Genomic DNA, 71,864 nt, shown 5'->3' on the forward strand with positions numbered 1-71,864 from the left:
CATGGGATTCGACTCTTGGAATACTTCAGGATTTATTACTTCATCGACATTGTATACTTGAACTTAGATAATATTTATTCTCATTTTTATCGCTCATACACGATTGGTCGATCAAGTTTTTTTTAGTAGAGATCAATCAAGTGCTTAGGTGTACGACAAGTATGAGACCAATCCCTTTCATGCTACAACGAAAGCATTAGTTTTCAACACCTTTAGAGTGGTTCGCTTAAAATTTGAAGAATTATGGCGATCACCACAAAGTAAAAAGTTATTTCTCCATCTTTCAAGGTCTTACCTCGTCCATGATCTCGACCATGATTATTAGAATTTACAATATTCGCTTTAGAGAATAGTGTTACTTCAGTTGGTCGAGATTCGTGATTTTCATTAAAAGCTCGTTATTTTGTTCAACCATAAGAAGACAAGATATAAGTTCATAATACCTTTTAAAAGACAAGATATAAGTTCATAATACCTTTTAAAACCTTTCTCTCGATATTGCTGCTGGTGGAGCATATTCAAGATACGAAAAGTAGAAAAAGTCTTCTCCAACATATCCTCATTGATAACTTTTTCTTCGCATAATGTTAACTTTGAAGGCGGAATTGTAATCACTTACTGATTTAAAGTCCTACAATCTCAAGTCCATCCAATCATGTCGAGCTCTTGGAAGAATGACTGTATTTTGATTATCATACCTTTCTTTCAAACTTTCCCATAAGATACAAAGATCTTTTGCTATAAGGTACTCAAATTTTAATCCGTCATGAAGATGATGACGAAGAAATATCATACTTTTATCTTTTCTTGACTTGATGTTGTATTTTCTTGTTTAATTGTTTTTCTAAGATCCATGGCATTTAAATGGATCTTAGCACCCATGAAAGTTGTTTCCACTTATATATAGAGTTGTGAACTCTAATTTTGTAAGATTTACCATATAAAAACTATATAAAAAAATTAATAGTAGAATTTTAATAAATACATACCAAACATATATTCTAAAAGAAATGTTACATGTTATATTCTATTTTGTTTATTAGGCATATAACCTATATAAAAAACATGATCTCCCTCTATGAATATGTAGACGATTAATAAAGAATTTACAAAAGAAATTCAACCATCATATGATTATAAATAAACTAAAATTTGACTAATTCAATTCTCAGATTAATTCTCAAGTAAAGATATTTCCTTTCAGTCAACTTAAATACTTCAATCTAGATAAAACCATCCTTCAAAAAAGTTCACTTACAATCAATTTTTATTTTAACAATATTAAATATAAATTAATCTAAATAGTAGACACATTATATACAAACATATTAATTGCAATATAAAATACATAGTACATATAAAATATATTGCAATATTTAGAATATGATGTAAAGAGATCAAATGCAATTCAACAATTTCAACATTATATGTTTATGAAATGGCTTAAATCTATCAAATAATTCATGAGGATAAGGAAATAAAATGAGGGCAGTTGAATTAAATATACCATACTCAAAATCTAAAATTAGATTAATTATAAACAATTAATTCATGCATATAGTAGGATCATAAATAAATAATAGATACTTATCATCACATGTAAAATAAAAATTAACATGTTGGTCATATAAAATCACATATAAGCTATATGTCGTTAACGTATAACACACGGAGTATATATTAGGTATATTATGCATATACGTTCATATATATGATACATATAGAAAGTCGTTGCTACAAATAATAAGTATAAAACAAATCCTACCTTTAGCTCAAAAAAAGGATAAAGTTTCGTGTTGATAACGTATTGTGAAACTAGAATATTATAAAAACAACCAGAACTAGAACAACATAAAAGAAATGGGGAGTAAAGAAGAGGGCTCTTTGATCCTCAAAATGTAAAAAGTGTGTTTCTAAAGGTCTACACACCTCTTATTTATAGTGTTTATAATGGAGTAGACACCAAGTTAAATGTGTTTAAAATAGAGGAGATTGAGAGTCCAAAAGCTATGTAAAGGAAGACTGAGTGAGTGGAAAGAATATAATTAAAATAATATGAAAATTTAATTAAATTCTCAATATTTACAACAATAATAAAATAATTTATTTATTATTCAGTTACAATAATGTCAAATGGCCCGAGTTTTAGCAACAATGAAGACTAACGTTTTGCTTATATTACATACTATTTACATCGTGCTTACTACTTTCTTTGTCCCTCTTGCTCACACACCTTTTCCCCTTTGCACTCATATTGACTTTTCCCCTCCATCCCTCCCTTGTGATTCTTCCTTCTTCCCTTCCTCTCTTGTTTGTACTTTTGGTCATCGTTCGATCACTAATGACCAACTTTGATGAATGCTCATGCGCTATTGATCGATTATTCATCACCCGCTCTGAGGAACCCTCAAGGTTGTCTCTATAGTCACCTTCCAACAGTTCATCACAAGCGCGAGGATTTGAAAGAAGAACGTGAGGAGTTTCTCTACTTCTAGTGCTTGAAGAGGAAAAAGAGAAACAAGAATTCAAAAATCTGAAGGAGGAGCATAAACAAGAGGGACTCCCAGTATGATCTAAGTGATATATTACGTACATGTAAAAGGAAAATACTCATCGTTTTCAAAATCTAAATCATTCGTTAACACAACATAAATTGGGTCATGTGCCCAAATATGCACATAATTAAGAGAAAAAAAGCTTTCCTTACAAAAATTGGTTAATGATCCAATAAAAAGGAAGACAATAAAAATCAATTATATTATCGATATAGAAAAATTAGACAAATCAAGGGTAAATTAGGGTGCGTTTGGGGCAAAAACTATCCTAAGACTATAATAATCATCTCTTGCTACAGTAAATACTATTTTGTAATCCCCAATTAGCTACAGTCAATACTATTTCAAAACCCCTATTTTCTACGATATTTAGTATTTGCTATAGCTTTTAGTATTTTACATTCATCATTTTTTTATTTTCGCAACAATATTTACTACTTTCTTAAACTAAAATAGTTTACACCTCAAACACATACTATTATAACCCAAACAAAAATAATCTACAGCCCAAACACAAATTATTATAACCTAATTATAATAATCTAAGACTACAATAACCAACTCTTTGCTCCAAACGTTCCCTTAACATTTGGAAACAAGGTAAAGTAGATAATTTTTTTCAAAATTGACATTTGGGTAAATAGGCTATGGCTATTGTTCTTGTAATCTCTTATTGATAATAGTTTACCTAAATCATGGTCAATTTTTTTAAAACAACAAAAATCAAGTTTAATTATGATTTTTTTATTACAATAAAAGGTGGAGGATTCCTATCACAAATTTCTTAGGGTATGTTTGGAGCGAGGACTATCCTAAGATTATAATAACTGTCTCTTGCTACAGTAGATAGTATTTTGTATTCCCCAATTAGCTACCGTCAACGCTATTTTAAAACTCTCATTTGCTACAGCTTTTACTATTTTACCTTCATCATTTTTTATTCATTGCTACAGTGATTACTATTTTCTTCTCAAACTAAAAGGAGGCATTTGGGGCAAGGAATTGGTTAATAGTCCTAAATTATTATAATTGGGTTATAATAGTTTGTGTTTGGGTTGTAGATTATTTTAGTTTGGAATATAATAGTATGTGTTTGAGATATAAACTATTTTAGTTTGAGGAGTAAATAGTAAACACTGTAATAAAGAAAAAAAAATGATGAATATAAAATAGTAAAGACTATAGCAAATAAAAGTTTTGAAATAGTGTTGATTGTAGCTAATTAGAGAATACAAAATAGTATTCACTGTAACAAAAGATAGTTATTATAATCTTAAGATAGTTCTTGCCCCAAACGCACCCAAATAGTTTACACCTCAAATACATATTATTATAATCCAAACTAAAATAACCTATACCTCAAACACAAATTATTATAACTCAACTATAATAATTTAAGACTATAATAATCAACTTATTGTCTCAAACATCTTCTTGTTGTTAAGATATATACTATAGGCCATACTCTATTTAGCCGTTCAATTTATGAATTATAACTTATAGTTCACATTTTTAATAAATAACATGGTAATTTAATGATTGTATCATATAATAAACTAATACGAGTAATTAATATATAGATGGAGAAAGATTAAAAAAAGAAAAGAAAAGAAAACCTAAACTATACTAGCTAGTGTCTTGGCTGGCAACAAATATGGATAGAGAATATTTTCCCCCATTTTTTTTCTTTCCAAAAGAATTTAAACATAATTTAGTTTAACGATAATTAATATGATATTTTTACTTAGAGATTTAAGATTAATAAACTAATTAAGATCTCAGGTACTATGGTTTTTAGGTGTTATTTCATTAATAAGTTTTGTCCTTTTCTAAAGAAAAAAATTCTAAAAACACTATCGAGTCACTGTTATTTTTTTACGAGATAACTTTTTTTTTTTAATTAATAACCTTGTTTTTATAATAACTAATTTCGTTCTTTCTTTAGAGTGCTTGTAAATAAGGTTCATTATATCTTAATTTTTAACAACAATATAAAGGGGGAAAAAACAGATACCAAAATTTGAAATAAACATAAACGTCCACTATTTAAGACGTACAAATAAAGAGTTGATTTTAGGTGTTCATATCTTAAAATTTGGCTGCTCTTTCTTTGTCTCTTGAATGTACAAATTTGATTGGACAGATTTGGTAGGTTGTCTAGCTAGAGGTACTCAATTTACCACTTAATGACAAACATTAAACTTCATTTTAATAGCATACCTTATTAAACATTGCTTTTTTTTTTTTTTTTTTTTTGTACATTTTAACATCAAATTTAATTTCATGACATAAGGCTTAATTTGGTCTCATATTCCAAGCTATAATTTTGAAAATATGAAACAGGGCTTTTCAAACATTTCAAATTCCACTTTATAACACCATTATTTGTACACAAATGGCCTACACAGCAAAGAATACCAAACTTTTGAAAAATGTAGTCAAATTATAGAGAGAAAAAGAGTACCTTAAAGGGAAACTTTACACAAAGCTGAATAAATCTTGATATTGACAACTGAAAACTTAAAACCCATTATTATTTGAAAAAGCAAAAAGGAAAATAGAGAAAAAAAAAAAAAAAAGCCCAACAATAAATATTTGACCACTCGTTAATTTGTTATGACCGTGGTGGAACAATATGGAAAATTTTGCTCTCCCATTTCGATGAAATTTTAAGAAAATTTTGTTTTTTTTTTTAATTAACTACGTTAGTTTGATAGTTATTTAATTTTATGATTATGTTTACATACAATTGTAGAGTTTCATACACTAATATCATTTCCGACGAAGGATGGAACTTTTTGAATGTGTTACTTTTTCAAATTTCCAACATTTCTCAATTTTCAAATTTATTTTCAATTCAAAAAATTGAATTTGAAAAAAATCACAAAAAAGAACTAATCTTAAACTTAATACTAGGAACCTTTTAAAATATAAAAAAAAAATTAAAAATATTTACACTTTATAGCAAAAAGTTTGTATTTATAAAAAATTTTCCTTCACACAATATACATCTAAATATCATCTTAATTTATAGAAATGACGATTAAAAAAAGTATAATTAAACCGCAAACAAAGTTTCATTAATTAACTATAACAAATTGCACATAATTTCCATAAAATGGAGAGGTAAATATTTCGAATATGGGTTATCATCACCATAATCCACCCTGTCCTTCCAAGAAAAAGAACAACAATCGTGTATATAGAAAGAGAGTAATGAAATAAATAAATTGATTATATACAATACCACTTGAGATTATCCGTATATGGTAAGAGTAGTTAAGCCCATTAACATAGAACTATTCCTTAATTAGGGGAATAATTAATATTAATTAAAAAAAATGAAATAGATGATGGATATGGTAAAAAGTAGAAGGGAATTAAAAAAGAATGCATGGCATGCACGCGTTAGTGTAAAGTGTATGAAAAAACAGAGAAAAAAAAAATAAAAAGGGTTTCTTTATTTCTTATCAATCTTTCGAATATCGAAGCCCAAAAAAAAGGAAATAATAATAATAATAATAATAGAGAGAGTGGGGGCTAAGAGAAGCATCTAATAATCCAGGGCAGCAGCTTGGATGTGGGTGTGGGTATCTGCAGCTTTGAGATGAGCATGCCATTCTCATCCAAATGCTTATAGACAAAAACACAAACAAACCCCTTTCTCTTTCTCTCTTCATCTCTTTTCTTTTTTTTCTTCTTTTTTTTTTTTTTAATTCGAATGTTGCTATCTTTGTCTTTTTTTCCTTCATACATTATTATTATTATTATTGTTCAATCAATCTTACTATGCAAACACTTTGTGTGATGGAAATTAGCCCACCACTACTTGTTCCTGGGTATGCTCATATGGTATCTTTGTCTTTGTCCTTGTGTGGATTTCTCCATTTCATGAGTAATTCCATTTTTTTTTTTTTTTTTTTTTAAAAAAAAAAAAATTTAAAGAACAAAGTTTTAGGTTCAAAATCACTTTTAGTCTCTCAAACTTTCATATAAGTCATAATTTAGTCTCTAAACTTTTGTTTGTAATGATTTTAGTCTCTATACTTTCTATTTTGTAGTAATTTAGTTCCTAGACTTTATTATGTAATGATCTAGTTCTTATACTTTAAAAATTGTTACAATTTAGATGTCTATTGTAGAAATTAATGTTAAGGTTTTAATGAGATTTCATGCATATATAAACGGTTAAACTAATTGGAGATTTAATATTTTCATAAAATTCGAAGTTTACATCATAAAGTATTAAAAATTGACATCTAATTTTGATGAATTTTTTTAGGTTAGGGATTAAATTGTTATGATTTCGAAGGTATAAGGATATAAATTGTTACATACTAATGTTTAGGGACTAAATTGTTACAGAATTGAAAGTATAGGGACTAAATTGTTACAAACTAAAGTTTAGGGATTAAGTGTTACTTTTAAGAAAGTTCAAGGACCAAAAGTATCTTTTAACCAATAAATTAATGTGTCAAAATATAATTAAAATATTGTTTTTCACAATAATTTTTAAGATCCCGTTTGGTAACCATTTTGTTTTTATTTTGAAAAAATTAAGCCTATTTTTTTCACATTTCTTATAATGATTTGCATATTTCTTTAAGTGCAATAGCTGAATTCTTAGCCAAATTTAAAAAACAAAAACAATTTTTTAAAAATTACTTTTTTTAGTTCTCAACATTTAGCTTGGTTTTTTAAATCATTGATGAAAAGTAAATAACAAAAAAAAAAATTTGAAAATAGAAGTAATATCTATTAGACCTAATTTTCAAAAATTAAAATAAAAAATAAAATGATTATCAAAGGAGACTAAATGCTTAAATTTCAACTGTTATTCTTCAATTTAAATCTGACAAAACATAGTTTAGCAAATGGGGAGAAATCCTCCTCACTCCAGCCATTCTCTATGTAAACGGAGTAGATCAATGTATAAGGAATTCATATTTTTCTCCAAATTGCACATAAGCATTAAAAAAAAAAAAAAAAAAAAAAAGCCAAAGAAAAGCGTAAAAAAAGTTCTAACCGAAAAAAATAAAAAATTCGGGATAGTTCATCACGAGAACCTTTGTCGATCTTAAAACACATCAGAAAGGTTGTCTATTCCGACACTACTTATATGATATGTTTTAGAGTTGGTTTAAACATAAATGAACAACAAACATCTATTACCTCGTTTGGTAATTATTTAGGTTATGTTGGATAATATTTTTTTTAAAGATTAAGTCTGTGGATACTACTTTCACTTTCAAATTTCTTCTTTTGTTATCTACTTTTCACTAATGATTTAAAAAACTAATCCAAATTTTGAGAACTAAAAAAAAAGTAGCTTTCAAAAAATTGTTTTTATTTTTTAAATTTGATTAAGAATTCAATAATTTTACTTAAGAAATATGCAAATCCTTGTAAGGAATGTGGATGAAATAGACTTAATTTTAAAAAACAAAAACAAAAAACTAAATCGATTACCGAACTGGACTTTAGTTTTTTGCTTTTGCTTTTTTAAAAATTAAGTCTATTTTCTCCGCATTTCCTACAATGATTTACATCTTTTTTTAGTATAATGGTTGAATTCTTAGCCAAAAACAAGTTTTTAAAAATTACTTTTTTTAGTTTTTAAAATTTGGCTTAGTTTTTTAAGTCATTAATAATAAGTAAATACAAATGAATAAATTTGAGGATAGAAATAGTATTTATAGGTTTAATTTTTAAAAACAAAAACAAAAAACCAAATGGTTACCGAATGAAGCCAAATATTATTTTAAATACAAAATCAAAAGTTTAGAAATCTACTTTATTAAACAAAGGTAGATTAAATAGATACAATTCTATAAGTTTAAGGCACATTTGGGCCAACGATCTAAAAGTAGAAATTTAAAAGCGAAAAGATTCATTTTCATCATCGTTATTATTCTATTTTTTCAAAATGCTTTGAATATATGTCTGGTATCATATTTTAAAATTGTGTTTCAATTTGAAAAATTATTCAAAATGTGTTTAGTATTATATTCATAAACTAGTACTAATTGTTTAGCAAATATTTAGTTTTTTTTTCTTTTTAAGGAACAAGAGACTCAAACTATAAATCTCTTGATCAATAAACACATCTATATGTCAGTTGAGTTATATTTGTTTTGAGTTAACTATATAATATATTAACCTATCTTATACTATAAATGCTTTGATTTAAAAAAAAAAAAAAAAAAAAAAAAAAAGAGAGATGGCATGAAATAGTATATTAATAAAAATTGTATATCCTTTTCTTTAATTTTATTTTAACAATACATGGTGGACTTAATAGATAAGATTTTTGAAAACATAATAGATTATTCCCTCTCTAGTTCCTTTCTAAGTTTTTTTTGTTGGGAGTTACCAATTCATTCTCATGCCCTACTATAGCTCTGTCTTCTAGCTTCCATAGCTCTTGCACACCGCCCCATTCCCATTCCTTCTTTTTACCAACAAACACCACCAACAAATCTAAACAAAACAAAATGACAAAAAATTAAATAAAAAATAAAAGAGTTGGTTCCATATGCGACCGAAAGTCCCACGTTAACTAGGTTAAAGGAAATATCAACAGGTATATATAAGTGATGGATAATATTTTCATTATACGAGGTCTTTTAGGTAAAATTAAAAGTAAAACCATGAAAATTTATCTTCAAAATATAAACAAGATCATTCCATTATAGAGACATGCAAACGCTCCCATGATAAAGTAATGAGAGGTAAGAGGAAAGGGTCACCATCATCTCCAAAGTTAAAAACTAAAAAGAAGAAAAAAGGAAGTTGCTTTTTGGGGACAAAGTGACAGAGCATCACCAAAACCTATTATTCCTCCAAACACACCCTTCCATGTGCTATTTAACAACATTCCCTTGTTTTTTCCTCCAAACCCTTTTTCACTTTCCCCACCCCCACTCTAAGATTTTATTTTTTTAACCCTTTTCTTCTTGTTTTTTTCCCCCTTCTCTGCCCATTCTCATTATTCCCCTTTTCTAAATTCATAATCATTTTCCATTATTATTATACCCCCTCTTCCCAATCATATGTGTATATATATATACTCATCACAAAGCCAAAAAAGCTCCAACTAGCTCCCATCTCTTATAAACCTTAATATCAATTTCAATTCTCTTGTGGGGTTTATCACTATTATATTATTTATCCATGAATGATCAAGAGGCTTCTGTTGTTGTTCATTCCTCCTCCTCCATTGCTTTACTTCAAGAAAGATTTAGACAACTTCAGAAAGTGAAGGCTATGAGAGAAGAAAGAGAGGTTGTGAAATTGCTCTCTCTTTCTCAATACTCTAAAAGTACACATAGCTGTTGCAGCTTCTTCTTCAATGATACAAATACTTGTGTGCTTCTTCAGCCTTCAATTACTCCATATCCTCAGAAGATCAAGAAGGTAGCACCAACAATGTTAACATTGCAGCTGCCTCAAACATCTCCATCTCTTTCCTTAACTTCTTCATCACATGATATTCAACCCAACAATATCCCAACTTTGATGGACTTATGGCCACTGCCTACTCATACTACTACTACTTCTTCTTGTGATAGTGCTATCTCATTCGTGACTAAACTAAATCATCACCATCATCATGATCGTGATCATGATTACTCTGACTCTGATATCGATGTCGATACTTCTCTTCACTTGTAAACATTAATCTCTTTCTTTCTCTCTCGATCGGCTCAATCGTACTAGGGTTGATTATTAATTCATATCTGTTATTAGTTTTGTGTTCTTGATCATATCTATCGTATTAAAATTTTACCCTTCTAACTCTTTATATATATTATTTATCTGTTACTTTATTGTTATTTTTAGTTAAATTATAATAAATACTCTTACACTTATATTTTTAAAATTTTCAATATTTACTTCAACTTATATAAATGTTTCAAAACTATAACTCCAAGAGTATTTACATAGGATAATATTATAATTATGTAAGATAGGGAAATGTCCATCCCTCCTTCCTTATTTGCTTTGCCCTAATCCTAGTTTGTCCGTATCTTGAGCGGGCACGGTACGAGCTAGATTTCATTACTAAGAAATGATGATTTGAGGGATGTGAGTAGGTATATACATGATATGATGTGTGGTGTTGATGAAACTCGATTTGGCATATATTTATGGAACTTAAAAAGAGAGACAGAGAAAAGGGATGAGTTTGGATATATATATGTAGTACGTAGTAGTTGGTAGCCATGTTTGAAACAACAACAACTCGAAGACAGAGAGATGATGTTGTGGGGAAGAGAATGTGGAAGTTAGGTAATTATTTTTGTTTGGTGTTTTGAGGGAATATTTATTTTTGTATATGTTTTGGTGTTTATGGGTTTTATTGAAAGACACGTGAAAAATGAAGATCATAATTTAGGCAGAAGAATGTCCCACCACACAAACACCAACCAAATCATCAAACACTTCAAAACCAATCATTATTTCTCTTTCACACTTGGATTTCTCCAAACAAAATTTAACTTACCCCATTTTTAAGGGCTGCCATTTCCTCTCTTTTTCTCTCTCTTTTTCTTCTTCCTTATTTTGTTCATATTTCTACCTAATATTTATGCCTAAACTAAACCCAACAAATACAATATTTGTTCATATTCTTTCCCCTTCCACTTCCATCCTTTCTTCATTATATCTTTCTTTTTTAATCTATCTAGTATATCTTCACATTTTAACAACTTTATAAATACTAGCTATAAAACACGTACAATACACGTAGGTAAAGATCTTTAGAACGTAAATCTTGTCGGTGAAATTTTAGTAACAAATTAATATAAATTTTATTAAATTTAAATACTAAATATCTTACATAAAAAAATAAAAATAATAAAATAGTTGATAACCAAATTTACATATATATATATATATATATATATATATTATTTTTATGTTAATTCACAACAAATATAAAAATGAGTTGCACGTGTTTGAGGATCTTTAGAATACTTGGAACATAAATTTTGAATCAATATACATTTGATCAACTAACTCAAGAATAATATCTTTGATAAATATTGGTTTTGTTGGCATGCATATATATATATATATATGATACTGATACCTTTGTTTTGGATCTTTTGAATCTATCAAATTTGATCTTTGATAATTTTCATGGGTAGTTCTCTTAACACAATGAATAACACATGTTAAATTCAAACAAATGAATAATTGGTAAAAGAATTTGGTTCAAACAAATAAACAAAATATCTAAGGTCCTGGTAAAATTAAAACTATATAAATGTAATAAAAAATTTAATTGAAACTAATAAAATCATAATAATATAAAATTTCAAGTACTAACAAAAATTACATGCTTAACATTTAAATTTTAAAATAACACAAATATGTAAATTTTTTTATGATTGAAAAGGAATACACTTTATATAATTTCCTACAAATTAAAAATTAAAAGTGTTGCCGCTCTTTGATTGAATTCAACTACTATATTTCTGAATCCAAGATAATTGTCATTGTTAATAACACTCCTTCAAGAACTTTATCCTTTACTTTCACATTTGTTCTTCTCTCCTTCAAACCCACTTCCATTTCTTATCTACCGATCAAATTGTTTTTTCCTTCTTGTAATTTATCTCACTCTTCTCCTTAAAAAAGGAATTTAAAAAAATAAAGAAATGAAACTAAATTTTCTATGAAATCAGAATTTAAATTTGAGAATAACCTAAATAGTTGTTCGTGTTAGAAATAAATCTAATAAGCAATATTGTATCATAATTTCAACTTCAAGATACTGTGTATATTTTATTTTTTTTCCCTCAAATATAACGGTTAATGGATAATAATAAATCAAAATTTAACGGTTAATGGATCATAATTTCAACTTCAAGATACTAGGTATATTTTATTTATTTTTTCCCTCAAATATAACGGTTAATGGATAATAATAAATCAAAATTTAAATATGAAGATAAAAATCATACATTTTTGTCAAAGAAAATAAGTTTATGGACTATCTAGGCTTCACTTTGACATGATCCAATATTTTCTTTTCGAATAACAATTCTTTCTATCATGACATTCTTAAAATGGAGATAAGGCCAAAGAAAAGAGGAAAACTTTATTTATTCTTTAGAAAATATTTAGTTATTATGTAAAGGGTTGTGTATTATTTTTAAGGGATGTGTCTGTTTGAATTATAGTTTTTATGTGAATGGATAGACCAAGATGATTCCATGTTAGATGAAAATGTATGATTATTATTTATTTAAAAAAATTTAGTTATATATGAAGTTAAAATTAAATTACTTATTCACGATGCAAAGTGATACAATTTTTTGTTTCCAATTATTGCATTTATCTGAAAAGTATAAAATTGGAAAAGAAAAGTTTAAAATATCAATAAAAATTCTAAAGAGTACAATTAAATTTTTTTAATTATAAAGAGGTGTGCATATGATGTATACTTAATTTCTTTTTCACTCTCTACTCACTCCACTCTTCATATTATTTTCCTCTCTCCTCCACTCATGTGATGCCTCTTTATAGGAGGTTAATTTGTTCAAAACAAACATCTTAAAAAAGAAAATAAAAGCACATATAATTATTATGAATGGTATAATAACCATTTAACAGAGAAAAAAAAATGGAAAACAAAATGGGGAGAGAAAGATTCCCCATGTAGCCCCTTTTAATGTAGTAGAGATAAAATATAATCTACTTCATTCAAACAATTAATATTAGAGTTAATACATATACACACACGCATAACTCTAATATTAGAAAAAAAAAATGAATTAAAAATATATATTGTCATCTATAAATAAGTTTCCAAATACATTTAAACATTTGACAAGAAATATGTAGGAACTACTTGGATTACACATATCTTTGTATAGTCTAATCAATTGTTCAATAAAAAGATTGTCATGTAGTCATTTTTTTTAAAAAAATGATTTTTTTTTTTAAAGGAGAAATAAACATGAGATTAGACACTGCAGCTGTACCTAACCATTGCTCTTGAGGTCAAAGTATTTATTTGGTATTTAGAGTTTATTTGCACCTAATCATTGCTCTTGAGATTTAATATTTATTTGGTATTTGAAGTTTCAAAAAAAAAAAAAATTAGCCCCTAAACATTAAAAATAGTTTCAAATGATGTGAACCTTTGTTTTTTAGTTAGGATTGTTCACTGGCATGGCTCTAACACCAATAGTTAGGGACAAAAACCAAACGCTCCTATATATATCAATAATAGTATGATGTCATCTAGTTTAAGAATAAATCCTCATGACTTTTTTCTATTTTTAATTTCATCTAAAAAGATTTTATACCAATGAAAATATAGTTTACTACAAGAAAAAATGACTCTCCCAATGCCTAAAACAACCATCGAAAGATACATCGTTAGGAGAGAGGATCTCTCCGCCTACGTAAAGGCAGCGTCAGGAGTGCTCAATAACTTCTGACGTCGCAAGTGACGCGTCGACAGTTGGTAAGAACTCTCAACGTGTCAAAAGCAGGCGTCGGGAGATCGGAACGGAAAACGATTCTCCATGAGGAACTCCCGATGCCTCCCATGCCCGTTGGGAGATATGAAAGAACTCCCAACGAATTATTTTATTCGTCGGGAGTTGGATAGGAACTCTTAATAGTTATAGTAGTCCGTCGGAAGTCGTTTATAAAACCCCCAAATCGTTTCAGATCCGCTAATTTCTTCCCTTCTTCTAACCCTAGCACACATCGAAGGCAGACGCGAAAATCCCAAATCGAAGGTTCTTCGTCCGTTAGCTACTCATCGTTCATCGTCTGTCAACTGTTCTATCGTTCGTCATCCGTCTATCGTCCATCGTCCGTCAGTTGCTCCGTCGTCCGTCATATGTCTCTCTTGGTGAGTTAACCTTCAAGTCTACACTTTTAAATTGAAGGAATCGTCTGTCTCTCTTAGGTAGGTTGTAATTATTTTATGTTAGGTAAGAAGAATTGATTAATTTTATGTTAGCTTTTAGAAAGAAGAATCGACCATAATCTATTCATAATCTTATTTGTTCTTATTTGTTCCATTTCATTTCTTATTTGTTCATAGCCTATTTATAATTGACCATAGTCTATTTATAATGTTAGCTCTTATTTTTTCCATTTCCATTGTCTATTTATAATCTTCAAGTAATTTGTAAGATGGGATACACGAAACAATGTATTTTTAGATAATTGAAAACAAAGTATTTTAAGTTCGATTCAATTACCAAAAAATGAAACAAAAAACATGAACTTGCTCTTTGTCAGCTACTCAAGAAGTTCATGATAGGGAGGTGTGGGAACTAAAAGCCAATGTTAAATAGTCTCAATTAAAGATTAAGGAACTTGAAAACGTTCAAAAACAAGTAAGAGAGGATCATGCAAGACATATGGAAGAAATGGTGATTGAAGATATGATACAATCCCAAAGAGAAGGACAATCGAATTAGGTATGATTACTTCATTATCTAATTGGCTAATATGTTGCTATTAGAAGCGAGCATGGTAGACCGATAAACCGACACGACCGACCTAAATTGGCTGAAATAGGGTCGACCGATCGAAAATCCAAACAAATCGGGCGGGGGTCGGTTTCAAAGTTACCCGTTGAATTAGATTTCGATCGAGCACACAAGGGGTCGGGTTGAGACCCGACCCGATCGACATTTAAAAAATAGATTAAAATATTAGATAATTGAATAATAAGTCGTCCGCAACGCACACCTTCTCTTCTTTCGTGAGTTCCGTTCGCACGTCACAAGCAGATTGTTAGGGTTTTTTTTAGCCTCTTCTTCCGGCCTTCTTCTTCTTCCTTCTTCCGTTCCTCTTCCTTGCTTGCTAATAATCCTTCTCCTTCATTTGCAAATTGTAGAGGGTTCAATTTTCAGAGGCAACCGTACGTCGCTGCTCGTCTTCGCAGTCCCTTTCGCAGTCCGATTTTCAGAGGAAACCGTACGCCGCTGCTCGTCTTCTTCAGTTCTTCGTAGCCGTTCTTAGTCACGGTCGTGCCGTTCCTTCCTTTCTTTCACACCGTCTTTGTGCTCGTCTTCGTGCAACTGCAAAGACCTTCCTTTCTATTTTTAGCCTCAGGTCCGATTTTCAGCCACTCTTTGTATTTTGTAATGTATTCTAAATGGAAATTAGTTTGAAAACAATGGAAATTATGGATTGACTTTGATTTATGGATGTGTGGTTAGTGATTGACATAACAATCTTACTGAATACTGAGTTTATGTAAAGCTGAAATGCTTTGAATTTTTGTGAATTGTGTGATACTGACGAGCGACGACGTCTGTCATATTGTGGTTCAGCTACATGGGTTCAACGGATATGGAGTTTGATGGAAGTGCAACTAATGCTTCAAAAAATGAACGAGATGCAGAAGAAATGGATGCCAATACAAATATCATTGATGTTGATTCAGCAAATGGGACATCAGATGTTCCAAATTCATTGAAAAGAAAGAAGGCGGTGAAAAATCCATGGTTTGGGATCATTTTGAGAAGCTAAAAGATGATCCTAAAGACCCTCATGCTCAATGTAAGTACTGTGGAGTTATCTATGCATGTCATTCCAAACGTAATGGTACTGGGACTATGAAGAATCATTTGAAAAATTGTAAAAAATACCCTTACCAGAAAAAAAGAGATCCAACCCAAATGACATTATCTTTCAAAACTAAAGCCAAAGACAATGTTGGGGATAATACGTCACAACTTGTATGTGAGTCATATAGTTTAGAGAGTTTTCGGGAACCGTTGGTTGAAATGGTAATTGCTGACGAATTGCCATTCAAGTTTGTGGAGGGTAAAGGATTTAAGAAATTTGTCGATAGATTAACATGTGCAAGTCAACCTAGATTTGTTGTTCCGTCTCGGTTTACTGTGGCTAAAGATGTGCTTAAGTTGTATGTTAATGAGAAAAAAGTGTTTGAAAGACATGTTTGTGAATAGGAAGTATAGAGTTTCTCTTACTACGGATTGTTGGACATCGGGACAAAATATAAATTACATGGTACTAACTGCCCATTTCATAGATTCTGATTAAAGATTACATAAAAGAATACTTAGTTTTTGTCCAATTGAGAATCATAAAGGCGATACTATTGGTAAAACCATCGAAAAGAATTTGAAGGATTGAAGCATTGAAAGGGTAATGACTTTGACTGTTGATAATGCAAGCTCGAATGATATTGTCATTGCTTATCTTTTAAAAAGATTCAATAAGGGATTATTATTTGGTGGAGAATTTCTGCATATTCGTTGTTGTGTTCATATATTAAATCTCATAGTATGTGATGCTTTTAAGGAACATAATGATTGCATTGAAAGGATTCGATATGTTGTACGGTTTATAAGATCCTCCTACATGTTTTTTGAAATTTAAAAAGTGCATTGAAATTGAAAAAATTTATTGTAAGAGTTATGTGTGTCTTGATATTCCCACTAGATTGAACTCTACATATTTGATACTTGAGGCAGCTGTAAAGTTTGAAAAGGCATTTGATAGATTAGAAGATGAAGATGCTTCTTATAAACACAATTTGTCACCAAATAAGGAAGATTGGACAAATGCTAAGATGTTAATTAGGTTTTTAAAGGTGTTTTATGATGTGACATTGAAAATTTCAGGGTCTTTGTACACCACTTCGAATATGGTTTTTCATCAGATTACGTTTAGAATTGTATACGTTTGAATGCTGGTAGTGCAAATGCAATGCTAGTTGTAATGGCCAATAGCATGAAGGCCAAATTTGAGAAGTATTGGGGGAACAATGAAAAAATTAATATGTTGTTGTATGTTGCTATTGTGCTAGATCCTCGAAAAAAGCTAAGGTTTGTATCTTTTTGTCTAAAAATTTTTTTGGGCCAGAGGTTGCCAAATTTATAGGAAATGTAGTGGAACAATGTTATAGACGTCTCTTTCATGAGTACAGTATTACTCATACTCAGAGTGGGAGTGGGAGTGGTAGTACTGCTACTAATACACCATTGTCCCAGCTTCGGAGACCATGATTGATTGTGATCCAACTGAAAAGGTGGGTGAAGACTTTGTCTATGATACGATTGATCTTGATTTTGAAGGCGATGAGACTACACCTTTCGAACATGGGTCAGAGATTGATATTTATTTGTTGGAAGCGAATGTTAAGAATGAAGGTGATTTTGACATACTTCAATGGTGGAAGACGAACAGTCATCGGTTTGAGGTTCTTAGTCATATGGCTAGAGATATTTTGGCAATTCCAGTATCTACTCTAGCGTCTGAGTCGGCTTTTAGTACAAGAGGACGGGTTGTTGATTCATCACGTTGTTCATTGGCTCCAAAAACAGTGGAGGCTCTCATTTGTACTCAAAATTGGCTAAATTCTGGTCCAATAGATCTTGAAGTTCAGCATGACATGGAAGAAGCTTCATTATTTGAAGAAGGTATTTATTCATCATTTGTATTTTGTAGTTATAACTTGTTAGATTTTAATGAGGTTGTCTTTCTCTTCTTAATCTTAGTTATATAGGATTCAGAGCGGTTATGGACAATGAAAAAGACATTCAAGACCTTCCAGATTTTGCAAAGTTGTCCGTAAACGATTAAGCATTTATCATTTGATTTTATTGTAATTGGGTTATATTTTACAATTGACTTTATGTTTTATTGTAATTGGGTTGTATTTGACAATTGACTTTATATTGTAATTTCTAGTTTGATTGTATTGTATGTGAGTGTGACCATGTGTCATGTGACATTTCTATTTGTGACGTACACTCTCGACTCTCATACTAGCTTTGTTTTCAATTATATATGTAATATGTATTAAATGTTCTTTAAGCAATTAAGCGAATCAAGACACAATCCCAAACAATGTACATGTTAATTGTTAAATATTAAGGGTTGTCAAATCAAATCATATCAACAATATCTTATTTTTAATACCTCTAGGCTAGCTCTATTCCATAAGTATTAAAATAATAAAATGTGAAATAGTATCTTGAATTTTGACTCACAATCACAAATTAAAAGAGAAAAACTAAACATGATTGATAAGGAAGTTAATAAATAATTGGTTTTTTTTATTATTAAAAATTACTATTTATAACGACTTCTACCATAGCCAAAAAAATTTATAACAATTTATAATTTATAATTACAATTTTTCTTAGAATTTTAATAAATAAATATAATTTCTTTTAAAGGAAGAAAAAAGACAAAAAAAAAAAAAGTATAACTCTAACCCGACAAAACCGACCGACCGACTGACCGGTCGGCCGGTTGTGTTTTCGTTCATTTGTCGGGCAAGACCTGTTTGGATATATTCCAAACTGATCCTGGTTGGTTCGGGGTCGGTCTGGTCGAAAAAACGATTCCGACCAACCGATGATCACCCCTAGTTGCTATCATGCAATTATAGTAGAAAAATAGTTATATTTTACTATTAATTTTATGATAATGAATTGTTGACTATCTTGCAGTTATGGTAGCCAAATAACTGGATTTTAATGTGTTTTAGAGAGTTTTGTGTGTTTGTGGAGTCTTTATATATGTTTGTAGAGGTTTATGAAGTTTGAATATTGTGTGGGATGGGTTGAGATTAATATCTTTCTTTTGGAATTCAACTTGTGGTTTTTGTGTGTTTGTGGAGATTTAAAGTTGAGAACATGTAGCCTTGAAAGTGTATTGATTTTCTTTGTTTTGTAGAACTGTAGGATTGTAGGATTTTCTTTGTTTTGTAGGACTGTAAGATTTACCTTATGGTTTTTGTTTGTTTTGTAGTTGTTTGGGGATGATGTTGGAAATATTGTTGGAGACACTATATTGAAAATGTTGTTGAGAGTTCTTTCTTCTATGTATTTGTCAAGACATATTTTTTTATAGATCATTTTGCCAAATTTTCTTTCTTTTGTGTAATAAAGATTACTATCGACTTTGTTTGTTTGTTTGTTTTATTCCTTATGTGAATAGTTTTTATTTGCTTAATAATATTATACATTTTAAGTTATTCATATCAAATTAAAAAAAATAAAAATTAAAAAAAATGACTATCTCCCAATACAAAATGTTGGGAGTTCTTAGATCTCCCAATGGCCAGGAAGCTGTCGAGAGTTCAAATTCAGAAACTCAATTTTTGAATTGAACTCCCGATGCAATATATCAAAAGTCAGTAGATATACTAACTCCCGACGGTATATATTGTTGCATTGGGAGATGTTTTCCCAACGGCTATATCTCAACCAAACTTCTGACACCTGGTTTGTCATCCGGAGTGGATCTCCCGTTTTTGCTGAGACGGAAATAAAGATATCAAATCCCTACCAAGATAATTGGAAGTTCCAACCAATAAAAACCCTAATGAACCTAAAAAAAAAAAGATAAAAGCCCAGAAATTGCTGGTTTTTCGAGATCCCCTTATAAATTCTATCCATATACGTTCTGATCGCCAATTCATACTAGATCTCGTTGCATTTTATTGGAATTGATAGAATAACAAAAATCTATTTTACTTTTTTTGTTTCCGAAGTAACTCTAATCAACTAGCACTATTTTGATGTGATGTTATTATTTTAGATCTAAGTAATTCGACATGTTTTTACCATTTTCTGATGATTTTAAGCATCGGGAAATTAGTGTTTTCTTGTAGTGGTTGTTCATCTCATTCACTATCAATAAATCTTCCTTTTATCCAACCAATATATGAGACTTTGATCGCAACACCAACATTAAATTAAAGTTGTTTAATCTTGAATAAACACAATCTTAATTTTTTTATTCAAGGAAAAAAAAGACTTTAAGAGAAACATATGTTTTGTTTACGATTGTTGTAGCTTTTAAAATAATTGTTGGTAGTTGTGCTTATAAAAAAATCAGTCGTAGAAGTACAAGAGTGTTTGGTTACTTTAATTTTAAATTAGAAAAAATTAATTAAGATGTTTAGTAAATTAATACTAAATTAGTGTAATATAGTTATATATTATTTGAAAATATATATGATTTGAATTGCAACCATAACTAAAAGAAATTATGAAATAATTGTTTTAAAAAAAATTGTTATAAGAATTTGAACCAATTAAAATATGGAATAAATGTGAGAAAATAAATTAATGAAATGAAAACTCAAGATGGGTAAGGGAAGATACCAAGTTTTTAAGAAAGCTAAAATCGTCTAAAAGTTTTATCAAATAACTTTTGCACGTTAGAATAATTTTAAAAGTGATTCTAGGTAGATTAATAAATAAGTTGTTTTACTAAATAGTCCAAACGATTAAGATTCTCCTAAAATAGATTTTTAGGATTTCAAAAGCAATCCCAAACAGTCCTATAATAATAAGCACATTAGTTTTTTTTTTCCCCTCCAATTTATGATGGTTTAATTGGAAGCCAATTATAACATATCATGTCACTTTTCTATTAGTTTAATTAAGGGCGAATTAACTCAAAAACCATTTTAAATTACTCTTCACAATATAATAACGAAAATGTATTTTTGTAGAAAAGTAATATATAAGAAACAAAATAAACATTAAAAATAAATTTTGGTTTCCTTTTAAAGCTAGTGGGTAAAAAATCTTTCCCCAAAAATTCATATAGCGTTTGAGTCCATGTGACAATTTTTTTTCTTTTTTTTTTTTTCTCGAAAAAACATTAAATTAATATTGTTTTTTACCATCTTAAAAAATGATGCATCAAGGGATAAATATTGGCCATTATAGGCTAAATCAGTGGCCCATTAATATATTGGACCTTACCTATCACAAGCCCAATTTCGTAGTCATGTATTGAATTTGAGACCCAATTTATTTTATTTTGAAAAGTAGCTTCGTACACTGTACAGCTCCAATTATCCAAATATTAAAGTTCCAAAATGATCGGCCACCACTCTTCTCACTCTCAGCCATAAATCCCCAATTTAGAATTGAAACGATAAGGTCTTCACCTCTTTAACTTACCTTATTAACATACTAATCCTCTATTAATCACATATATTTTAATCCCCTCTTCAAAACTCTGGATAACACAGCAACATCCCTTCTTCAAATTTCAAACCCACCATGGCCTGATCTCCACCTCCATCCACAAACTCATCAACAATGGCCACTTCTTTTACAACTCCATTCTTCCCCACTTTCAAAATCCCACTTATTTCTCCTCCTCCATTTCCAATCAACGCCATTTCCCCTCTCCGAACCCCTTTCCGGCCACTCGCTTCCTCTGCGCCGCCGCAATCTTCCGCCAAACCCCTAAAAATCCCTCACCCGTCGGATTTCAGGACAATCGAAGCAACTCCAAGTGGGAAATCAAGGTTTCTGATCATCGGAGCCGTCTCGGTGGGCGTTGCCCTGTTTCTGATTGGTTGCGACGGCGAAAGGGCTTTGGCTTTGGGCCCTGAAGGCCCGTTGGTGGAGGAATTTTGGGACAATGTTAGAAGATATGCAATTTACGCCCTTACTGTGAGTACTGGTGCTATTTACACTATTCTTCTTCCTATTTTGGAACTGCTGAAGAACCCCATTACTGCTGTTCTTGTTTTGGTTATTTTTGGAGGTGCCATTTTTATTATCTCTCAAGTTCTTTCTGCTATGGTTGGTGTCACTGAGTTTTCTTATGATTATTCTTATTGACCCATCATATGAAGTTCAACCTTGTTTTCTTGCAATTGCCTCCATACATATCAGAATGTTTAACATTTCATTGTGCTAAGTTTAATATTCAATACCATTGTGTCTGCAATGGCTATGTTACTTACTTTTTCATAAAATAATGAGTTCGAGAAATCCCATAAATCAAATCATTCGTGGTTGATTGAATGAGGCCACCATCCACTAAACCATATGTTAGAAAGTGATTTCAATATTTTCTCTTAACTCCAAGATTATACGTATAAAGATTTGGAAGGTTATGTTTTGCTTGTTACTAAAGGAACTAAGGAAGAGAATGAGCAAAGCTCCGTGGTTTCTTTATTTATTCCATTGCTTGGTTTAATAGAGCTTCACAGCAATAAGTAAAAGACTCTATTACTGGCCTAATAACATACCCCCTCAAACTAAGACTGAGGCTTGAGCAGGAGAAACTGTTCAAGGGGAGGTTACTATAACGTGGCTGACAATTTTGTACCATTGGAGAGAAATTACAAGATAGTGTTGTCGTGAATAAATACGCAAGCTGATCCTTCGTGGATATGAAATGAAATGAAATGTGTCAAACTGATTCTCTAACAATAAATGGTTACAAAAATCTAACTCTTATTAGTTACTATGAAAAAAACCTCTAGCTTTGTGTATAAATGAATGACTTGTCATAATGGAATAAAATACATGTTTTTTACACAAATATCTGAGAATTGACTGAGAGTAGAGTGTAAGAGATTCTGCTCAGAAGATTAGATCTTTGGAAACTGAACTTGATGATGATCAAATGATATGTGGGAAGAATATGGATTCATGTCAACCATAATATTATATATCATCTAGAAGATGGATAGAAAACTAAATGATCATAGACAATTCTTAAGGTTCCATTCCACATGGGCTGTTTGTTCAAACACTTACTTAAGTTAAGAAGAACAAGTTACAGAAGATACTGAAAGAGGGTACGGGAAAGTGTTAGCATATTGAAAAGACAGAGTTTGACCAGGACCAAGAGCCTGGCCATTGTCGACAAGGCAGTCATCATAACTGACTCGCCTAAAAATTCTTGGATTCACCAATCTGGCTGAGCTGAACCACCCACATTTCATGTGAATGTTGGAGATGCTGCAGTCTGAAGCACATGAATTCAAGATCTGAACTATGTATGTTGGAATCCCATCTGGAAGTGGAGTTGTTTGGCCTTGAAATATAATGACATCGTCTTTTGAACATTCTGAACCAATTCGATTCATCTCTTTACCTATTTAGAATGAGATTCATGGTATATGAGTAAAGAACAACATTTTTTATTTTCATAGTAAGAATGAGTTTCTTACCACTATTAGAAGATTGAAGCGACATCCCAGAAATCCCATTTCTTTTTTCTCTTGCAGCTGCCTGAACAACTCTCAAATGAACCAACTTGAATTCTGAATTCCACAAAAGAGAAAAAAAAAATTGGTGGGTATAAATGTAAACCAGACGGGCAAGAAGATGCAATAGAATAGATTATGGATCAAAAGATCAAAGAAAAGAAGAGTTAACATTACCAAGAAAACATGCAAGGAGAAAACAGAGGGAGAATCTGTGAAAAGCACCACCTTTCATGGCTGTTCACTTTCTTTCTGAGGTTAGCTTAAAATGGGGAATATATAAAAAGCATTTACAAAGAATCTAAAAGGAATGGTATGAGCACACGTGTAACCAAAATGGTTTCGATGAGTCAAACAATAGTATCTTCTTGTCTGGTACCTGGTTGACTAAGTTAGCGATGTTGTATGAAGTCGGTGCAGATTTCGATGAAGAAAGAAAAGAGAAGGAATGAGAAAACAGAGGATACAGCTAAACATGGAGGGGTAGAGTTGTAAAAGCAGAGTGAGGTGGGGATGTCCGCCATTAATGGGGTTTAAGGTGTAAGGTGTGAGAGACGTATGAAGGAGCGGGTGTTGCTTAAACTGGGAGATCAAATTCAGAAAGGGGGAGGTGGGGAAAGGGGAAAGGTTTTTCCTTTTTTAATGCAATTCAGAAAGCGGCCGCCAAAAACAGGGGATGTCGGCTTTTGATGTGCGGCCTGCGGCGTTATTTATTTAGATGTCTGTGGGTTCAAACAGAATCTTGTTCTCATAGTCGTTGGTTGTTGTAAACAAGCTATTGGGAGAAGAGTTATAGAACTTGAACTTGGAATAGGCGTCTATTTGGTCAATGAAATGTTGGGAGGATGACCTTTTAGTTCTAAGTTGTCTTTTTAATTTAGGTTTCAAAATATTTATCGTTTATGAAAATACAATTTAGTTTATGAGTTTTAGTTTATAACATTTATGACTTTATAGCAATTTAATTATTGAACTTTAATAAATAATGATTTTATGCCATCGAGAAAAAATATTAGTATGATTTAATAAAATTTCTTACACGTATAGATTGATAAACTGATCATAATTGAATTTATTTACATACTATAAAGACTAAGTAGTTGCAAAATAAAAATCGATACTTAAGTTTGATGGAATTTTTCACAATAAGGACTTAATCATTACAAACTTTAAAGTACATTGACTAAATTGTTATTTATTAAAACTCAATGAGTTAATTGTTACAAATTTGAAAGTACATAAACTAAATCAATACGAACTTTTATTTAAAAACTAAATTGTTATTTCATAAGAATTTAGAGACAAAAAGTGTTTTACCTTTGAAATTTTGCTACGATTAATACTCATAACTTTATGTAACAATCTAGTCTTCTTATTGAAAAAAGTTCTTGTTGATTTGTTGTGGAGTTTCTTATCTAGGAAGATAAATCACTTTGGCTCAGTAGATAACTATTTGCTTTTTGTTTATGATTTCCAAAACTTAGGTTTGTTTTTTCGTAATTTTTAATCAAGATTTTCATCTTCCTACATAAATGCTTGAGTTCCTAGACTAATTCTAAATACAAAAATAAGTTTATAAAAATTATGTTAATTTAGGTATCGTTTAGTAATCATTTCATTTTTTGTTCTTGGTTTTTGAAATTAAGTCTATTTCCTCTCATTTCTTATGATAGTTACAATGGTTGGATTCTTAATCAAATTTTAAAAACAAAGACAAGTTTTTAAAAGCTATTTTTTTAGTTTTCAAATTTTAACTTTGTTTTTTAAACCATTGGTAAAAGGAATATAACAAAAAAAAAATTGAATGTAGAAGTAGTGTCAATAAGCTTAATTTTAAAAAACAAAAAACCAAATGGTTACCAACTAGAGTTTTAGTTTTCAAACTTGATTTGGATTTTAAAAACACACTAAAATGTAGTCAATGAAACAAAGAAATCGATATGCCCAAATAGTCTTCATAAGTCTAAGTTTCAAAGACTAAAAGAAAAAAGACAAATAGTTATCAAATGAGGTTTTTAGTGATGAACTGCAATTTTAAATTTCAAATACTAAATTGTTATATACTAAAAATAGACACCTTATGTTGACAAAAATACAAAATTAGTACCAGTTTTAATTTCAGAGATCAAACTGTCACATACTATAGTTCTTCACAAACAAAATTGAACTAAAAAAACAAAAGACAAAATAAACAAAATTGAACTGAAAAAACAAAAGACAAAATCATTAGAAAATTTAAATTTAGTGACTAAATCAGTACAAGGACCCAAATGTTTTTTTCTTTTTCTTTTTCTTTTTTAAAAAAAAAAATACAACAACAACAACAATTTTCATCCCAAACTTGAACTTTTAACCTGGATCCGTTTGTGTGAAGGTTTTAGGGTTTTTCTTTCTTTTTCTTTTTTTTTTTTTATATATGTATTCATCTACTAATTTCAGAAAATACGACAATTTTACAAATCTCATTGGATTCAATGAAATCGGGATCAGATAAATACATGTGCAAAATAAACCACAAATAATGGTCTAGTTAGATTGACTCATGAAAAAAATGTTTTTAAAAAACTTATTTTTATTTAAACATTTTTTACAATTTGTTGAAAATACTCTTCAAAAGTTATTTTGAGTGATTGTAACACTCTAATTTTTTTAAAAAAATGACTTATTTTTTAAATTAAACCCTTGAAAATGCATTTCAAACACACCCTAAATCAATTTGTACAAAATTATTATTCAAATAAAAATTCCAAAATTCATTAATTTCGACAAATATCTCACCTTAGTATCTTCTTTCTCTAGTCTAGAGTCCATCAATTGTATTGTGTACATCAAAGGTTTAACATAACGACAATCAATTATCATTTTTAAGGTTGGTAGAAGATTTAGACTCTAATCTTTTTGGTCGAGAGTATATATCTTGATCAATCAGTTGATTAAGCTTAAATTGAACATATTGGACAATTAATAAGCATATTTTGTCAATTTTTCTTAATGATAGTTAATAACAACAATTAAATAAAAATATAAATTAAAGGAGTAATTCTTATAAATAGAAAAAAAGTTAAAGTATTTACAATCTATAGCAAAAAAATTGTCAAATGGAAGTCAAGTTTTCCTTTTTTCAAATTTCTTAAAATATCCTTGCGATTTGAACTCCATGTGCGTCTTTCCCTTCATTGTCTACGGCTTCTTCCTCGTCGTTCTTCCTCATCGTCTAGGCTTCTTCCTCGGCGTTCTTCCTCATCGACGATGTTCTTCCTCAAACACGGTATGACTTTTTCCTCGATTTTTTCCTTTGAATTTGTGCGCGCGTAGGTCTACGGTGTTGGGATTGGTGTCCTAATTCTCGGGGAGTCTTGTAGTTTGTAATATATATACACATTGTTATGAATAAAATAAGAGTTATTTTATTCTGGCATTTACTGATATCCAATAAACAAAGCTCCATGGTTATTGTATGTAAACTTAAGCATGTATATGAGATTACAAGTGGATCATGCCTTAAGTGATAACCTAAATAGGTCTGTAGTATAAGGATTAAGGTGGGATACCTGATCCTAGTGACACTACGAATACGGCCCACTTTGTAGAGGTTTAAAAGTGTTGTGAACTACTACAGATGGTAGATCCTGACCATTCATGTGGAGACATGCGAGTGGGGGTGTCCTATACAAAGAGTTTGTATAAGACCGGACCACGAGATGATTAGTCTCTGTATATAACATCGTTGATACTGGAGACTTACATCTCACCTAAACGACCATAGGTGACATGACCTCAATCCTAAGTGTTTTGGGAACTCCTACCTTTGAGTGTGGTCCTTTAATTAGTATGGGTGAAAGTGACCAGATTGTTAACTCAACATGCCTACCTTTTTGGGGACTTGTCTGATTTGGGAGTTGAAACTCAATTACACAAGATGGAATTCACTCCTTCCCCGAAGCAGAGGTAAGTAGATAGATTGCTCCCTTAAGGGCTGATTTCGGGGGTTGAACATAGTGGCCACAACTTCTCTTTGGAAGATAGAACCATGACTTATATTCATTATAGGGATCAGTGGTACTTAAGGAGTTACATGTAACTATAGGGGCATAATGGTTATTGGCCCAACTGTATTTACGAGCGATCTGTGAAGGGTTATCACGCTGTTGATTAGTTGATATGGACACATAATATATCTATAGTAAGGAGAGTTCAGTTGTCGGTCTTTAGTGGAGTGTCTGGTAGTTAACAGATGGTAGATCCCGTAACTAAAGAGTTTAGTCAGTTATTCACATACCTTCCAGCTACAGGTCCATAAGATCCCTTGGTAGCTCAATTGGATTCAAGTTGAGAATCAGTTCTAGGTATTGATTTCAAATGTTCAAATTGACGAGAGGTAATTTGATTATATATGATATGATCGGTGTGGTGTATGAGATACATCAAGTAGAGGTTTAATGTAAATGAGATTTACATTAAGTACCATGAAATGGAAAAATAGTTATGGTTTATATGTTTCATGAGATGAAATATTAAAACTATAAGTTATAAATATAGTATGATAAGTTGGTTATCATATATATATTTACAATAATATTAATTACTGGATAATTATATCTTTTTCTCTAATAACCAATTGAGTGGGAGGTTATTGGTGGTTTCATAATAACCGTGAGATAAAAGGAAAAATATTTTTCCTAAATTTGGGAAGCTGAATTGAGAGTTTCTATTCTAGGAAGTTCTCATGGTTGGCTGTCAAGTGAATAAGATTTACTAAACGATAGCTGAAGAGAGACTAGACGATCATGGAGTGATACTATACGATAGTTCACTCAACTTGTCGATAACTAAACGATTGTGGAGCTTTTGCTAAACGATCGCGGAGCTTCTTCTAAACGATTGGGCATCGTCTATACGATAGACCTTGTCATCTCCCATTTACTCAATCGTTTACACAATTGTTCCTCCGGTCTCGTCCTCTAACCAAGTCCATACAGAGCCCACACTTCTGGATTCTCCCACTGGGAATACCAAGGTAGTCATTGTGGTGGTGTCGTACTCAACTCGACATAGTTCGAGGTCATTTAGAGGTCGTTCGTTGAGTTCGATGTTCATGTGGTGGTTGTTGATTGTTCATGATCTTGGAGATCGTTGAGTTTGAGCGTTCGCATTTGCAATCTTGCTGATTGTTCGAGCGTTCGGATCAAGGGTGTTGAAGATGAGTCTTCAAAGGTATGTGTATTTTATCCCTTGATCTTATAGAAAAGCATGTTGTAATTTCGTTTTGTGCATAGCCTGTATGTTTCCGTTTCTTGATTGTAATTATTAATGTTCATATATGAATGAAATTTGGAACGATCATTCCGTTGCTCATGGAAATCCTCATGTCTTATTTCCTTCATATGGTTCTTCCTCGATTTTCTTCTTTGATTTTCTGCACGCATTCGTCTATAACTTCTTCCTCGTCCACGGCACTGTGGTTCCTCGAGCACGTTATCCTTCATCGATCGTTGATAAGGGATTCTTCTCTCACGCACGGTTTCTTTTCTTCTGTCCAGCGACTTCATTACGTTGGCATTCTTCTCTTCTCTTCTTCTCCTTCTCTTCTTCTTCTTCTTCTTCTTCTTCCACTTCTTCTTCTTCTTCTCATTCTCTTCTAGGGTTTCAAATCATCGGTATAATGTAGGCTTTCTTCTTCTTCTTCTTCCTCTTTTCTAGGTTTTTCAGAATCTTAGAATTCTATCAATTTGGGTATTATATTTGTGCTCTTTTCAATCTTTTCTTAATTTTTATTATTCTTTGTTTTTTTATTTTTTGTTGTGCATATTGATAGTTTTTTGTGTGAATATGTATGGATGTGAATATTTCTCTACCACTGATAGACAATGATAAAAATCTATTACTTTCTATCAATAATACACAATGATAGAGCTCTATCATTGGCTATCATTGATATACAGTGATGGAGCTCTATCACTATTGATAGAAAGTGATGGAGCTCTATCACAATCTATCACTGATAGATAGTAATAAAGCTCGATCACAGTCAAACTTATATAAAGTTATAGAGCTATATACATATTAATATTTTCTTATACAATCTTTTTTTCCTTTTTTTTTTTGCAATAACTTGATACCATGGTTAATGTTCCTGTAGTTGAATCTTAGAATTTTATCAATTTTGTTGTATGTCTTCTTTTCAATCTTTTCTATTTTTTTATTCTTCTTTGTTTTTTATTTGTTGTTGTGCAGATAGATAGTTCTTGGTGTGAATATGTATGGATGTGAACATTTCTCTACCACTGATAGACAGTGATAGATCTCTATCACTATCTACCAGTGATAACAGTGATTGAGCTCTATCATCAATGATAGACTGTGATTGAACTCTATCATTGTCTATCACTTATATAAAGTTATCGTGCTATATACATTAATATTTTTTTATACAATCTTATTTTCCTTTTTTTCTTTTTTCTTTTTTTACAGTAATTTGATACCATGGTTAGTGTTCCTGTAGTTGTTTTTTATGGTGGGCAATGGACTCATTGTAATTATTAGGAGAATTATAGTGTTGCTAGAGTTTTTGTTGATGATATGATAGACTTCAATAGTTTAGTTAGTTTGATAGTGGGTGAAATTCAGTTGGATGTTTCTGTAGATTTATCAGTATTATTGGATTTTGGTCAAACTAATATTTAATCTGTATTTCAGATAAAACAAGATAAGCATGTTAGTTAGTATTTGTCTTTGGCTAAATATTCAGGGACTAGGCATCCTTTAGTTGCTCATGTTTGCCATCATTATGTAGAAGGATCTTATAGTGGCGTTAGTGGGGGAGGTGGTAGTAGATTGCTATGTTTAGATTCTTCTAGTTCTTCAAATGATCAAGTTATATGAGATGTTGATTTTAATGATAATTTGAAGGGAAAAGATGTATTTAGAAGTAAAGAAATATTGTGCAAGTGTTTTTATGTAATAATAGTGAATGAGAATTTTCAATTCAAGACTACACTATCAAATTCAAAGTCACTTAAGTTGAAATGTTTGTAAGAAGGCTATCAATGGTATGTTCAGGCATCTTGGTGCAAGAAGAGTGAGTTATTGATGCTTAGAAAGTACATTTCTGACCATAATAGTTTAATGTATACAACTCAAAGTTGCCATAGGCAAGCTTTTTCATCTGTAGTTGGAAGCTACTTGAAAGATGGTTTTAGGTTTATCTCTATTTATCACTCTCTTCCTAGAGATATTGTTCATAAGACTCGTACTAAGCTTAGTGTTAATATTAGTTATCAAAAAGCTTGGAGAGCAAAAAAAAACATATTAAGATCATTAAATGGTGATGCAGATGAGTCATATAGCTTGATTCCACAATTTTTGAAAGGTCAAAAGAAATAAATCCAGGTATTACTACAAACGAAATATTCTTCTTATAAAATTTATATCACTGTCAATCGTAGATATATTGTGATAGACATCTATCACTATTTATTAGTGATAGTTGTGCATCATTGTGAAGGAAATCTAACATGAGGGTTTCCATGAGCAGTGGAAGGGATCGTTCTAAATTCCATTCGAATTGAACACAAACAATTACAAACTTAAATGGAAACATACAAGTCATGCATATACAGAAATTACAGCATGCTATACAATGATACAAGGGATAGAGGATGCATATCTTTGAAGAACCATTCTTCAAGAATCCCTCGAACAATCTACAATGCGTCTACAGACAGCAACACTCGAACACAATGATCACCACACGAACAACACGAATAGCCAACAACTCCTCAGACCCAATCGAGTCTCACTCGATTCACGAACTAAGTAAGGACACCACCACAATGGTTACCTTGGTATTCTCGGTATAAGAATCCAGGAGTTTACGGCTGTGTATGATCTTGTCTTGAGGAAGAGACTGGAGGTCTACAATCGAGTAAACGATCGAGCAAGTGGGAGATAAGAAGCTGGTTTATCGCATAGACAATGTGCTCGACATTTAGTAAACAGTAGTCTATTGTATAGACTTAGCCACTTGATTGTGTAGAAACGATTAGCTGAATGACTATCGTATAGTCAACTCTAAGCGATCGCTTAGCTGATCGTGTAGTCTTTCAATGTTATCGCTTAGTGAAACTCTTTCACTTGATAGCTTGTCTCCGTGAGAACTTTCCGAATGAAGCAACTTCTAAATTTAGGAAAACAATTTTTCTTTTATCTCACGGTTACCATAAAACTTTCAATAACCTCCCACTCAATCGGTTATTAGAGAAAAAGAATTAATTATCATATAATTAATATATTATAAATAAACATGATAACCAACTTACCATATTATATTTATAACCTATAGTTTTAATATTTCATCTCATGAAACATATAAACTATAGTTCTTTTTCATTTTATTGTACTTAATGTAAATCATATTTACGTTAGTTCTTCCACTTGATGTATCTCATATATCACACCAATTATATCATATATAATTGAATTTTCTCTTGTTAATTTGAACACTTCAAACTAATCCCAAAATATTATTCTCAACTTGAACTCATTGAGCTACCAAAGGGACCTTATGGACCTGTAGCTTGAAGCTCCAACGATACATGAATAACTGACTAAACTCTTTAGCCACGAAATCCATCATCTATTAACTATCGGGCACTCCACTAAAGACCAACAGCTGCACTCTTCTCACTACAGATATATTTCTGTGTCCATATCAACTAATCAACAGTGCGATAACCCTTCACAAATCGCTCATAAGTATAGCTAGACCAATTTATTTTGCCCTTATAGTTACATCTAACTCCTTAAATACAACTGATTCCTCTAATGAACAATAAGTCATATTCCTACTATGACTGAGTTCTTCTTTCCAAAGAGAGGATGTGGCCACTATGTTCAAAACCTGGAATCAGCCCTTAAGGGAGCAATTTATCTACTTACCCTTGCTTTGGGGAAGGAGTGAATTCCATCTTATATAACTAAATTCCCAACTCCTCAATCAGACAAATCCCCAAAAAGGTAGGCTTATTGAGTTGGCAATCTTGGCACTCTAACCCATACTAATCAAATGACCACCCTCATACACAAGAGTTCCTAAAACACTCAGGATTAAAGTCATATTACCTATGGTTGTTTTAGTGAAATGTAAGTCTCAATTAACAACGACGTTATATAAAGATACTAATCATCTCGTGGTTCGGTCTTATACAAATTCTTTGTATATGACACCCCCGCTTGCATGTCTCTGCATGAATGGTCAAGATCAGACCATCTGTAGTAGTTCACAACACTTATAAACCTCTACAAAGTGGGTCGTATCCGTAGTGTCACCAGGATAAGGTATCCCTCCTTTATCCTTATACTACATACCATATTTAGGTTATTACTTAAGGCATGATCCACTTATATGTCTCACATACATGCTTAAGTTTACATGAAATAACCACGGATCTTAGTTTATTGGATATGAGTAAATGCAAATAAAATAACTCTTATTTTATTAATAAACAATGTGTACAAATTGTTTACAAACTATGAGATTTTGGGAGAATTAGGACACCAATCCCAATATATTGTCCATCATTGATGGGCAGTGATAGATATCTATCACTGTCTATCTACCAATGATAGACAATGATAGATTTGTTAACATTGTCACTTTCATAATCGTGTAAGAACTTAAAGCTTCTTTCAATGTCTTTTCTATAAATCGAATCATCATTCTTAAAGACTCTTTCCCTAAGTTTAGAGATTTGATCTTTTTCTTCTAAATCAATGGGAGGTAGTTGAGTATTATTTAAATCTGTGATTAAGCAAAATTCTTTTAATCCAAATTCTGTTATATGCCCAATAAAGATAAAAGCCAAGACAAACTTCTTTTTTATGCATTGTTTTCTTAGAAGATAGTTTGTGAATTTTGTGGGCATTTTCTTGATTTTTAGATTTAGAAAGTGGCCGAAAGGATCATTTCTCAAACTATTTAAATTTCTTTCATCTAATTGCTTCTTTAAAGTTTGTATTAAATCTAATGAGGTGCATATTGTTATCTTCAAAGCCTTGTTCTGGACTTGCATTATTATTTGATGTTCATGTTCCTGTTCCACCTATTTAAACATACAACTATCAGCAATAAGCAAGTGATATATTTCCATTACTGCTAGACAACAATGCTAGATTCTATCATTGACTATCACTCACTATTATCATTCAATGAATATTGGTAGAGACTATTTCTATCTATCAACGATAAATAGTGATAGAAGTCTAGACAGTGATAGTGTCTATCACTATCTATCAAGTACTCCTTTATATACTAAAGCATGAAATAAATCGTACAAGGAAAACAAATATCAAAACAAAAGTGATAGACAATGATAGTGTCTATCACTGTCTATCAAGTATAAACAAAACAAGTATCAAATCATATACAATTCAATAAGTAGCCCTTAGCCAAACAACCAAACCTCAAAACATATACAATCGGGCCAAACATATATAAGAAGAAAAAATATGTAACACCCAGCACATTTTTTTATAATAATGTAATTTCAGTAACGTTATTATTTGGTAATTCATTTTGGATCTCAAGTATAAATGCGGGAATTTAAGTTTGGCGAAAAATTATTTATTTTTTAATTTCAATGTGAAAGTTATGGCAGAAATTAATTTTCCTTTCAAAACGGAAAGAATTTATTATAATTATACCTTCTTTTTTAGTTATTACATTTATTTTATTTTTTTTTGTTAAAACCCCCCACCAACCCTTCTCCTTCTTCTTCCTCGCATCGCACGGCAACACCACCATCCCTAATTTTTCTTTCTTCTTTCCTCTCAACCGCACGCCGCCTCCGTCCAAACCCACGAACGTCGCGCTCCCTCTTCTGACCACGAGCATCTGTTCAGCTGCGTGCCTCCTAAGTCGACTCGACTCCCTTCAGTCGTCTGGGCCACAAAGCAGTCACCGCCACTCAATTCACGAGATCAGCCACGTCTCTGATCATCAAACCCCGACGGTATCACTCGCCAACCCGTGCTGGTCTCCGTAGATTACAGTCGTCGCCCAGAGTCTCAAGATTCCATAATCACTCGCGCCCAGATCTGAAGATTCACAACCCGACGGCCAGGTCGCTCGCCGTCAGTCACGCAGGGGTGCTTCAAATCCGTCGTATCTCGTCGTTTATGCTGCCAACAGTAAGGGTCGTCGGAACTTGTGGATTTGGGTAAGATTGTGCCATTTTTTTTAATTGGATTTATTGGCTAATGATATTATGCTTCAATCTATTGACACATATTTGTTTGGGCTTTAAAAATCAAGTTTTGGAGAAGTATTGAAGTTAAAAGTGTGTTGTCAAGAGGATTTGGTTGTGGTTTCGACAAGCTTTTGGGTAAGATTATTGGGAATTATTTGGCTAATTTGGTTATTGGAAGGCTCTTTTATTAATTGCAATTTGGATTATGTTTAGGCCTAATTCAAGATCCATCTAACCTAGGAGGAAGATTAATTTGCTTGTCGCTTAGACATAATTTTGACTTCGAGGTAAGTAATCTTACCACTGGAACTGCCCACGGGCCAGGCTTTAGTTGTATGCTAGCATGATGAGTATATGTTATGGTAAATGTTAGCATGTTGATTGATAGTATGACCTGAATCAAAGTATGTTCTGGCACGAGTTCTGATTTGTTTACTATACACCTAGGCACTTGATTATTAGTATGAGGTGGTATGTGTTTCCATATGTTGGTATCTGATCTACTGATGTTGAGACATACTTGTATGTTGTGGAACTATAATGTTAAGGTATACATGAATGTTGTAGAATATGTTGTTGAGGATTATGTGTATGTGGTAGAGCCATGGTATCGAGGATTACATGTATGTCATAGATTCGTACGATGTTGATTTTTGAATGTTGAGACTGTGTGAATGTCCTCACTAATTAGTTAGATGCTCACCAGTTTGTGTTTCCTTCGGGATTCACCAGTTTGTGTTTCCTTCGGGATTCACCAGTTTTGTGTTTCCTTCGGGATTCACCAGTTTTGTGTTTCCTTCGGGATTCACCAGTTTTGTGTTTCCTTCGGGATTCACCAGTTTTGTGTTTACTTCGGGATTCACCAGTTTTGTGTCTCCTTCGGGATTCACCAGTTTGTGTCTCCTTCGGGATTCACCAGTTTGTGTCTCCTTCGGGATTCACCAGTTTGTGTCTCCTTTGGGATTCACCAGAGGTAGTGGGTATACTTAACTACAATAGGATAGGACTCAGTCTCTTACCTGTTTCATGTGTGTATATGTGCCATAGGTGGGTATATAAAGGACGTAGATGCCTAGCCTGACCCCAATCGTGGGGTTACTTACTGAGTATTTCATGCTCATTCTTTCTTATGTTGATGTTTCAGGTAAGGGTAGAGATATACCGGCGATGGCGCAGCGAAGATCATGATCGTGCCACTAGGACTAGTTTTTATGTTTCCGCATCATGAAATTTAGAGTCCTTATTTTTCCCTTAATGTTTAGTTTTACTGTTTGAAACTTATTATGAATGATTGTTTTTTTTATACTTTTAATAGTCTTTACGAATCATTGGTACCTTATTATTGTTTTAACAATTGCATTTAATAAATGACTTTTGAACTTCTCTTGTCTATTTAGCATAAAAGAGTGTCGTTTTAAGTGTCATGCATGCATGTATTTTAGTAACGGTCTATCTTAAGTCCTAGGGGGTCGAGTCGTTAAAAAATATATGTATCACTAAGCAATAAGTAGCCCTCATCGAAATATATATAACACAAACAATCAAGATATCAATAAATAATAAATAATGGAAAAAACATAGCTATCTCTATCTAGTGATAGAAAGAACTAATAATGGTATATCACAATCTATCATTGATAGACAGTCATATACTACTTTTCAATATCTATCTATGATAGACACTGATAATAGTCTATCACTGTCTATCTGATAGACATTGATAAAAAAAAACTTCTCTCTAACTCGATACAGTATCACTGTCTATATATGTACTTCTTTATCAATTCTATATATGTACTTTTTTATTAATTGAAACTATGAAATCAATCAAACTAAACTCCAGAAAAAACAAATATCAAAATACCAAACCAACCAACCATGTATATAATCCAATAACTAGCCCCCACCAAATATATCTAATAAAATATATCTATCATTGAGCAAACAAACAAACGATCAAAATATAATAACAAACAAACGATCAAAATATAATAACAAACGATCAAAATATAATAATGTAAACATCTCTATCACTCTCTATCAAGCAAACAATCAAAATATAATAATGAAAATATATCAATCATAAATAGGGATAGAACACTTTCAATATCTGCCATAGATAGACAGTGATAGACCGCTGCCACATATAGACATTGATAGACTACTATTAGTTTCAATCTGTGATAGGCATTAAAAATATTCCATCACTGATACTATCACTGTCTATCACATGTTTGTTTATACTTTCAGTTTTAGTTTTCTTTGTTCTCCCTTTTGAGTTTTTATCTTCTTTGATGATTCTCCTTTAATAGTCTTCTTTTTTATAGTCTTCTTTTTTATTGCTTACCATTTGTACACAAAATTTACGTTTAATAAATATTATCACTAAACAAGAATTAGGCTTAATAAATATAATCACTCATAAATTGATAAGAAGAAAAGAAAAGAGTTATACTTTTGAAGTTGAGTAGTTACTGATGTAGTGATAGAAGAAAAATGCGGCAACAAGAAGGACTTGTAGTGGCAGCGGAAAAAGGATTAAGAAGTAGAAGAAGAAGACCAAGAAGCAGCAAACGAGGACAAAAAAGGATGAAAATAGAAAAAGAAGATATAAAAGCGTCGATGGAAGAAGATGATGATGATGATGCAACGTTGATACAAGAAGAAGAAGATGAAGATGAAGATGATGAAGATGATGATGAAAAAGAAGAAGGAGAAGAAAGCAAGAGAAGAATGAAATGGAGAGGATTATGGAGACGATGCATCGTTCGTTGGAGAAAAAATCGTGTCGATTAATCGTGGATGGATCATATATTCGGGTTGGGTCGTTGATTAATCGTGGAGAAAATCCCGCTTTTGCGTTTTGGACTGGGCTTTTTGGGTATTTTATACTATTTTTTTACATTTAGTTGGATTGCTAACGGTATCTAATTTTTTTTACTATAAATTATAAATACTTTGGTCCACCTTTCTATAAATAAAAAATCCCTTTAAAGAAATACCTAATTGGGAACTTGTAATGCTCAGCAAATTCATGGTGCATAGGGTTAGTCAATATAAACTTGGCAGTTATTGCTATTAGGAATGGCTGGAATTTTTTTTTTTTATCTATTTATTTATTTATTTTGGCTTTGAAATAGAAAAGTTAGAAAACAGAAATAGTTGTGTGCTCACAAGTTTTTATTTTTATTTTTTTATTTTTTTATTTTTATTTTTTTGTTGTGTGTGTGTGTTCTTTTACCCTTTTGAAATTAATTATAATATAGGCACTCTTAAAAGAAAAGGCTAAACTCTGTTATTAGTAATTTAAAAAACTGTATCCAATTTCAGAATAAAATTTTAATTTGTATTAATTACATTAAAAAAAATAAATTATAGTTAAAATCAAAGAAGAGAAAGTTGTAATAAATGGGTAGAAAGAATTTAGTGCTGATGCATTAATATGCATGTTATTAAATAGTTGCCACGTAATCATAAACTTAATAAAAAATAGCATAAAATTTGAGGTGTAAATGCATGACACATATTATTCATCTTTCTTTTCTTCTACGTTATAAATTCTAAAACGCCTTCTTCTCCTTCCACCTTAATTTACTCGCATAATACCATTTTCAGACATTCCCAGTTTTTGTCATTTATTATTATTATTATTATTTTGATGCCATGTGGGATCAACCTCAAGATCCGTACAAGTTTCGTATCAATTGAGTTGTGTTCGAGATGGTTATGGCATATAATTTCAAGAATGAGGTGGTGCATTTTTAAATTTTTGTTCGTTAAAATACTTTAGTTTTTGTAAGTAACCACTATATTTTCAAATATCCAAATTTAGCTTCAATAATCTTAAATAAATTGTCTCTTTTTTTTTTTGTTGATTTTTTTCTTTATAAATGTTGAAAATGTATTCATATTGTTTTTATTTAATGTCAATAAAGATTAACTTTTCAAACAAACAATAAGAAATAATTTTGAGATTTATGAAAAGTACAGAGGCTAAACATGGACATTAAATTATATAAAGATAAGAAATAACTTCAAGTATAAACATCAAAATGATACTTATTAACCCTTTTTTTTCCCTTTGGTTTTCCACAAACCCACACAAACTTCACTTGATATATCTCCACGAAGTTATCATTTTTGGAAAAGCAAAAATGTATGAAGCACCAATAGAAGCCCAACAATAACAGTGTGGTTTAGGTTGCATCAAAGAGAATTTTTAGTACCAACGGTAGTATAGAAAATTACTACTTTCATTTATTGTTTGTCACATAATAAATATTTAGGGAACGTATAAAATGAGTAGAGTTATAAACTCCAAACTGCCGTAAAGTTGGAAGTGTTGTGAACTCCTTAGAACCCATAATATAAGCAGTCAATAAGAAAATTGATGTTTATTAGTCCTAGGACCTACAAGCTCCTTGGATCAAATTAGTAGAGTTCATAACTCTACACTCGTGAAGTTATTAGACCCATAATAAAATAAAATAATATACCATTTGTGACATGTCAACTGCTAACTGAGAAGAGTATGTACCAACGTGGTATTGGAAATTTTCCTTGTTCCTCCATGTTTTGTTCTATAGAGTGCTGGTTTTTGGTTCAGCAGATTCACATTCAATATGTGAAAGATTCCCATACCCCACAACCTTAATTCCTTCTTTTCTGTTCCACCTAAGCCTTAGGGCCTAACTGCAACTCCCAACTTTTTCTGTCAATACAAAACAAAAGTGACCTTAATTTCTACACACTCTTCAACAAGAAGCCCCACTTTGAATCTAAATACGCAACTCCCTTCTCAATCATTCCCCCTCCATTCTTCAATTCAAAATTACTTCACGAAATCATCAGCCCATTACTAACCTTCCAAACAAAACCAACCATTAATTAATGGCCATTTCTCTGCACAAAACCAGCATAGTTTTCTACTTCTTTTCTTTCCCTATTCCCCTACCATACCACCTATAAATATGGTTGATTTCCATTCACAGCCTCTTGCCTCTTAACTTACAAAGAAAACACTTCCCTTCTCTCTGATTCTCTCTGTTTCTTCCTTTGAAAGAGATCCAGCCATGGCTTTAAGATGGCTGCTTCATTCAACAAGCTATCTTCTTGGAAACCCGATTGAGGCCCGTGGTGAAGAGAGTAGTTCAAAAGGGAAAAATGGTTATGAAGAAATATGCACTTCTGGGTTTCAAATGCCTCTTCATTACCCTCGCTACAACAAGGCAGATTACCAAAAGATGGAGGAGTGGAAACTGGATCTCCTTCTCAAGGAATATGGCTTGAGTTTTCAAGGCAGTTTGGAGGAGAAGAGGGCCTTTGCGATCGGTGCATTTCTATGGCCTGATCAGTATTGATGCTCCTTTATCTCTCTCTTTCAAACTAAAGATTCGACTGTCTTCTGCTGTGTCATCTTCATTTCTAGGGAGAGTTGTATCCGTTCAGCTCAGCCTGTACTTGGAACAAACTTATGGTATTGGTGCCTGTTTAAAACATAATCTATTTCTGTTTAATTATATGTGATCTCCATACTTTTTCTGTATAATAAGAGTAAAGCTTCCTTGTTTCCTTTTTCCTGTAATGAAAATGGGTGGAAATTGATTTTAGGGTAAGTATAATTATTGAAACCATCTTCAAGAGCTTCTAGAAATGAAAATGACAGACACGTACAAATAGAACTTTGCTGGTGCAAGAAATAAAACAAAACCATCATTGGCTGTAATGGTAGATTTGGAATGAATCTACAGAATATATGGCGAGATTCCAGGAAATAGGTGGATTTGCAAGTCCTGCTTCAACCACTGAAGAAAACAAAGATGACAATTTGGGTTAGTTTGGGTCCACCTACACCATGAATGGAGGGGAGTCCCTTCTTCTCTGCAAAGAATAATGGAAAGAGAGAACTATCTGATACAGACCAATTCCATCTGTCTGACAGAGGTCCCAAATTAATATTTAAAAAGTTATCTACAATCCAACACTCATACAATATTCAAGAAAGAATGATGCTCAATTCATCTAACTATGATCAAAACATTCAGTTCAAGTTTTATAAAGCAAGCAGCCAAGGTTGGTCACTGTAGGTACATGCTATTAGGAGAGCCGTTCGTTCAGAGATTGATATGAATCATTCATCTATGAATCAAAATCACGCATGCTGAATTTTCCAGATGCTAGTGATAATGTATAGTGCTGGACTGGCTCGAATGATAACTTTACATCTCTTAGATACTCTCTAGCCACCAGGCTGGCGCATTCTTATCTACAGTACACAAAAATGACTCGACAGCTTGTGCAACCATTACAATTCCAGGCATGCAGTTCTCTTCCGTCCTTAATAATACATCATGTGCAAAATATCGACACAGATGAATTCAACGTACTTCATCTATCACCATCTTCTGCCATTTTGTTTTTTCTCAATATGAGGTATTGTTGCAGACAACTATGGATGAATGTCAGATATAAAAATCATGCCCAGCAATCTCTAATGTAAGAACAATCAGTTGGGAGAATGTCAAATTCGTAACAATCCCTTTCCAGAAGCATTAGCCATTTAGTGATTCAGTCAAATCCATAGCTGCGACCCCATCACTCTCGGGCATTCTCCTAATCTCGTTAAGAAGCCTTGTGATCTCTTTCATCAGTTCCCTACGGACATGCTCACTGCGTTCCTTAGTAATGGAAGATTCTGCAAAAAGAGCCTCGGTAAGGCGTTGATATTCATGAAACCAATCCCCATCGTTACTCTCAATACCATGACCATCACTTAAGCCTAGAGAGCTTTCCCGCCTCCATCTACTTAAATAGTATTTATCAGGAAGCTGAAAGTAATTCTTTATAATGAATATGCGTAAAGCATGTCTGCATAGCAAGCCTGAGGACTCAAATTCCTTACAAGAGCAGTGAATCTGTTCGCTGTCTGCAATCCACATCACAAGACGCTCTCCATCCATCTTCTTGAAGTGGTGTATGAGGTACGATCCATCCGCCATTTCAGATGCAGCATACTGCATGGCCAACACTAATTCATGCTGCAAAACATTGAAAGCAAAAGGGGTAAGGATGCTTCGTGCATGTTCTTCAATCGGTATATTCGTCCTTACTTGCAAATACTGCATCTCCTGATGCTCATGGCTCTGGAAGTTGGCTGAAATACCAACCTGAAAGCATTTGAAAGGACAAAAATGACAAATTAAAGGGCTGTGAAATCAAAGATTTTCGCAAGAAAAGTATTCGATTTCCCAGAAAGTTACCTGTTCAAAAAAGCTACGTAAACACGTCTGTGCACTAAAAATTCCTTTCAAGAAAGTATCGACAGCCTTGAAATAGGCCGATGTTGCCATTTGAGCTAAAAGATACCCTCTTATGTATGATGGTACCCAGTATTCCCGGAAAGAAAATAGTAAATCAATGTGCTTGTCTGAAACGAGGCCAAACATTGATACCATCTGATCCCATCGAATTTCAAAATCATCTGAACTCTCCACAGAATACAGCAAATCAAATTCGGATTTGAACTCTGCATAACGAGATCCAAGAGGAAGAGAAAACCAACTAGATACCTTTGACAAAATATTCCATCTGGAAATTATGTGCTTTGTGCCAGGTAATTCACTTCTTACGGCATCTCTAAGCCCTGGATCAAGATCAGTCAAAATTGTCTGTGGGAATGCTCCTCTCATGAAACGAATAAAGGTCTGTAATTTTAGGGTGGAGATGTACAAATGCTCAGAATTTCATAAAGAAGAAACTAATATGAAAAAGAACAATAAAGAGAGAAATATACTATATACCTGCAAAGCCCACGCAAATGAACGAGACGTTTCATCTTGCAACAAAACACAACCAAAGAAAATAGTCCTACCATGGTTATCAATGCCAAGCCACACTCCTAATAGTAACCCATATGTGATTGAAGAATAAGTAGTGTCAAAATAGACTACATCCCCAAACATGCCATAAGCATTAATAGAGTCCCCATATGACCAAGCAACGTGTTCAACTTTATCATTTGCATCAACCGTAAAGTCATATACAAACTCTTCATCCGATTCTTTTGTGGCTTTGCAAGCCTCTAGAAGCTCCATTGTATCAATCTCCCGTTTTTCGTTTAGCATTGCATCATGTTCTTGAACAATCTTCTTACGATTTTGAACAAAGTTTCTGACATCTCTCTCCAAAAAAGGTAATTGGCCACCATGAATGCCCTTTTCCAATTCCAATACCTTCACTATACGATGAATAGGAAACCCGGCTTTGGAAAGCAGAAGTATGCGCTCTTGGTCGGCCTCGTGAATTTTGCGATATGCAGGAAGGAGACGAACTTGGTCATCTTCAAGAAGTTCATGGTTATGTACATTGCTGAATTGCACTACAAACCATTGTGCAACTCCTTCACTAACTTCCTTCGACAAATACATCTTAGCATCACACCCACAACGCACTGATTTCCTATCTCTATGATGTTCCCCCATGGGCTTTTTCTTAGCAGGTGCAAATCCTGAACGATAACAAACAAAGTCTCGTTTATAAACACCCAATTGTGGGCTAAGTCTCGATCGCTCTTTCCTGATGGAAAACCCATTCTTCCTAGCGAAATTCCCATAATACTCAAACGCGTCATTGTCACTCTTAAACACCATACCCACATAAGGAGCAACCATAGCTTCAGATGATACCCTTTCGGACTTAACTAACTGGGCTGCCATAGAAGTTTCTTCGCCCTCTCCATCGTACGAAACATAGCATTTCCAATCCCCACAAGGGCATTGTTGCCGTCGAATCCATACGTTTTTCGACGGTATGGATGTCATTGGCAAACGGTGGCTAAAAACTGTAATGATACATCAAATTTCTTAAGACTAAGATGGAATTCAGAGCGCAAAACTTAAATCTATTGATGACCCTCATTTGCAGTTGCAGACATGACAAGAATTTACGTCCAAGAGACAAAGAAGCGTGAATTTTAGTGGGTTTAAAGCAGAATTGAGCTCAAAGCTATGAACCCAGAAAGATTTACGTACCATAGATGACGGATGTGCGGATTAAGCCGTCATTTCTGTTCAGTTCAAATCCCACCGGCTGACTTGTGTTGTTTCTCTTCCAAGTTCCATCTCTGGTTTTTTCCTTTGCTCCTCGAGAATGAGATGATTTACACCGAACAGTGGAAACGTTCACCCAAACCCAAGTTTGAAGTTTTGGGCTTCGTTTGTTGGGCCTTTAAGAACATGTTTACCCTTTGAATGTCTAAAATTTGATTTTGAATGCATTACCATTTTTTTCTAGATTGAAAATTCCAATGATTGACCTCTTAAAAATATGTTGACTTTCAGTTGAACATATTCATGGATCATAAATAATTTAGGTTCCAATCGTTTGATTTTTTTTTCCAATTAAGCTAACAAATTCTATTTTGGAAGATTTTTAAAAATAGAAAAATTAAAAAAAAATTAAAAATTATTTAAAGAAAATAGTAAAATTCAATCTTCTTTGATAGAGATTGATAAAAGTCTATCCGTGGTTTTCTTTTTACTATTTTTGTAAATTTTTTGACATAGCCAACAAGAGCATAGTTCAACTGGCACAGTGTTCATACTATTGACCTTACAATTTCATTACAATACCTTTAAAAAAAATAGTTTGACATATTTTTTATGTGTGAAAATTTTCTTTTTACTTATATGTCTTTTTTATTTTGTTGTCTATTTTCTTAAAATATTTTTAAATTTTAAGTCAAATTTTGAAAACCAAAAAAGAAATAAGTATTTTTGTTTTTTTTTTCAAATGAACCATGCTTACTTTTTTTGCTAGTGGTGCAACTAAGCCTAGCCATATTGTGAGAAAAATGTCAAAATATTGAAAAATAAATTATTAATAATAATAATTTTAAAAAGAGAGAATGAGAAATGTTGCGCATGGCAAAGTGCAAACTAGTAAATATTTATTTAGGAAATATGAAAATTATTGTTAAGAAAGTGTTAAGAAAATTATTGTTAAGAAAGGGTGAGAAATCCAGAACCATTTTAAAAAATTAAGATCAAACATATTTGATATGGAACCTAAGTTTTTAAGACTTTGTTTTGACAGAGTTTTTATTTTAATATTGTGATTAGTAAAATAATTTAGAGAAATATAGTGGTTTTGAAACTATTTAGAAATCTATGGTTGTTTTTGGAGTTTTCGAGGGCGGAGATTTTGTTTAAAATATTTTATCGAGCGTTCAACCCTCGACCTATCAAAAATTAAAGAAGAGATCGAGGGTTTGACCCTCGACCTAAAGAAAATTGAGAAGATGACGAGGGTTCAACCCTCAACCTGTCGAAAACTAAAGAAGAGGTTAAGGGAAGAGGAGAAAATTTGAAAGACCCTCGACTCTTGGAAAATTATAGAACAAACCCTCGACCTAAAGGAAAATAAAGAATCGTTTAGTAATTGTACACGATCGCACACAATCGTTTAGTAAAATTACTATGTGATCATTTAGTAATTCTTTATTAACGTAACTGTAACAACACGACCCCCTAGGACTTAAGTTAGGCCGTTACTAAATACATGCATGCATGAAACTCAAAACGATATTCGGTCATGGCGAAATAAATGCTAATTAAATAAGGTAAGTTCAAAAGACTTTCATTAAATTCAAATACTAAATAAATAGTTGGGTACCCATAAATCATAAAGAATAATAAATAAAACTGAAAAACGATTCTTAAAAGTAAGTTTTAAAGATCAAAACTAAAAATTAAGAGAAACATGAAAAAAACTTTAAATCTCATGAGCGGAAGCGTAAAAACTAGTCCCAGTGGCTCGATCACGAATTCCGGTGCATCTCTACCCTTACCTGAAACAACATGAGAAATAATGAGTATAAAATACTCAATAAGTAACCCCACTACTGGGGTCAGGCTGGGTGTCATGGTCATGCTTGTCCAAGGCCTGTTGCCCATGGCCGCATGCCCGATCCAACCCCCTTCTAGCATACTTTCATATCATGTGTTGTATTAGCTTAGTTAGCTTGCTTTCTTTACATTTTCATTGTAAGTAACCCCTCGCCCTTTTGCATATGCAAGGGTGCCAGTTGGCTTTTTGTTCAGAATGCACTATATGGGGATAAGACTAATCATCACTTCCCCATACCCGAAGTAGTACTCTATAAAGTTGTTGTTGTTGCTTATTGCTTTCTAGCCTACTATAATCTTTCTTTCTTTATTCACACTCACAAAAACTTCTTACGAAAACCTTTTCTCCAAACCCGTTTTCTAAAACCGTTTTCCCTAAAACGAGGGTGGAGGTTGCGAGAGGCACTCGGTGTGCCATCGACAATCCGTATTCAAGTTGGCTGACTTGTTCGTGAGCGGGAACAAGTGCCGCACAATCGCTAAGAGAAGCTTCCTAAAGAGCGATTGTGACAGTTGGTATCAGAGCCAAGTCGGCTCACAGAGGGAAAGATTAGTGATCATGTCGGCGACGAAGAACCTGAACAAGTCCCATGTGGATAGGTTGGTAGAGATGGAAGAGCAAATACTCTACCTGAGAGAGGTCCCGGATAATATCCGTTTCCTAGAGACTCGACTACAAGAAGTTGCTGAGAAAGCCGATGGAATTGATGCGATAGTGGGCCGCCTAGATGGATTACCCATCAGAGAATTGATGATGAGGGTAGAGACCCTCGAGACCAAAACAGCACGGTCCGGCAGCTTTGAACGTGGCGATAGCTCATCGGGCTCTGTTGCCCACATAGACAAGCACGTCGAAGAGTTGGACGGCTCCCAAAAGGCAATACTTCAAATGGTAACCGATTTGTCTGGAGACTTTCGGTTGGCCCTTAACGTCATCAGAGCCGAGATAGCGGATGTGAGCGCAAGGGTGAATCTCACCATCCGAGCGGTAGGGAACCAAGCCCCATCTGGGGGAGCAATGGCAGTAAGCAGAATAAAAATCCCAAAACCAAAACCCTTCTGTGGGGTGCGAGAAGCAAAAGCCCTGGAAAACTTTATCTTCGACCTTGAGCAATACTTCAAGGTGACGAACACAGTGATTGAAGAGTCGAAAGTCACACTAGCAACGATGCATCTGGCTGAAGATTCAAAACTATGGTGAAGATCACGATTTACAGACATACAGGAAAGACGATGCACTATTGATACTTGGGATAGATTGAAACAAGAACTTCGCTCGCAGTTCTTCCCTGAAAATGTCGAGATCTTGGCTCGACGAAAACTCCAAGAGCTGAAGCAAACAGGTAACATCAGGGACTACGTAAAACAGTTTGCAGGACTCATGTTGGACATACGAGATATGTTCGAGAAAGACAAGGTCTTTTGCTTTGTCGAAGGGCTGAAACTGTGGGCGAAATCAAAATTATATGAACAGAGAGTACAGGATCTCCCCTCTGCCTATGTGGCAGCTGAACGGCTATATGACCTTAGCACTGACTCGCAAGATGTGAGGAAGCAATCAACTTCCTCAAATGGGGGAAACAGAAACAGTCGTTCCAGTCCTCCCAGACCTGGGGGAGGAGACAAGAACACAGGGGGGGACCGTAAACCATTCCAACCGAGATCAGGAAACAACTAGCGGGGGCCGCCGCAACAGCATAATAATTACAATCGCCCCCTGTCTTGTTTCATATGTGGAGGGCCACAAGAGCAGGCGAATGTCTAAATCGGACCACGTTCAATGCTTTTCAAGCCACATTAGCCTCTAGCTCCAAAGACAAGGCTGAACTGGAGAAGACAGTAATCGAGCCAGCTGCAGAAATTGAGAACCCCAAGATGGGGGCATTGAAATTCTTATCTGCGCTCCAAAAGAAAATAGGAAAGGTGACGGAGCCATTAGAGAGAGGACTCATGTATGTGGACGCTTGGGTCAACCAAAGATCAACCAAGAGCACTATGGTCGACTTTGGGGCCACCCATAACTTCATGACTGAAACGGAAGCCCGCCGCCTAAACTTGACCTGGGAAAGAGATGCAGGGAAGATGAAAGCTGTGAATTCTGTAGCCCTACCGATTACAGGGATAGCGAAGAGAACTCCGGTGAAGTTAGGAGACTAGAAGGGCCTCGTTGACTTCGTGATTGTCAAGATGGATGATTTCGACGTGGTATTGGGGATGGAGTTCCTGCTTGAACATAAAGTTATACCAATGCCCCTCGCCAAATGTCTAGTCATTACCGGATCTACCCCTACCGTAGTTCAAGTCAGTATCAAGCAACCAAATGGGGTGAGAACGATCTCAACCCTCCAATTGAAGAGAGGCCTGGCCCACGACGAACCCACATTTATGGCCATTCTGATAAAATCAGTTGAAACCACCGAAGAAGAGATCCCCCAAGACGTTCTATTTGTCTTGGAAGAGTATCGAGATGTCATGCCTAAAAGCTTGCCCAAGTCCTTACCCCCACAAAAGGGGATTGACCATGAGATTGAGTTGTTACCAGGGGCAAAGCCGCCCGCCCAGAATGCATATCGGATGGCCCCGCCAGAATTGGCCAAACTTCGAAAAAAGTTAGACAAATTGTTAGATGCAGGATTTATCAGACCGGCAAAGGCCCCTTACGAAGCCACAATACTGTTTCAGAAGAAGAAGGATGGGAGCCTCCGATTGTGCATCGAATATCGGGCCTTGAACAAGCTCACAGTCCGCAACAAATATCCCTTTCCTATCATTACTGACTTATTTGATCAGCTTCATGGCGCTAAGTATTTCTCGAAGCTGGACCTGCGGTCGGGATATTATCAGGTCCGAATTGCTGAAGGAGACAAGCCTAAGACGACCTGTGTCACAAGATATGGAGCCTTCGAATTCCTCGTGATGCCTTTGGCCTCACCAATGCTCCAACAACTTTCTATACCTTAACGAACCAAGTGTTTCACGAATACCTCGACAAATTCGTCGTAGTGTATCTCGATGACATTGTGGTCTATAGTGCCTTGCTGGAGGACCATCGACATCACCTCCAACTAGTCTTTGAAAAGCTGAGGAAAAATCAGTTGTATGTAAAGAGAGAGAAGTGCTCCTTTGCCCAAGAGCGCATAAATTTCCTCGGCCACGTGATTGAGTGTGGTCGGATTGGTATGGAAGAGGGCAAGGTGGCCGCGATCAGAGACTGAAGGGTACCATCATCCGTGACCGAACTACGATCTTTCCTCGGACTAGCCAACTATTATAGGCGGTTCGTAGAAGGATTCTCAAGAAAAACAGGGCCATTAACCGAACTGCTGAAAAAAGATAGCAAATGGAGCTAGACTCCTGAATGTCAAGCCGCCTTTGAGGGCTTGAAGAAAGTGATGATGGAGGGGCCGGTCCTCGGAATTGCCGACGTGACCAAGCCATTTAAAGTAGAGACTGATGCTTCTGACTTCATGTTGGGCGGTGTCCTCCTCCAAGACGGACACTCCATCGTATGAGAATAGGAAACTAAATGATGTCGAATAGAGGTATGTCGCCTTCAAGAAAGAGATGTTAGCAGTAGTTCACTGCTTGAAGGCCTGGAGACAGTATCTCTTGGAGGCCAAGTTCGTGGTCAAGACCGACAACAACTCCATTTGCCACTTCTTCAACCAACCGAAGTTGTCGTCGAAATAGGCACAGTGGCAGGAGTGTCTAGCGGAGTTCGACTTCCAATTCAAACATAGACCGGGGAAAAGTAACCAAGCGACCGATGCTTTTAGTCGAAAGAGCGAACATGCGGCCCTGTGCATGTTCGCCCGCCTACAAGCAAGTACGTTGAGTGCAACTATACGAGAAACTGTCAAAACTCACTTGACAAATGACACAGCGGTGCAGGACATCATACAGTTGGCCAAAGAGGGGAAGACATGCCAGTTTTGGGTGGAAGACGATCTACTATACACCAAGGGCAATCGCCTCTACATCCCCAGATCTGGGGAGTTACGAAGGTCGCTGATGAAGGAGTGTCACAACACACCATGGGCAGGACATAATGGTTGACAAAGGACTTATGCCCTCCCAAAACAAGGCTACTATTGGCCAAGCCTTCGAGATGATGTCATGCAATTTACCAAGACTTTCCTTGTTTGCCAACAAGACAAGGTCAAAAGGGCGAAATTAGTGGGTCTGCTAGAATCCCTACCTGTGCCCTCTAGACCATGGGAGAGCGTGTCTCTCAACTTCATCACACATTTACCCAAGGTGGGAGAGTTCGAATCAATCCTTGTTATCATCGACCGGTTCTCAAAATATGCCACTTTCATCCCAACGTCGAAAATGTGCACAGCCGTGATGACTGCCCAGCTGTTCTTCAAACACATCGTGAAATTATGGGGCGTCCCCGCAAGCATTGTTAGCGATCGGGACGGAAGATTCACTGGGACATTTTGGACAGAATTGTTCAAAATATTGGAGTCAACACTGAACATCTCCTCTAGCTATCATCCCCAAACTGACGACCATACGGAACACTTCAACAGTATGCTCGAGGAATATCTGCGTCACTTTATCGACGCTAGGCAGAAGAACTGGGTCCAGTTGTTAGATGTGGCTCAGTTCAACTTCAATAGCCAGCAGAGTTCCGTGACCGAAAAAATGCCCTTCGAAGTGGTGTGCGGTAGACAGCCATTCATGCCACACTTGGTGGACCACCCTTATGCAGGCAAAAGTCTTCAGGCACATAACTTCACTAAAGAGTGGAGCAAAACCTCTGAGACAGCTCGCGCCTACCTAGAAAGAGCATCAAGAAGGATGAATAAGTGGGCTGATAAGAAGCAGAGGGCCCTCGAGTTTCAAGCTGGGGACAAGGTCCTGATCAAGCTACGACCGGAACAGTTTCGTTTTCGAGGCCAGAGAGACCAACAGCTAGTAAGGAAATATGAAGGTCCAATGGAGGTAATTGAGAAGGTTGGGAGAACCTCATATAAGGTTCAGTTACCCTCATAGATGAAGATTCATCCTATCATCCATGTGAGTATCCTGAAGCCCTATCATCCCGATCCCGAGGATGAACAACGAAACATGCTAAGGCGCCCACCGGTCACGATGAAGAATTCCGCTGAGAAAGAAGTTGCACAAATCCTGAATAAACGTACGCGCCGTATTGGAAGACCCAGACGAGAACTGACAGAGTTCTTAGTGAAATGGAAGGATCTCCCCGACGAAGAGATCAGTTGGGAGCGAGCCGAAGATTTGAAGAATGCAGCTCCAGCCATCGCAGATTTTGATCAAGGTCGATTGACGGGGACGTCAACCAATTAAGTGGGGGAGAATGTCACGGTCATGCTTGTCCAGGGCTTGTTGCCTATGGCCGCATGCCCGATCCAACCCCCTTCTAGCATACTTTCATATCATGTGTTGTATTAGCTTAGTTAGCTTGCTTTCTTTACATTTTCATTGTAAGTGACCACTCGCCCTTTTGCATATGCAAAGGTGTCAGTTGGCTTTTTGTTCAGAATGCACTATATGGAGATAAGACTAATCATCACTTCCCCATACCCGGAGTAGTACTCTATAAAGCTGTTGTTGTTGCTTATTGCTTTCTAGCCTACTACAATCTTTCTTTCTTTATTCACACTCACAAAAATTTCTTACAAAATCCTTTTCTCCAAACCCGTTTTCTAAAACCATTTTACCTAAAACGGGGGTGGAGGTTGCGAGCGGCACTCGGTGTGCCACCGGCAGTCCGTATTCGAGTTGGCTGACTTTTTCGTGAGCGGGAACAAGTGCCGCACAATCATTAAGAGAAGCTTCCGAAAGAGCGATTGTGACACTGGGCATCTATGTCTTCTAGATACCCACCTCTGGTGAAACATATAAACTGCTCTAGTCCTCATGGGACACATATGCACTTGAAACAAGAAGGAGACTGAGTCCTATCCTACTGTAGTTAAGTATGCCCACTACCTCTGGTGAATCCCGTAGGAGACACAAACGGTGAATCCCAAAGGAGACACAAACTGGTGAATCCCGAAGGAAACACAAAATCTAATGGACATCTAACTAGTCAGTAAGGACATTTGCATGGTCTCAACGTCATAATCATCACTGTACGAATCTATAACATATATATAAACCTCAACATCATGGCTCTACAACATACACATATACCTCAACATCATGGTTCTACAACATACATGTGTACCTCAACATCATCAAATCAAATACAACCATATGGAAGCACATACCTTCTCATACTAGAATTCAAGTGTCTATGTGCATAAATAAATAATTCAAATCTCGTACCAGAACATACTTTGATCATATTATACTATCAATCTATCATGTTAACATTCTACCATAACGTACATTTATCATGCTAGCATACATCTAATGTCTGGCTCGTGGGCAGTTCCAGTAGTAAGATTACTTACCTTGATATTAGGTCGAACCAAAAAACAATTAAATATTTGTGAAATTCTTGAATCCTTAATCAAGCCTAAATATAAAGCTTTAAAATTAATAGTTAAGGCCAAATTCTAAACACCCAAATATTACAAAATATTTCCAGATACCTTACCTAAGGTGTGGTCCAATTCGAATTCACCTTTAAACCCAAATAATTAGTAAACCAAACTCTTCTTCATCTTGAATGAAATTCTTGAATCAACCCCCTAATCATAATTTGAAAATAGGCTTACATGATTAAAGCTTGAATCCAATACATACTTCACTACCAATGTCTCAAATAAAGTATCCATATGTAGCTTCGTCAAACATCACTTCCAAATGACTTTACCAAAATTTCTCAACAACCAAAATTAATCCACAAATTGGTAATCAAAGCATAAAACTTATCAAAAATCACTAAAACAAACTCCAACTTCACTGAGCAACACCTCAATACCTTCACAAACTTGAATCCAAAGTTAAAACACAATGGGTATCAACCAATTGATGCCAAAAGTAAATGAGTATTCAAGAATCAACCGAAAACATACCCAAACGGCAGAAATCTTACCCAAATCGATAGATCCAGTGACAGCAAAAGCGAACGACGCTTGAGCAGTGGTGGACGAAGGTCATGAAGAAAAAACTGACGCGACGGCTTTGGGTGGTGTCGGACAGGCTCATGAACGTGAGGAAGAAAAGGGGATGGGGTTTGACATTTTATATATATAAAATAAAACAACAATAATAATAATAAAACAAAAAAGGAAATAAATATAATTACATTTAATTCCTTTCCGTTTTATACTATTAAATTCCCTTCCGTTTCAAAAGAAAATTAATTCCTACCACTAATTTCCAATTTGAATTTCAAATTGAAAAATAATTTCACACCAACAATTAAATTTCCGCACTTATACTTGAAGTCCAAAATTCCAAAAATGCCCTCCAACTAATAACAATTACTGAAATTCCAAATAATAAAGTTACTGAAATTACATTATTACATTAACAATAGGTGAAAACCTCCGGAAAGAACAAGTGAACGATGAACAACTTCTTTATTAGATGATAGGAATCAAACAAGATTAATCGATCGCTTACGAGACGCTAAATGATTGTTTACAAACTCTCCACAATCGCTCAGTATGACTAAACGATCGCTTACTAAATCCTCTGCGATCGGCCACAAACTCCTACACAATCGCTTAACTATTACTATTACACGATCATCTTTTCAGAACCAATACGATCACATACCTTTTACTATATGATCGTATACCAAGTGCTACACGATTGTTGAGCTTTACTACACGATTGCCTAGTGGAAATAGACGATGAGTGGCACACTGCGATGGCCTCTCCGCAACAGTGTCTTCTGAACACCCACTCTCAAGAGCTATCTTTCCTCACTACACGATCGCCTACAAACTCCTACACAATCGCTTAGCTATTACAATCAAACGATCGCTTTCTCAAAACCTATACGATCGCTTACCTTTTACTATACGATCATATACCAAGTGCTACACGATCGTTGAGCTATACTACACGATTGCCTAGTGGAAATACATAATGAGCGACACGCTGGATGGCCTATCAAGAGCTCTCTTTCCTCATTACACAATTGCTTAGTTATTACAATTAGACGATTTTCTTCTCAAAACCTATATGATCGCCTACGTTTTACCATACGATCGTATACCACATGCTACACGATCGGATTTTTTTTTGTTAAGTTAAAAAATATGCAATTTTTTTTTTTTTTTTTTTTACATATCTATCAGATGTTTTTTTCTAAATTTTAGAGGGTTTTATTTAATAGAAAAAAATCAAGTCTATTGAAGTGTATGAACAATTGTATGCTTCCTTTAAGAAAAATTCAAAGGACATTAAATACAATTTAAAAAGTTTAGACCAAATTTGAAAATGCTTTAAAAATTGCAAAAAAGAAATGCACTTCCCAAACAGATATAACAAACAAACAAGATTCTAGACCATTTCAATATACGAATAAAATTCAATGGTTCATAGGTAAATAATAGATAATCATATTTGATATATATTCATATATAGGCATAACTTATTTTCCTTTTTTTGTATGAATTAATATTCTCTTGGCTATCATATGTGGTGACTCTTATGGAAATTTATTCAATGGATCTTATTGTATAAGGTTGAGGTTGTAATATTCAAGATTAAAAATTAAAATTAAATTTAAAAAGCAATTAAACAGTATAATAGATTTGAAAATAGCTTTTAGAGATGTCAAAAAAATCAAACAATAAATTCTTTATATCAATATCAACTGCCAATATTTGATAGTGAGTTGTTTTTGACAAGATTATTTCCATCCCAAGCAACCTCTAAGTTAGTCTTCAATTTCTAGATTATATCATACATGAATATTTTTGTGGAGGGAAAAACTATTAAAAAAAAAAAAAGTAGAATTTAATATTTAGAGAATTAAAAAAAGAAGCACGGGGTGATTTAATCTTCAACCTCTTGATCAAATATATATATCTTAACCTTTGATCAATCTTTCTTCAAAATCATAAAACTTTTGTAATCTACTTAAGATCAATAGTAACTAAAAAATACATAATCCAACTCTTAAATTGTAAGAATAATAATTTTTTAAATTAAATCTTTAGATTATATGAAAGTTTTTCTTAGTTCAATAATTAAGAGGGCGAGCAATTGAATCACCAACTTATTTATAGTTGTAACTATAAACTTTTTGAATTTTATACTTTAATAATTACACAGCCTCTACATTTTAAATTAAATAGAATATAATTTGAAAACAAATGGTTGATTAGATATTTTTTTAGAATAGAATTAGATATTTTTGGCTTTACAAAAATTGGATCCAAGAAAATAAATACTTAGAAAGAAAAAAACTTCATCTAGTCATAGAAACGCCCCAACCAAAACAATGAATTCGGGGACCTAAATTGATATATATAACTAATTCTATCCATTTTGCCCAATTTTCAAATTTTGATTCGTCTCACTAAATATATAATTAAAAAATAAAATATTTGTCCAATTTTCAAACACTCTCGGCCATTTGTCCCACTTCCCTCCCCATTTAATCAACAAAGTTTATATTATCAATTTCAAAGTCAAAGACTTGATTTTTTGAAAAAAAATGGTACTTATATTTTGAAAAATAACGTTATTAAGCAACAATCTTAAAACAATTAAGGTCCTAAAAACTAATTTTTACACGGTTTAGGATAAAATGCAACTTTATACCATGGCTAACTTTTGAGGTATATAATTTTTTAAAAAATGAAGTATTTGATAACTACTTAAAATAGCTTTTAAAACACTTTTAATGTATTTTAAAAAGTTTTTATAAAAAAATTTAAATAAAAATGACTTTTTAAAAAATATTTTTTTTTCCTAGTCAATCCAAATAGGTCCGAACAATCTTTTAACACCCTAAAGCTTATATTATTAAATTGTCATGTTCTAAAGTCAAAATATATGTGGTAGTGAGATATATGAAAGGGAAAAATATTTTTTTGGTCCCTAGGTTTTGGATTTAGTTTCTATTTAGTCCATAAGTTTCAAAATGTTACACCTTTAGTCTTTAAGTTTTGAGTTTTATTTTAATTTAGTCCTTAGATTTCAAAATGCTACAATTTTATCCTTGATAATTGAATTTTGCTTCAATTTGGTCCCTATGTCTCGAGATTTACACTTTTGACCTCAATTTTTCACTAAATACTCACTTTTCGTCCGTTGGAGTTAATTTGTAGTTAGTTTATGTTAATAAATTAAAATCATTAAAAGAATTATAATAATTAAGTTTCACTATTTTTATCACTTTTAAAATTAAATTTTAAATTTTACTTCTAATTACTTTTAAATACCCAATAGAAATTGACGTCAATGATTGAAAGTAAGTATTTAATGAAAAATTAAGGTTAGAAATGTAAAATCTTGAAATTCATGGACCAAATTAAAATAAAATTTAAATATTAAAGGTAAAATTTGTAACATTTTGAAACTTAAGAACTAATTTTTTTAAAAAAAAAAAAAAAAACTCAAAACTTAAAAGACTAAATATGTAACATTTTAAAATTTAGGAACTGAAAAGGTATTATTTCCTATACAAAAAGAGTAAGGACGAATTTCGTTTTTGCTACAGTAGTATAAATTTAGGGACATTTTTAAATATAAAAAAATATTTTTTGGATTTTTCTATTTATAAGAATTTTCCTTTTTAAAATTAAGCATATTTTTCTTTTCTTTTCTTTTTTTTCCCTTCTTCAACTACCTTAAAAGTTAAAATCTAAGAAATTCCTAAATTAATTTGGTTAAATTACAACTTTACTCATTCAAGTGTGATGTTAGCGTTTAGTTACTTTCAAAAGTGTCTAATAAGTTCATAAAGTTTTTACTTTAAGACTAATAGGCAGTCTCCGACAATTTTTAAATTTTTGAAAATTAATTGATTCATTATATATAAATTTGATTTTTATATGTCTAAAAGAACCATAAACTTTCAATCTTATGTCTAGTAGATCCATAAATTTAAAAAATCTCAAAATTTTTAGAACTAAATTATACTAAGGTTTTTGAAACTCGAAGAACTAAATATACACTAACCTCAAATATTGTAAATTGACCCAATAATTAATTTTGAGATTAAATTTGTTGGTATATTTCAAAGCTTCAAAGTTAGGTTTGTGTTGTTAAGGATAATGGTTGTTGTTGAACAACAACTCTTCCCTTTGTGGCATAACCCAATTAAACAAATCCATTGCCAAATGTCTACTCTTAGTTCTAATGTAATTATTATACTTTCAAGCAAAGAAGAGTTTAATTAAATGAATAACTTTGTAGTCCCTATTAATTATTTATTTATTTATTTAATTTTCTTCCTTTCTAACAAAATGTTTAATCTTTCAAGCCACTTTTGGTTTTTCCCTTTCATTTCCAAGTCACAAAGCTGCCCCTTTTTCCCTTAATTTTCAAATTCAAAGATCATATAAATGACATTAACTTTTTAGTATGAATTCTTTACACAAATGCTTAGAGAAGGCTTACTTTAAGCAAATTTTAGCGCTGAAGCAACTCTATGATGTCTCTAAATCTATAGCTTTCCATCACCACAACAAGACTTGACCACTTCCTTCTTATCCATTGATTAAAAAATTTCAATCCATTCTCAACCAAATTCATCACACTTGTCTCAATATCACAACATGAATTTCAGTGCTTATTTCATAAGATTTGAGATTAATGGAACCACCAACATTTTCTATTTATTTATAAAAATAGAAAAATGAGTGAAACTATTTACACAAAAAAAATCTTTTTTGATAAAGACTTATTAGTGTCTATCAATAATAGAATTCTATTAGTTTCTATCAATATTTTCTTTTACTCTTTTTGTAAATAGTTTGTTTTAAATATTATTTTGATTCATGTATTTTCAAGTTTTTTTCTGAGAACTAAACTTAGACATTTAAAAGTACAGAAACTATAAAAGAATAAGTCTCTATATTATAAAAATTTATTCGAAATGCTCTATCACACTATGTGTTTAAAATTAATACAACTTGATTTGGGGAAAATGATACTTTAAAAAGAAGAGGGGAGAATAAAAGTGATAGGAATTTCAAGGCATAAAAATGAGGTTAAATGCCATGGCCTCAACAATCTCCTTCAAAATAAGGACCTAAGAAAGACACATCATAATAATGACTAAGCTAGAAAAATGCATGAACTCAAACAATAAAATATCAATGTCTATATCAATTTCAATATTGATATTTTAATTGTACGGATATATGAGTAAAATATTAATATTGATGAATATTTCTGTAAATTAAAAATTATAAATATATTTAAATTTATAATTGAGTTATTTTTACTTTCAAATCAGGACTTATTTTTTGTTATCAGTGTAGATTTTTCTATTGAAATTAATAGATGATATTTTACTATGTTTCATAGGTACATATAGTTTAAGATATCGATAAATTATTAATATCAATGGTGAACCCTCTAATTTATGTATATATCAAAGCATCAACAAATGTTTTAATCATTTGACGAGTGCAATAATATATTTTGTTTGTGTACAAATTGTGTTAAAAATATAAAGTAAATATTGACAATAGAAGAACGTAAGCATGTTGTTTTTTGGATGAAAATTTAGGAATGCAACAGAAAACCAAACCGATCCAATGGTTTGGTTTGGTTTTTTAGTATAAAATTGGACATTTTGATTTGTATTTGGAGAAAACTAAAAAAGTATTGGTGTGAATTGGTTTTTTATTAGAAAAACCTATAAAAAACCAAACCGATCCAATGGTATATATATCCTTAAAAATATACTATCTTTGAGCATTTTAATTATTATGGTGTATGTATATTTGTTGATTAGAAAAAAAAAAATATTATATAGCTTGTACATTTTCTATTTAGAAAAGTGCCAAGAAAAAAAGTCAAATTTCAATTTATGAAAAAAGAAATAAACCTAATTTTAATTTTAAATTAGTAAAAAAGACAAATTCAAAATAAAGTAGTAACAAAAATAAAAACAGAAGAAAAAAAGGAAAATGCCAAAAATTGAAAACCAAACTGATAATAAACCGATCAAAATAAACCAATCCAATGGTTTTGTTCTTTATTGGATATTGGTCTGAATCTCTTCTTTGTAAAACCGATTGGTTTGATTTGGTTCTTAGTTGACCTCAAAACCGACAAAATCAAACCGACTATCACCAATGAAACAAATGACGAGCTTTGTTATGAGGAACCTTTAAATCAAACAATCACAAATTCTATTTTAGACCCTCCCATATTATTCTATATTTCGATTTCGCCTGAAATTGTAAAGTACTTCTACTCTAAAAGTAGTTTTGAAACGTTTAAGAAAGTTACGATAACACTACAACTTTTGAAAGTGTAAGAGTATTCTGAAGTAAAAGCCTAAATTTAAAGGTATCTTTTTATAATTTAACAAAAAAATAAAGGCCACCTCACCCAAAAAAAAAAGTTTAATAAAATTTTGTCCATTCAGAAAATCCAAACAACTGTTATAAAATTTAAAAAAGAAAAAAGAAAGGAAAATCTTCACCGTTAGAAAAAATATCAAACTATTTATAGAAATAGTAAAAAAAACATTGGTGGAAGTCTATTAGTGTCTACCCGTGATAGAAAATACTAATAGAAGTCTATTAGTGTCTACCAATGATAGACTTCTATTCGTTTCTATCATGATAAACATTGATAAACTTTTATCAATCTCTATCATTAAAATTTTGTGTGTAAATAGTTTCTCCTATTTTTCTATTTTTGAAATTCTTCCATAAAGAAATCTCATTTAGGTGTCCAATGGCAATCATTCTCATAAGTTAGGTAATAGAATATTGGGAATAAAATGATCCTAAGTTAAAAAAAAAAAGAGAGAGAAAAAAAATATCAATTTATACTCCTAAATTTTAGGAGTTATAAAACCCTAAACTAAAAATTGTATCAAGTTAAACCCTAAACTAAAAATTGTATCGAGTTAAACCCTAAACTTTGAGGATTGTATCAATTTAAACCCGAATTTTCATAAATATATTCATTTAAACTCTAAATTTTCTCAAATGTATCCAAATAAAACATAATATAGGGTTTAAGTTCATACAATTATGAAAGTTTAGAATTTAAATTGATACGCTTATAATAATTAGTTTAAATAGTTACATTTATTAGTTTAGAGTTTAATTTGATATAACAATCGTAGTTTAAGAATATAAAAGTGATATTTTTTCCATAAAAAAAAAAAAAAACAAAAAAAAAGGTTAAAGGTAGATATCTTGATTAGATTGTTGTTGTGGTTAGCCATCACATTTAATGAAAAGATGCGTTTTTTTTCCCAACAGTTTTAATGATAATTACTTTCTGTAATCAACTAGATTAGCGGTTGAGGATTCTAAACCCCCAAAATCTTTCTTCTCTGTTTAAATATATATAAAGATATGAAAAAAAAAATAAAAATTAAAAGAAAGTGACCGTTACTGTGATGAAGGAGGGAAGAAGCCGGCTTTGCCGGCTATGAAATTGCCTTTTTCAAATTTCCGCTAAAAAAAAAAAAAAAAAACCCATTAGCCCATTTCTTCTTCCTCTCTTTACGGTGAATCCCTTAAGCCATAGAACTCTTTTTTTCCCCAATAAAAAGCTCATCGCCTTCCCCTCCATTTCCATTCCCTCCCCTGTTTTGCATTGTTCTTCCACTGTTGTTTCATTAAATAAAAATCAACCTTTTTTTCTTTCTTCTGTTTTCTTGGAAATCGCGTGGTGAGAAACATGGTGAGTTACGAGGAACATGTCGGCAGAGAAGAGGTTTGTGTTGTTCATCCTAATCCTGTTGTGTTGGAGCTCAACCGTTTGCAGAACCTGCTTTCAGGTTCTTCTTCTTTTCCTCACATTGGTTTCTTTTGTAGTGGGATTAGTTGTTCAATTCAAAGCAAACCCATTACTCTTTTCAACTCTTGAGAGATAAAAATCGTTTCTTTTTTAGTGAGAACTGTTAAAATCGTTTGCACTTATGGGTCTCCCCTGTTTTTTTTCTTATATTATAGATTGCTCTGTTTTCTTAAGTGCAAGTGCTTTTGACTTGTCGATTTTTGTTGTATTTTGTCCATATAAAATCACTGAACTATGGCTTCTTTTAGTTGTTTGAGATAATGGTTTGTGAAGTAAATGAATGTTTGAGAGTTATTAACTGGCTTTTAATCATGCAAAATCAATTCGATGTTTAGTTTTATACTTCGAATGCAATTTTTATTACATCAAAATTGATTTGGAATGACATAAAAGGGAGGGAAGAATCAATTTTCTGTAATTTCATCTTTCTTGTTTTACTTTTTTTTTTCTTTTAATTATTGATTTTGTTGTCACCATTCATCAGTAGTATTGGCTTTAAAGCGTATATTAATTATGGTAATGATTTATTAGATATCCAATTAGAACAACCGCCACAATAATGTATCTTTGGGAAAAAACTGTATCAAGGTTTCTCCATATATGTATATGATTGTCTTTAATTACACCAATTATTAGGGAAATGTCAAAGATATTTTTAGGATATTAAGAGAGCATGTTTGTCATTATTACTAATAGAAATGTTGTATAGTCAATAATTATTATTTCAAATAACTTTGGGCCCCAACAAATAACTATTTTGTCATTGTTCATGTATGTGTATCCTTCTTTGTGTTGCTATCTACTGATTTCACAGTTTAAGTCAAAATTTTGAAAATTAAAAGAAAATTTTTGTTTTTAAATGTGTTGTTATGAAGGGTGAAAAGCTTGAAAAACAAGCAGAATTCTTAGGAAAAGAAAAATTGGCAACAAAATTGTTATCCAAATTACCAATTAAATTTCATGCCAATATCATAATACAGTATCAGTGTTATCTTCTTACTCCTATTACCAAGATTGTGTCCTATCAGCCTTAGACTTAGATATGGGTCCTATCAGCCTTAGACTTAGATATGGGTCCTATCAGCCTTAGACTTAGATATTTTTTCCCCAAAATTTATAGAAAAGAACAGGGAGCTGGGAGCTGCTCACAGTGAAATCAAGGCCTTGAAAGCCACAGAAGCCCAGAAAGATAAAGCTCTTGAAGAGGTTACTGCTTGAATCATCTGTAATCATATTAATTTACAGATAAGAGATGAATTTTTAACTGTTTTTTCAATTTATAATTCTCAGCTGAAAAGTGAAGTTGATAAACTTGATGACAAGCTTAGAGCCACTGAAAATCTTCTTGAGCACAAGGTTGCTAGTTTGCCTTTGGAGTTTATTTTACTTTTCCTGACTTGGTAGGCTCATAATGAAAGATATGAACATGCAGAACCTCGAAATAAAGAGACTAACAACTGAGAAGAAAGATGCAGTGGCTGCACAATATGCTGCTGAAGCTACTCTCAGAAGGGTATATGCTAATCAGAAAGATGATGATTCTCTTACCTTTGCTTCAGTCGTCGCTCCTCTCGAAGCAGAAATCAAAATGTACAAGAATGAGGTGAGTCATGAAACTTATCATGAATTATATCTGTCATTCCATATTGCCAAATTGTTCACATATTTGTGTCTTTCAGGTTGCATTACTGCAAGAGGATAAGAAAGCTTTGGAGCGTCTCACAAAATCGAAGGAGGCGGCGCTACTTGAAGCGGAAAAGATTCTGCGAAGCGCACTTGAGAGAGCTCTCATTGTTGAGGAAGTTCAAAATCACAACTTTGAGTTGAAGAGACAGATTGAAATTTGCCAGGCAATGATGCATTTACATGATTCAATTGCATTTCTCAAAGGCTACTTTTGTAGGGAAAAAGAACTAACCATGTCATTGGATTACAAGCAGGAAGAGAACAGGATACTAGAGAAAACCAATCGCCAAAAGGTAATTGAGGTTGAAAGGCTTGGCCAAACTATTGAGGATCTAGAGGAGGCCATTCTAGTTGGAGGAGTCACGGCCAACATGGTTCGAGATTACAAACGACAGATCGAAGAATTACATGTAAGTTTATGGAGATGGCATAACAGTGCTTTGATATTCTATTAAGGGTCAAGTCATGGATCTTGATTTGAACAAATAAATCAGGAAGAGAAGAGGACTCTTGAGAGAGAACTGGCAAGAGCTAAAGTCTCGGTGCACCGTGTCGCTACCGTGGTGGCTAATGAGTGGAAGGATGAAAATGACAAAGTTATGCCTGTCAAGCAGTGGCTGGAAGAGAGAAAGCTGTTGCAAGTACTTGCAAAACCTGAGTTTGAATTATGTATTCTCATGGTTCTTGACCAAAAGTTTTGCAATCTTATGGCTTAACTCTTTTTTTTTTTTTTGGCAAATCATAGGCAGAGTTGCAAAGAGTGAAAGAGAAGTTGGCTGTCTGTGAAAGGACAGCCAAGGCAGAAGCACAACTCAAGGTGGTGAATATATATATATATATATATATCACTTTTCTGTTTAATACAAGAAGGTATTATCTCAATTCTTTTTGCTGAAGTCTTTATCAAACTGCAGGAGAAATTCAAATTGAGGCTGAAAACCTTGGAAGAAGGGTTAAAACAAATTCCAATTTCCCCTGTGAATAGCAATGCATTTTGTGGATCTCCTAAAACAGAACGATCCAATAACATCTTAGGCTTCTTGACAAGCAATGGAAGGAAGAGGTCAACTTCATTGTCAAGGCCTTCAACCATCACCGAAAGTTCCAATATTCTTGTACAAACAAATGCAGATTATGAAAAGGCCACTGCACCGGAGTTAAATCGCTCTAACAGCTTGAAGAAGAAATACGTCACGGCTCGCGAGAATGTGATAAAAAAGAGTATGTGGGCTTCTGGTAGAAGTAGAGTGGTTGATATTGGTGAAAAGGAGGGTAATGAAATGAAGGGAAACAAAGAAAACAGAGACGCTACCATAACAGTTTCCAAAGAAACCAATGATGGTGAAGAATTGCACAATAAAGAACCAAGCAACCTCGAAAACGAAGATACAGTTTCAGGTTTTCTGTATGACAAAATACAGAAAGAGATCATCAATTTGAGGAAGCTATGTGAAGTAAAAGATGGGAACTTAAATGCAAAAGATGAAGAAATAAAGGTCGGTCATCCAACCTTTCTCTTTCTTTCCATATATTTTTCTCCTCTACCATTACTTTCTCTTGAATAAGATGAACTTCTTGGCAGATGCTCATGAAAAAGGTTGATGCATTAACAAAGGCCATGGAAGTAGAGTCCAAGAAAATGAAGAGAGAAGTAGCAGTCAAAGAAAAGGAAGCAGCAGCAGCAGCAGCAGGGAAATTAGAGGAAAAGAAAAACACCAGGACCCTTTACACTAAAAGGTTCTAACTCAAAAACTTCATTTCATATTTCCAATTTCTGTTCAAATTTCTGTTCAACTTCTTTCATCATTCATGAACTGATTGGTTCCTTTTGTTATAGCAGTCGTAGGCTATCAACTTGATAACTTGCCAAGGAAATGCATTGAAGAAAGAAAACGAATCAGGATGCAGAGTTGATTATATCAATCAGTTCTTATTTTTGTGTTCTTGTTCTTATGTAGATACAAAATTACAGTGTGTACTTATGGCCAGCTGCTCAGTAATAAGTTTGTTTTAGCAATATTTTCTCTGCGATATACACATTATTCATGCCATCTGCTTGAGTAGTAAATAATCGATTTCAATACATATAAAAATGCTTGTTTTTCCAAAAAGAAAAGAAAGGCCTTGTTAGCAATCATTGCTGGATCATACCAACTGAGTAAAAATCTAGCAGCCGATCAATAGAAACAACTATACAAAATGAAAGTTCAAGGTTGTTGATTTAGTCCTGGTGTGATCGAAAAAGTTTCTAATAAGTCCCTAATCTACACACTTTTTAAACATCATAGACATAATATTGAAACTTTGTGGACAAAATTTTCTTGAGTGAAAAAGGCAGAACTAGTAATTGCGAACCTCTGGAATGGTGGGCAAGGTGGGGTGCCATCTGGGGCGTCGATCGTCGATCTCGAAACTATCAGAGAATTGAACAGCAATACCTTTAGAGCCAAAGTTTTTGGATTTTTTCAAAATCAACTCAAACTGTTGTTTGCTGACTACAATGGTGGCCTTGGGAAGCTTGCACAAATCGGCAGGCTTGATAATAGAATCATCAATGCGAACAGGAAGTGGAGGAGGGCCATGCTCAACTTCTCGCACTGCACTTGAAGTTGTAAAGGCTTGACTTTTTAGATTTACGCCTTTATGAGCTCCATTAGCTATCTTTTCAATTGGCAATGCCAAGTTTAAATCTTCAACTTCACAGCATATGAAGCCTTTGATCTTTTGCAGAGGTGGGAAATGGGGTGTGTTGATGCAATTCCCCATTTTCTTATCAAATGAAACAGAGTGAATGATTGTGGCTTTAGTCTATGGTTTTGTTGCTAATATTTAGTGTTCCATTGGCTTTGAGTTTGTTCAACGTGCAAACCATCACATGATTAAAATTCTATATACAGTGGACTTTTCGTAGTGGACATCTACTCCAAGCAAATGTAGATGAGACCAAGGCTAATGAAAATTATTCGACAAGGTCATTTCTACTATGGGGCTGTTTGTAACACCCCACGTTTAGGACTCAAAAGTCGAATTCAACACCTACTAGTTCCAACATTTTCTTGTAATCTGGTTACGCTATTTACTTATCTTAGTCTACTTCCATGAGTGAAACTCCTACAAATCAATACGGGACATGTCCACATGCTTTTTCCTTCCCTCACATATTTCCTAAAAAAAATTCTATGATTGAACCACCGAAAAGGGATGCATCTTGTTGATACAGGTTGTACATTTCAATTTTTTAAATTTTTTCTTAGCCATACCTCTCTCATTCAAATGTGATCCCCGTTAATTTATTATGTACATCTCTTGAGTTCGGTATTATACTATCTTCTAACCATTGAAGATAGACTCGAAAATTTACATGCCCTCTAATATTTTGACCGTTTGTCTCTTATACATCTTAAGCTCAAAAATTACCCATCATATTGCTTTGGACTTTCTCCCCCAAAGACATCCCTTTCCAATTTCCCACTGTTTTATTTGTTGGAAAATGAGATGAGCACCTCTTTCTAATTCCACATAGCCAATATGTGATGTGTAATGGTTGTGTTTCTTTTGGTGGTGGATTTTTTTCAAGAAATTGTTTCTTTTATACATAAAATAAAGGCTTTAGGAAGCTTTTCTTTGGTTCATGCAAAAAGGGTTTAAAATTTTCAAAACAAGTTATTGACCTTTTTTGTTTTCTTGTCATAAAAAGTCCATCTACATATTAAATACTTTTTGACATTTAAAATTGAGTTAGTCTTGCAAAATTGTTATTCCTAAAGTAATATATACTTTGTTTTCATCAAATAAAAATCTAAGGAAATTCTCTTGCCTTTGAGATAAATCAATTTAGGCTTTATCATCTTATACTAAAAATTAAAAACAAAAATTCAATAATGAATTTTAAAAAGGAAAGAGAAAAAAAAAACAAAATCAAAATCAAAAGCATCTTTTGTTAGATGTTAATGTATGAGTTAAGCTTTGTCTCGTTGAAGTCTAGTTGTTATATCCTTATCACATTTGGTCCTACATTTGCTTGACTTTAGTGACGTTGGCTAATCCCATCTTTCTTTCTTAAAATTGTTACTTTTTTTTGTTCAACTAACTCAATTTGTATTATGTTCTTAATTAAATAATGGTTATAAACACGAATACCTATTTCAATTAGTTGAACCATATATTTTTTCGATATAAAAAAGTCAGAAACAATTTTTTTTTTTAATAAAATGATAATTTGTTGGCTGGAAGAATCTATTAACGGTACAAACTTTATAGTTTATACAATTATAACCAAACAAACAAAAGTAATCCTTCCTTCCATTCCATTCCACTTCAGATTTCACTTCCCCCTCTTTTATTTTTTTCTTAAAAGAAACGCTTCTAATTTTCAACACAAAAGAACAGAAATGACACAAATTTTCAACCTTGTTCATAATTTACCGTCAGGATCATAATTACGAAAATGGGTCTCATCTCATACCGGATTTGATTCACATTACAGAGCACTCCGTTGGATTTTCTGGGTTGTAGTAATCAGAAGAAGGCCCACCATAATATCCCCTTCCGCCGCCGTATCCACCGCCGTACCCACCGCCATAGCTGTCGTAAATCGGCCTCCCGACATAGCAGGGTGGCACCGCCGGTATCCCGTAGCCGTGGTATTGGTAACAGGGCTGACCCTGGAAACATGAACTACAATGAACAGAGTACGGCGGAGGCGGATAGCCTTGGACCGGTTGCGCCACCACTTTCGGCTTTTCCCCTTCCTTTTTCTCTTCCTTCTTCTCTTCTTTCTTCTTCTCTTCCTTTTTCTCTTCTTTCTTCTCCTCTTTCTTCTCCTCTTTCTTCTTCTCCTCTTTCTTCTTCTCTTCTTTCTTCTCTTCTTTCTTCTCCTCTTTCTTCTCTTCTTTTTTCTTCTCTTCTTTCTTCTCTTCTTTTTTCTCTTCTTTCTTCTCTTCTTTCTTCTTTTCGGGCTCTTTGATTTCGATGCTTTTAATGGATCCATCGCCTTTAGAACAAATTTTCTTCATGATTTTTTCAGGCGTGCAGCACACAACTTTGATGATCACCATGCCCTGTTTCTCATTATAAACCTGGTCTCGAATTTCTGTAAAATGGAAGAAGAATCAATAAACGTTAGAAAAATTGGGGGGGGGGGGGTGTGGAACAGGAGATTGGGGAAAATAAAATGGAGAAACGTACGGGGAAATTTGGCAAGAACTTTCTTGACTTTCTTGTAGCAACGATCGCATTCGAGGTCAACTTTCAACATCATAAGCACTACCTGCAAGAAAGAAAGAAGACAGAATTTAGAATCAAAATCAGGGTGATGGGTATGGGGAAGGAGATCGGCGGCAAGAAGAAGAAGATACCTTTTCCTCCATGGCTGAAGCTCGAGAGAAGCTGCTCCGATCTGAAAGTGAGCTAAAGTGGAGAGGCAGAGAGGTTTGGTCAATTGGGATGATTAAAAAGGAAGAGATTTGGAAACGGAACAGAGGCAAAAAAGAGGTTCCTTAAATAATAAAAATAAAATAGGTTGAAAATTGGTATAATTAGTCAATAATGAAACTTTAGTTGTGACTAAATAAGACTATAACTGATCATATTTAATCATCATTTCTATAAAATAATTTAGATGTATATTATAAAATATTTGTGTAAATGTCAAGGAGAGCATGAATTTTAAAAATTAATTACAAAAAATAATTACAAAATAATATCAAATATTGAAAATGAATTAAACCTGAGTATTTGTATATAGAATAATGGTAAATTGTTTATCATAAAATGAAGTGGATACAAAAATAAAAAATCGTAGATTAAACTAACATAACATAATATAGAAAATTCATAACATTAAACATAAGAGAGGTGTAAAAGGTATAACATTAAACACAACACAACATAATAAAAATAAATAAATAAGAAAAAGAGAACTAGAGAAGTAGATAGAGTTTAGGAGAAAATGAGGTGAATATTAGACTTTAAAAAACTCACATCAATTTAAGTTTGAGGTGAAATAATATGAAAATCTAATAGAAAATAATTGAATGAATATATGTAGTTTCTTGAAAATAAATCTGTTGATGGTAAAAGAGGAAAAAAAAATCCTTTGAACTTGCATGACTAATTGATAAAAAAAGAAAAATCGAAATTTCAGAATTTCGAGAAATTTTTAGAAATTAGGAGAAAATTGAAATTTCAAGCCTATTGAAATCTCGAAATGATTTCGACCGGAATTTTAAACAATGCTTAAACTATATATATTCGATCATAATTTTAAATGAGTCAAAATTTTCGTACTTACCTTTTAGGAAACTTTAGGTGTGATTTAGATAGAATGAGATACATCAAGTCTTTGTGTAATCTGTTCAAACTACAAAATAAAATTATTTTTTAAAAGGTTTAAATATTATCTTGGTTTATGTAGTTTTGACTTTGATGCATTTTGGTTACTTTAAAATATTCATTTAAGTCTCAATATTTTTAAAATTTAGTTCACTTTGGTCTTGTATTTTTAAAATATTTATTATAACCATTATACTTTTAATCATGGTTCAAAATCCATCATTTTGATCTCTTAAAAATAGAATGAAAATAAAAAGATCAAAATAGTAATTTTGAAAATACAAAAATTAGAAAAAAAGTTAAAAATATATGAATATTTTGTAACTATAAAGCGAAAAGGAATCAAAATAAACAATAAATTAGTATTTAAACTTTAAGAAATGAAATGGTTTAGGTTTGCATATTAGTTAGAGCTGGCCAATTAGATTGCACCACGTGGACTCATATAGAACTGGGCATTGACCTCCAGGCGTTACTTTGACTGTGTGTTTTTTTTTCTTTTTTCTTTTTTATTTTTTAATTTTGATTCTCGTCCCCATGTGCTGGCATTGATTTTTTGAAACTCAATCCTCGGTTTGACGATTTTTTTTTTCCAATTAATATTTTATATTTTAATAATAAACTAATCACAAATATTTTTTAGAAGGATTTGAAAGAATTGGGTAGTTTTGGTGATATTAGAAGACACATATATGAATTATTAGCCCATAAATTAACCATCTATTTGGAATATATTTTTTAAGTATTTAATTTAAAAAATAAATCATTTAAAAAGAAAATAAAGTGTTTCGCAAACACTTAAAATAGTTTTTCAGATATATTTTAATTAGTTCTTATCAAAATTGTTTAAATAAAAATAATTTTTTAAAAATATATATTTTTCTCAAATCAATCTAAACGTACTTTAAATTTATCATAAATTTTTCTAGGTAGGTTTGAAACTTTGATATTAAAAGTCTTGATTAGTTTAATTATCTTATCAATATTTTTATTATAAAAAGTTTCAAAACTACAAGATATTTACAATAATTTCTTTCTCAATTCTTGTAATGCATATGTTTTAATCTTTAAAATGACATTTAAAATACAATTGAACAAAAATTGTATTGGACTATTGGTAAGTTTTCTATGGGAAAAAAAAAAAAAAGAAGAGAAATAAAAGAAGGAGGTGGGAATGAACTAAATGAGGACTATTTCATATATTTACGTAACATTGGGATAAAAATGAAAAAAAAAATTACATATAGAAAAATTTTCAAACTATATATAGAAATAATAAAAAAGATAGACACCGGTAGACTTCTATTAGCATTTATTAAGTAATAGAAGCCGATAGAAGTTTCATCATTGATAGAGGTTAATAGAAGTATATCAATATCTATTCGTGAAATTCGATAGAAACCTAAAATGATTAAATTTTACTATTTTGTGTAAATAATTTTTCCTATTTTTCTTACCTTTAAAAATCTCCCAAATGAAAATGTAAAAGTTACTATTTACAATAATGATATTTATAAGAAAATAAAAACGATCATATGAAAAAGAAAAATGAGAGCCACCGACACGGAATCATGTGCGCAAAAAATACGCAATTGCCGACTAGGGAGTCGTAACCGGCGGCTGGGCTGGCTAATTCTCAGACTTTCCAACCCGAGTGGTTTGTTAGTGGGCCCAACGCTTTCCATGGCTTCTCATTTCATTGAAAATTAATTTCCAACTCATTTAATATTAAACCTAGTGCGTCTATTAAACCTAGTCATTAACTCATATTGTACTCCTCTAATTACAAATTAATATGTTCACTGAACACAATTTCTTAATTATCGTTTTTTTTCTAAGTAAATAATTTAATTTTTTAGCTAAATTTTAAGAATATATATATATATATTTTTAGTTTTCAAAACTTATCTTGAATTTTGAAACCATTCTTAAAACATAATAACAAAATAAAAATATCAATAAGTGTAAATAGTTTTTATAAGCTTAATTTTTAGAATAACAAATTAAGGTCCCCGTTGTTAATATTTTTATTTTTACTTTTGTGATTTTTAATATATGGTTACTTTCACCTAAATTCTATACTATGATTTATTTTATTTTATTTTTTAATAGACACTCGAAGTTTTGATGCTAAATTTTGAAAAATAAAAATAAGTTCTTTTATTATTTTTTGTTTTAGTTTTCAAATTTTAGTTTGATTTTTTTGAAAACATTATAGAACGTGAATAACAAAATAAATAGATTTATGATAGGATATAGTGTCTTTATAGGCTTAAATTTTTTATTTTTATTTTTTTTAAAACTAAACTCATATGTTATCAAATAAAGGATAGATGATTATCTAACAAAATCTTACCAAATAAGTCTGTTTTTCAAAAAAAACAAGAAATAGAAAATCAGATAACAGAAAACTAATGGTGGTGTATCTCCTTAATTTTAAGTTTCTGATTTTTTGTTTTAATTGGGTTGTTTTCTTATAATTTCTTTACCATTTTTATCTTTAGTAAAAAAAGAGAATTAGAAAAAAGAAAAAAAAAAGTGAATAAATATAGTATTTGTAAGTTGCGTTTTTAAAAATTAAATTTTGAAACTTGATGATTGCTAAGCGTACCTATACAATTCTATATTAAATTAATAATATTTAGTCCACTTATTCATATGTTTTGCACAATATTTCATGATGAAGACAACGACCTCTTGCTCTTGGATAATAACCATGATTATCTCCTCTTAATATCGTGAGTAATCTATTATTTAAACAATAAAAAAAATATATTTCTATGTGCAACAAATTTTTAACTATGTTTTTGTTTAAGTTCAATAACTTCATTAGAGATAACAAATAATAACTTTAAAAATAGTAATTAGTTCCTAATCTATCCAATTATATTTGAATTTGAGTTTAAATTTTATTTTAGTTACTGAATTTTAAAATTTATTATATTTTGGTGCCCAAATTTTAAAAAATATCTATTCTAGTTCTTAAATTTTTAAAAAGTGCTCATTTGGTACCTATACTATTAAAATTTTGTTAACTCTTAAACAAAATGATGAGATGTCTTATATTTTTAGATAATCAGACTGTCAAATAAGTTAGTTGTACTAAAAAAAATATAAGGTTTCAATTTTGAATTAGGTGGTACAACGATTTTCTATAGAACTCAAAAGTCATTTTGTATTCAAAATTTTGGTCATTCAATACTTTATTGTTGACAATTTACTTCACTTTCATTTTGCTTAACATATGTTATACGCAATT

The 71,864-nt window shown here is 32.5% G+C and overlaps 6 protein-coding genes, 1 long non-coding RNA gene and 1 pseudogene across 11 annotated transcripts; 5 read left to right on the forward strand and 3 right to left on the reverse strand.

Annotated features, from left to right (window-relative positions):
• Positions 1–14,950: 14,950 nt before the first annotated feature.
• Positions 14,951–18,152, forward strand: LOC150037046 (zinc finger BED domain-containing protein RICESLEEPER 1-like; annotated as a pseudogene).
• A 3,230-nt stretch (positions 18,153–21,382) lies between these two features.
• On the forward strand, positions 21,383–36,177 carry LOC120072546 (uncharacterized). Of its 2 annotated transcripts, XM_039024934.2 has the most exons (2): positions 21,439–22,000; positions 35,941–36,177. In XM_039024934.2, exons 1-2 carry the CDS (start codon positions 21,641–21,643, stop codon positions 36,022–36,024), a joined length of 444 nt encoding a protein of 147 aa, XP_038880862.1. In that variant the 5' UTR covers positions 21,439–21,640; the 3' UTR covers positions 36,025–36,177. The 2 variants fall into 2 exon arrangements, with proteins under 2 accessions (XP_090167597.1, XP_038880862.1); XM_090311471.1 differs by lacking the exon at positions 35,941–36,177 and having other exon boundaries at positions 21,383–22,308.
• On the reverse strand, positions 23,041–24,577 carry LOC120072544 (TPD1 protein homolog 1-like). The gene is made up of 3 exons (XM_039024933.2): positions 23,728–24,577; positions 23,515–23,607; positions 23,041–23,438 (listed from the first exon to the last, which is right to left on the reverse strand). Exons 1-3 carry the CDS (start codon positions 23,783–23,785, stop codon positions 23,104–23,106), a joined length of 486 nt encoding a protein of 161 aa, XP_038880861.1. The 5' UTR covers positions 23,786–24,577; the 3' UTR covers positions 23,041–23,103.
• Positions 33,118–35,929, forward strand: LOC150037047 (uncharacterized). The gene is made up of 3 exons (XR_016528111.1): positions 33,118–34,766; positions 34,862–34,931; positions 35,010–35,929. It is a non-coding gene; the product is annotated as an uncharacterized LOC150037047 (long non-coding RNA).
• A 3,575-nt stretch (positions 36,178–39,752) lies between the features above and the next one.
• LOC120073788 (uncharacterized) lies at positions 39,753–40,317 on the forward strand. The gene has a single exon (XM_039026629.2). The coding sequence runs from the start codon at positions 39,869–39,871 to the stop codon at positions 40,154–40,156; it is 288 nt and encodes a 95-aa protein (XP_038882557.1). The 5' UTR covers positions 39,753–39,868; the 3' UTR covers positions 40,157–40,317.
• Positions 40,318–40,710: 393 nt separating this feature from the next.
• LOC120073787 (putative protein FAR1-RELATED SEQUENCE 10) lies at positions 40,711–43,972 on the reverse strand. 3 transcript variants are annotated; one of them, XM_039026625.2, is made up of 4 exons: positions 43,826–43,972; positions 42,596–43,635; positions 42,056–42,499; positions 40,711–41,962 (listed from the first exon to the last, which is right to left on the reverse strand). In XM_039026625.2, the coding sequence occupies exons 2-4, from the start codon at positions 43,613–43,615 to the stop codon at positions 41,348–41,350; spliced, it is 2,079 nt and encodes a 692-aa protein (XP_038882553.2). In that variant the 5' UTR covers positions 43,616–43,635; positions 43,826–43,972; the 3' UTR covers positions 40,711–41,347. The 3 variants fall into 3 exon arrangements, with proteins under 3 accessions (XP_038882553.2, XP_038882554.2, XP_038882556.2); XM_039026626.2 differs by lacking the exon at positions 43,826–43,972 and having other exon boundaries at positions 40,711–41,833; positions 41,906–41,962; positions 42,596–43,757; XM_039026628.2 differs by lacking the exon at positions 43,826–43,972 and having other exon boundaries at positions 40,711–41,490; positions 41,698–41,962; positions 42,596–43,757.
• A 16,177-nt stretch (positions 43,973–60,149) lies between these two features.
• On the forward strand, positions 60,150–64,289 carry MAP70-5 (microtubule-associated proteins 70-5). 2 transcript variants are annotated; one of them, XM_039026478.2, is made up of 11 exons: positions 60,150–60,566; positions 61,707–61,792; positions 61,877–61,942; positions 62,019–62,189; positions 62,266–62,436; positions 62,527–62,682; positions 62,767–62,913; positions 63,018–63,089; positions 63,187–63,768; positions 63,855–64,009; positions 64,110–64,289. In XM_039026478.2, the coding sequence occupies exons 1-11, from the start codon at positions 60,467–60,469 to the stop codon at positions 64,129–64,131; spliced, it is 1,728 nt and encodes a 575-aa protein (XP_038882406.1). In that variant the 5' UTR covers positions 60,150–60,466; the 3' UTR covers positions 64,132–64,289. The 2 variants fall into 2 exon arrangements, with proteins under 2 accessions (XP_038882406.1, XP_038882407.1); XM_039026479.2 differs by having other exon boundaries at positions 64,113–64,289.
• Positions 64,290–66,664: 2,375 nt separating this feature from the next.
• LOC120073677 (uncharacterized) lies at positions 66,665–67,811 on the reverse strand. Its single transcript, XM_039026481.2, has 3 exons — positions 67,630–67,811; positions 67,460–67,541; positions 66,665–67,364 (listed from the first exon to the last, which is right to left on the reverse strand). The coding sequence occupies exons 1-3, from the start codon at positions 67,639–67,641 to the stop codon at positions 66,748–66,750; spliced, it is 711 nt and encodes a 236-aa protein (XP_038882409.1). The 5' UTR covers positions 67,642–67,811; the 3' UTR covers positions 66,665–66,747.
• Positions 67,812–71,864: the final 4,053 nt, after the last annotated feature.

This window comes from Benincasa hispida, chromosome 3, assembly GCF_027475165.1.
Source record: "Benincasa hispida cultivar pf3 chromosome 3, pf3_genome.v1.1, whole genome shotgun sequence".
In the NCBI taxonomy this organism is placed as follows: Eukaryota; Viridiplantae; Streptophyta; class Magnoliopsida; order Cucurbitales; family Cucurbitaceae; genus Benincasa; species Benincasa hispida.

Excerpts from the sequence above, each read along its gene's own strand:
- LOC120073787 (XM_039026625.2), bottom strand. The coding sequence starts at position 43,615 with ATGACATCCATACCGTCGAAAAACGTATGGATTCGACGGCAACAATGC. Across the intron at positions 42,500-42,595 it reads CATTTGCGTGGGCTTTGCAG|ACCTTTATTCGTTTCATGAG; the intron begins GTATATAGTATA and ends CTAAAATTACAG. Across the intron at positions 41,963-42,055 it reads TACGTAGCTTTTTTGAACAG|GTTGGTATTTCAGCCAACTT; the intron begins GTAACTTTCTGG and ends AAATGCTTTCAG.
- LOC120072546 (XM_090311471.1), top strand. The coding sequence starts at position 21,641 with ATGGCCACTTCTTTTACAACTCCATTCTTCCCCACTTTCAAAATCCCA.
- LOC120072544 (XM_039024933.2), bottom strand. The coding sequence starts at position 23,785 with ATGAAAGGTGGTGCTTTTCACAGATTCTCCCTCTGTTTTCTCCTTGCA. Across the intron at positions 23,608-23,727 it reads TCTCCTTGCATGTTTTCTTG|AATTCAAGTTGGTTCATTTG; the intron begins GTAATGTTAACT and ends TGTGGAATTCAG. Across the intron at positions 23,439-23,514 it reads GCTTCAATCTTCTAATAGTG|GTAAAGAGATGAATCGAATT; the intron begins GTAAGAAACTCA and ends CATTCTAAATAG.
- LOC120073788 (XM_039026629.2), top strand. The coding sequence starts at position 39,869 with ATGGCTTTAAGATGGCTGCTTCATTCAACAAGCTATCTTCTTGGAAAC.
- LOC120073677 (XM_039026481.2), bottom strand. Across the intron at positions 67,365-67,459 it reads AGTTCTTGCCAAATTTCCCC|AAATTCGAGACCAGGTTTAT; the intron begins GTACGTTTCTCC and ends TCCATTTTACAG.
- MAP70-5 (XM_039026478.2), top strand. The coding sequence starts at position 60,467 with ATGGTGAGTTACGAGGAACATGTCGGCAGAGAAGAGGTTTGTGTTGTT. Across the intron at positions 61,793-61,876 it reads AAGATAAAGCTCTTGAAGAG|CTGAAAAGTGAAGTTGATAA; the intron begins GTTACTGCTTGA and ends TATAATTCTCAG. Across the intron at positions 62,683-62,766 it reads GACAGATCGAAGAATTACAT|GAAGAGAAGAGGACTCTTGA; the intron begins GTAAGTTTATGG and ends CAAATAAATCAG.